General features: G+C 37.7%; 2 protein-coding genes across 3 annotated transcripts; one reads left to right on the top strand and one right to left on the bottom strand.

Annotated features, from left to right (window-relative positions):
• Nucleotides 1-15488: 15488 nt before the first annotated feature.
• On the bottom strand, nt 15489-59185 carry DFC (DHFS-FPGS homolog C). Of its 2 annotated transcripts, XM_022302896.2 has the most exons (16): nt 59026-59185; nt 56338-56545; nt 56024-56089; nt 52512-52621; nt 52194-52254; nt 35252-35335; nt 33843-33899; nt 33666-33726; nt 33398-33444; nt 32983-33060; nt 31959-32117; nt 31153-31485; nt 30900-30978; nt 25327-25482; nt 16529-16716; nt 15489-15860 (listed from the first exon to the last, which is right to left on the bottom strand). In XM_022302896.2, exons 2-16 carry the CDS (start codon nt 56506-56508, stop codon nt 15801-15803), a joined length of 1710 nt encoding a protein of 569 aa, XP_022158588.1. In that variant the 5' UTR covers nt 56509-56545; nt 59026-59185; the 3' UTR covers nt 15489-15800. The 2 variants fall into 2 exon arrangements, with proteins under 2 accessions (XP_022158588.1, XP_087979809.1); XM_088123683.1 differs by lacking the exon at nt 35252-35335.
• On the top strand, nt 20058-23495 carry LOC148211435 (uncharacterized). The gene is made up of 2 exons (XM_088123684.1): nt 20058-20953; nt 21190-23495. The coding sequence occupies exons 1-2, from the start codon at nt 20065-20067 to the stop codon at nt 21222-21224; spliced, it is 924 nt and encodes a 307-aa protein (XP_087979810.1). The 5' UTR covers nt 20058-20064; the 3' UTR covers nt 21225-23495.
• Nucleotides 59186-72089: the final 12904 nt, after the last annotated feature.

Below are 72089 nucleotides of genomic sequence, written 5' to 3' on the forward strand. Positions count from 1 at the left end.
GATGACAATTAAGGATTGTTAGAGTATAGATATTAGTATATTTTATATTCTTGTATTAATATTAATTTGTCCTTTACATTTTTCTTATAGGATTAGGTTAACCTTGTATATTTGTCTATATATATAGACTTTAATAATGAGAATATATCACATTGGATTCTCTCAAACCTTAGTCTCTACATGGTATCAGAGCTATAGGTTTCTTGCCCATTAGGATTTTGTGCCCATTAAGGTTTTGTTCATTGCTATCCAACTAAACTCACTACTACCGTGCCGCCGCCAACCGCCGATCGCCGTCGCCGCCGACCGCCGTCCGCCACCCGCCGCCCGCCACCGCCGTTTCCTAATTCGCCAACGCTGTTGTTTTCTAATTGCTATTCGTGGGTTTCGTCTCGCTGTCCTTCGCACTTTCGTCATTGCCAGTCACCGTGCGCTTCCGTCACAGCCAATCGCCTTCGCCCCTCTAGTTGTCGTGGGATAGCACTTAGGGTTTCTGGTTTCAGAAAACACCTAATCCGATTCAGGTTCGGTTCGGTCTGGTTCGTCACATTACGGTTCAGTTTGGTTGATTTATACCGGTTCTGGTCCAGTTCGTTTGTTTCACTTCAATTGGTTTGGTTCACTTGGCTCTGTTTAATTGGTTTGGTTCGATTCCCTTTCCTCCTTCAGATTTGGTTTGGTCTGTTTCAGTACGGTTTTTGTTTGTGTTCATATTGTTGATGTTATGATCGAGAAGAAATTAATGGTAACGATTTCTGCGGAAGAGTTTGTTAAATTCCAACAGTATCAAGAGTCATCCTATAACTGTCATTGCCGATTCAGGTAATACCAATAAATGTCTTATTTCCTCCGCGTCAAAATGGGTCATTGACTCTAGTGCTACAAATCATATGTCAGGTAACCCCAATTTATTTGCTACCTTTTCACCATCTACATCTATACCTGATGTTACAATAGCGGATGACAACACTTCTCATGTTCTTGGCTCTGGCACAGTTCATCTCTCCAAAACTCTTTCATTGACCTCTGTTTTAAATCTGCCACAATTTTCTTTTAATTTGATCTCTATCAGTAAATTTACTCGTGATCTCAATTGTTGTGTCTTATTCTTTCCTGGTTATTGCTTATTTCAGGATCTTACGACGAAGAAGACTATTGGTAAAGGGCGTGAATCTAATGGCCTCTACACGTTTGATACACAAATACCTACAGCCATCGTTTGCACTCGAGTGCCAACTCCCTTCGAAGAACATTGTCGTTTGGGTCATCCATCTCTCTCCGTGTTACGTCCCCAATTTCATAGTTTGCATTCTTTAGATTGTGAGTCATGTCAAATTGCTAAGTTTGATCGTCTCAATTCCTATCTTAGAGTCAATACACGAGCTAATGCTCTTTTTGAATTAGTCCATTCTGATGTTTGGGGTCCTTGTCCTATTGAGTCCAAAAATGGATTTCGGTATTTTGTTACTTTTGTCGATGATTTCTCTCGTGTAACTTGGTTATATTTGATGAAACATCGTTCTGAGTTACTTTCTTATTTTCGTAACTTTCATGCTGAAATTCGAACTCAATTTGGTGGCTCTCTTAAAGTTCTACGGAATGATAATGCTAAGGAATATTTTTCTGGTGCTCTTGGCTCCTATTTAAGTGAACATGGTATTATTCATCAATCATCGTGTGTTGATACTCCGTCTCAAAATGGAGTTGCAAAAAGGAAAAATAGACATCTTCTTGAAACAGCAAGGGCCTTAATGTTTCAAATGCATGTTCCAAAATACTTTTGGGCTGATGCTGTTTCGACGACTTGCTTCTTGATTAATCGCATGCTTTCGTCAGTTCTTCAGGGTGAAATACCTTATCGTACTCTGTGTCCTACGCAACCTTTATTTCCTATTAAACCTAAAATATTTGGTTGCACTTGTTTCGTTCGGGAAGTTCGCCTCCAGCTCACCAAATTAGACCATAAGTCATTGAAATGCATTTTCCTTGGTTACCCTCGTGTTCAAAAAGGGTATCGATGTTATTGTCCTGATCTCAATAGATATCTTGTCTCTCCTGACATTACGTTCTTTGAAAATACTCCTTTTTCATTGTCTTTGAGTACCAGTCTGGGGTAGCAATCACAGGAAGATGATACCTTTCTTGTCTATTCTATTGTCTCTACTTCTACTGAAGAACTTCCTAGCAATACATCTCCCTCTACGCCTGATCCTTCTCTCCCTACTATTACTCAAGTTTATTCTAGTCGGCAACCTCCTACGGACTCATACCCTATACCAGCAGCTTCTTTGCCTGTGGATCCAGGAACGAGTGATGACCTTTCTATTGCCCTTCGAAAAGGTAAGTGTAAATGTACTTATCCTGTTTCTTCTTTTGTTTTATATAACCATTTATCATCATCTACTTGTTCATTTATTGCATCCCTTGAATCTGTATCTATTCCTAAAACTGTTCATGAAGTTTTGTCTCATCCTGGTTGGCGGGCTACTATGTTAGAGGAGATGATTGCTTTAGATGATAATGGTACTTGGGATTTAGTGTCTCTTCTTGCAGGAAAGAAACCTATCGGTTGTAAATGGGTGTTTGCTGTTAAAGTTCATCCGGATAGATCAATTACCCGTTTGAAAGCTTGCCTTGTTGCTAAAGGATATGCGCAGACTTACGGAATTGATTATTCTGATACTTTTTGTCTGGTTGCTAAATTGGCTTCTGTTAGGTTATTCATTTCATTGGCATCTATTCACCATTGGCCCTTGCATCAGCTTGATATTAAAAATGCATTCCTCCATGGTGATCTTTAAGAAGAAGTTTATATAGAGCAACCACTAGGTTTTGTTGCTCAGGGGGAGAATGAAAAGGTATGTCGCCTTCGTAAATCTTTATATGGGTTGAAACAAAGTCCGCGAGCATGGTTTCGAAAATTCAGTCAGGTGATTGAGAATTTTGGAATGAAGAAGAGTAAGTCAGATCATTCTATTTTTTTATAAAAGATCTGAGTCTGGTGTTATCTTACTAGTTGTATATGTTGATGATATTGTGATTACTGGTAATGATTCATCAAGTATCCTATCACTCAAGTCTTTTCTTCATAGTCAATTTCATATTAAAGATTTGAGAATGTTGAAATATTTCTTAGGAATTGAAGTAACAAGGAGCAAGAAGGGGATCCTTTTGTCACAAAAAAAGTATGTACTTGACTTGTTAACTGAAACAAGAAAGTTAGCTGCTAAGCCGCGTAGTACCCCAATGATACCTAATTTACAACTTACAAAGGAATGAGAGTTGTTGAAAGATCTTGAGAAGTATAGGAGATTAGTAGGGAAGCTTAATTATCTTACAGTTACGAGGCCAAACATAGCTTATCCAGTCAGTTTATGAGTTCTCCTACGACTGACCATTGGATCGCATTGGAACATATTCTATGTTATTTGAAAGGTGCTCCTAGACGTGGCTTGTTATATAAAGATCATGGTCATCTTAATATTGAATGTTTTTCAGATGCTGATTGGGCAGGTTCTAAGGAAGACAGAAGATCGACCTCAGGATATTCAGTATTTGTCGGAGGTAATTTAGTTTATTGGAAAAGTAAGAAACAAAACGTGGTGTCGGGTTCGAGTGCTGAATCAGAATATAGAGCTATGGCACAGTCGGTGTGAATTAATATGGATACATCAGCTTCTAACTGAATTGGGATTTGGCATCACCACTCCAATGAAACTTTGGTGTGATAATCAAGCAGCTCTTCACATTGCATCTAATCCAGTATTTCATGAATGAACCAAATAAATTGAAGCTGATTGTCATTATGTACGTGAGAAAATACAGCAAAGATTGGTGGCTACAGGGTATGTGAAGACTGGAGATCAGCTAGGAGATATCTTTACTAAAGCATTGAATGGAGCACGAATAGATTGTTTGTCTAACAAGTTGGGCATGATTAATATATATGCACCAACTTGAGGGGGAGTGTTAGAGTATAGATATTAGTATATTTTATATTTTTGTATTAATATTAATTTGTCCTTTACCTTCTCCTTATAGGATTAGGTCAACCTTGTATATTTGTCTATATATATAGAATTTAATAATGAGAATATATTACATTGGATTCTCTCCAACCTTAGAAAAAGAATTGCAGCAACCAAGGAAGGAGGCCAGTGACCAAGAAAAGGAGAACAACTCGCTGGATGTAGAGGCTCGAGATCTTAACAGAAGAACGCATCGGGTTAGAATGGAATGAGAGAGCTTACAGAAAAGCACCTAGAAGGACAGAGTACACTCACTAGCGAGAAGATAGAAGTTATTGAAGAAAGTTTAAGAGTAGTCGAGGGGATAGATGTTTTTGGTAGCATCGATGATGATTCTTAGTTGTGTTTAGTGTCTCTGTTAGTCATTCCTCTAAAGTTACAATGCCAGAATTTGAGAAATACGATGAGTTTTCTTGTCTTAAGAACCATCTAATAATGTATTGTAGGAAAATGACAACGTATGTCCAGAATGACAAGCTGCTTATACACTGTTTCTAGGATAGTTTATTTGGTCCAGCGTTTCGTTGGTACATGCAGTTGGTTAGCGCTCATGTCGGTTCGTGGAAGAATCAGGTCAACTCCTTCCCAAAATAATATAAGCATAACATAGATATGACTCCTAATCGTTTGGATTTATAGAGGATGGAAAAGAAAAGTATGGAAAGGTTTAAAGAGTACGCTCAAAGGTGGAAGGATACAACAACTTAAGTCCAATCTCCTTTAACTGATAAAGAGTTATCTGTCATGTTTATTAACACTTTAAAACAACCTTTCTATGATCTGATAATAGGAAGAATTTCCACGAATTTTTCTAATGTTATGACCGTCAGAGAAAGGATCGAATACGTGGTTAAGCACGGTCGGATAAGCAATATTGCTACCTAGCTAATAGCTACAAATAAAGTAAGTTCTTCGAAAAAGAAAGAAGGAGAAGCATAAATGGTGAAAGCGGACTAGGTCTTCTAGAATCAGCAACCATATGGTAGGAAGTCGCGATACTCTTCATATTATTACCCAACGCCATACGGATATACTCCACATCTGGTACTTTGAACTTTGGAAGAATGACTAAACAAGACACTAAACACAACTGAAAGACATTGATGTTGCAAAAAGAGTTTGTCCCCTCGATTGCCCTCGATCTTTTTCCAAGAACTTCTAGCTTCTTGCTAGTGGGTGCACTTTGTCATTTTTTTGGTCCTTTTTGGCTTGGGGATCACCGAGATTAAGGACTGCTGGGGATGTCATGGTCTGGTTAGGCTCTCGAAAGATAATTTTGGTTGGGACTTGCTGAGCTCCTTTGAAGAACGAAGGTGAGTACTAACCAACTGGAATATCATACAAATGATTATATGTTGTATATTGTGGCATAAAGCACTCTGCTGCTAGCCGAACGAGGTAGGCCAAATCCAAGTGAAAAAGGCGAGGTTTCTTGTAGGTCATGGACAGGATTGTTAGATTGAGCGGGATTCCTTTCTCTAGTGTAGGAGGATGCCACTAATTTTTCTCGAAGCTCCTTAATATCATTCCTTGTTTTTTCTTGCTCGGCTTTTTGGTTTTCCATCATTACTTTTGTCTTACATCTGGTAAGGTAAGTGCAATGTAGTGTCGATAAATGAACTATTATGAACAATCCCTTCTTTAACAAACGAAAAAAAGGAAAAGAGGAGTAGAAGTAGAAAACCCTAAATAAATAAGTATGTGACTTTATTATAAAGATGGTGAATAAATAAATAAATAAATATTACAAGAAAGAGCCAAAAAAAATATAATATGCCAAATTTGAACCAAAATGTTTAAATCATTAAATTGGAGATAAATTAAAGCAAATCATTAATAAAACTGTCCCCAATGCTCTAGATCTCGACAGATTTTGCCAAGGAACTTGACCGTGCTTTTGCCATTCGACTATGTAGGGACAATGGTGGACGCGAGAGTGTGTGTCTCTTCGATTTAGTCGTCTGCCCTACGAGCTGCATATCTAACTTTGGTGAGTACATATTCTGAATTACGATGTAACATCGTATTATTATGCTTTAATCCAATTCATATTCCACTTGGTTGTACTGTTCTTTGATATAAGCGTAGTCCTGCGTTAACCCATCATTACAATTATGAGTTTCAATTTCCCTCAATCTTTGATTGTTTTGTGTATATTGAGCTAATTGTCCTTCTCTTTCCTCTACACATTTGCTTTTCCACGAATGGACAAGATTTTTGTTTGCAGACAATCAATTTCCAAATTGTTTTTGTGACACACTATTAGCTCGTGCCTTCAAGGCTACTTGTGAGCTCTCTCTTTCCATTCTTACCCAATGCATTCTTCTGTTAAGATCCTGAGCCTTTACATCTAGCGATCTGTTCCCATTTTCTTGGTTATTGGCCTCCTTTTTTGCCTGCTGCAATTCTTTTTGTAACTCAACGTTACGTGGTAGCATTTGATTGATCCCTAATTGCAATGTTCTTTTAGCCGATGCTAAGTTCCTTTCTACAGCCCGTATTCCATCATGCGTGCCTCCTACTGAGTACGAAGATTTGAGCTCATCTCAATAAAAACTCTCCTAGTGGAAACCTCTAGCTTCTCCTTACCCTTGTGAGTTGGCAGGATGACCACTGTTTCTCTCTATTTAAATCCCATTGTTTGCACGATTCAAACATCATCGTTATATGGGTGGTTGCTTTGGATTCTAACAACTATTCCATTCCTTTGTGATCTTTTGAATTATTTTTTTGCAAAATCTGTTATCATAGGCAAATTCTGGGTCTTTTAAATCATGTGTGGTTGGGATAAACTGACGTTCCCATATTTGGCGCAACACCATTAATGGGGCATAATCTACGCTCCCATGGACCCAATAATGGTGAACTTTGACATTTACCACACCTGTAGATCATAGGTTTGATTGACATTCAAGAGGCCTTCCACACCACATCTTCTAACCTTAGTTCTACAAAGAAGACGTTCCACTCATCATTTCCTGGGTGATTGAGCTCCACTCTACTTGTTTAAATTCAAGGATGGGATGTTGCAATATATTTCCACGATTTTGAAAAATTGACTTAAGGATACTTGAATTTTGGTGGGCATTTTATATGGCTGAGGATCCAAACGTATACAAGCTTAGCACACCCTAGAAATTTCCTTGCTCTTCTTGATCTACAAAAATTTAGTTATTGGAAAGTTTCTGCAAGGATGAGTATTGTTAGATTAACTCCTGTCTGTACCTTGGCAAATAGCTTGACCACTCAATCCTCAACGTATCCACTAACTTTGGGGAATACAGTCAAGTTAAATAGACATAGAGCTAATAACGATAACTCCTTTTCTTCATTAAAGAACTTCTGTAGAAGGTTCATAATGTATTCTATCGATATACACGTGTTTTTGCCCTTTCTTTTTCACGTGTTTTTCAATTTCACGAGCAGATACCTTTCCTACGAGCAATAATAATACCCTTCTCAATGCAAGCCTATCATCATAAGAATATAGCTACAAGATAAAAAACTTCAATTTTTATCTTGTAGTGGTATTTGTAAGAGCGCATGGTACTCTTCAATAGTGGGAGCAGTGTTAATTGAATTAAAGGCAAAGGATATATAGGCCGGATCCAATGTTGAATTAGTGCTCTCAACACCGAAAAGTTAATTGGCACATACATGAGCTGTGCTATGTGGCTATATTTTGTGATGAACTGAGTTTTTCTATCTGATCTTAAGCCTTACCATAATTATTTTAGGACATCCAATTGATTTTCAGGGTAGGTTATGTTTGGAACGGCGTTATGACATTTTCTGATAAGGAGTCGCCATAAATATGTTGCATATTTTCTGACCATTGATGAACAATTTCTTGGTTTTCCTCTTTCCATTCTTGGGTCGGAGTTTTATTGGAACTCATGCCTTAATTTTCTATCAATGTTTAATGATTTAACATTTAGGTCAATTTCTACACAATTTGTGAAAACTATTTTAAAGGGAAAAAAAAGATGGGAAAAGTTTTTGAAATTTTTAGAAATAATTTTTTTAAAATAAAAAAATAATAAATAACTAAAATAAAAGAATGAAAAAAGCTATTGCAAGTGCAATGAGACTCTTTCATGCATCACTTTTTTAAAACCAACCCAAACAGAGAAAAATAAATAAATAGATAAAGTAAAGTGAGTGAAATTTTATGCTAGTTCTGAAATGAGTGTAGAAGTTAATGCCTAATGCGAGTGAACATGATTGAATGCATTTGAACCAGATTCAATCACCAATTGGGTAAAATTGACGGAGAAATTCTTAACAAAGTATCACACAATGACAAGGAATATAGATCCGAGAGATGATATTAAGAAACAATAGAGTTAGGACATGAGGTCAATCGGGGAGGCTAATCAGGAGGGCGAGTACACATAACTAATCATTCACAGCAAAACCGATGGCAAGGAAGTAAGCAGTGGAGTAGTGTGTGGCGCTACTATCTTTCTCACGCCTTTAGGGACTATTCCCAGAATTCAGCAACTAAAGCCTTTTGTACATCAGGTTTTGTACCTCTCAATTTACTTGTAATAGAAGAGACAAGCGCTGTCCTAGAACATCTTGAAGGTGAGGAACAAACAGCGAAGTGGTCTTTCTCGAGAAGAAAATGTGTGTTGTGAACTAGAATTCCCTATTGATCTTAGACTAGCAGCGCCAAGTCTGCTTTTTACCCGAGTTCCAGTAGTCTACAATAGATAAATGGAACATCGAATGAGGATAGGCAAGAGGAAAATGCGTTTCGAGAGATTATCTGAGCATGAAGAGCAAGATGTAGATGGTTCAGCAGAGGCACTAATTCAGTAAGTCTCCAGCTACTGCATCTTCTTCATCTTCAAGTTTGCACCACTCTATCTTTAGTGTCCCTAGTTCTGACCCTCGTTACTTACCTGTGGTAGAGAGCTCAGATGATGGTATCTCCTCGGTGGATTTAGCAAAGAAAATAAAGAAAGGAAAGAAGAAGGTCAAGGTTGCACCGAGCACAACTTCCTGTCAAACTAGAAACTAATGTGTTGTTTTGTGCAGCCAGCTCGGCATTCTGTTCCTCAACCTTAATCATTTGTCTCTCAAGCTTCTCGATGTGCAGGTGTGGAACGCTCTTCACGTAATTATCCAAAGCTAGCCTTGAAATGATGAGCTTTGCGAAGCTGGTGGCACCAGGTGGGAGGCAGACTTGAGGGGCCAGTCACCTCATCGTCTGAGCCATCTGAGTTGGCTAGACAAAGGGGAAGGTCGCTGGAAAAGTTAGAGGCTGCAAGCCCTGCTGCCAAGGCTGGAGGAGACATCGCTGCAGCTGCCCATTGGGGGCTCGCTCCCTAGGCAAACACCCCTTCATCATAGAAGAAGTGGGGATGATATAATGGTCGCTGGCTTCCTAAGAAATTGCAAAAAAATTGAACGAGGAAAGCAGAGTGTGGGTACATGGTTAATCCCATTAAATAGAATGGGAGAATTATGAATGGAGAGATGCCTCTTGCAAAACAGAGAGGCACCCAATCAAAGTAACCCACGTGTGTTGCTCTCGAGGCACTCAACAAAATAAAAAAAGCGATTGGCGGTGAATCGACATCTCGTAGATTCGGAATCATAATCGAAGCGTATCAAAATTTAAATGCATAGGGAAACTGTTGGATTTATCAGTATTTGTGTAAATATTAGTTGTCAATATTAGTTGTTAATATTTAGTCTTTATTGTTAATATTTAGCCTTTATGGTATTTATTGCTTTCCTTGTTTGTATAGGTCATTCTCCTATATAAGAAGACCTAAATTACATGTTTGAATATAACAGAATATTTTTATTATCTCAAATTCACATGATATCAGAGCTTAGGAAGTAAAACCCTAATTCTAAAAAAAAACCTAGCTTTCATCCAAAACCCTAGCCGTCAACCCTTCGACGATATTTTTCTGCGATCCCTTCACAGCGACCCAGCTATCACCGTCAACCCTCTTCGCCGTCTGTCATCACAGATCTACCATCCTTTGTAGATCCGTAGTCCAACGTGGTAGATCCGTATCGTCGCGCCAACCGAATTTGTTCGTCTGACCTGTTCGTCCGACGATCTCTTCTCAGATCGATTCGTCTAGCCCGATCTTCGCAGATTTGGCTTACTCATGTAGTAACTCATCTCCATAGATTATAGATTCTAGAGCTTCTAATCATATGACAAGTTATTCTAATCTCTTTGAATCATACATTCCTTCATATTCCAATGAAAAAGTTAGAATTGTAGATGGTAATTTTTCTTCTGTTCCAGGAAAAGGAACCATTAAATTGACTGAGACCCTTTCGTTAAAGTCTATCCTCCATGTTCCACAATTAGCCTGTAATCTTTTATCTGTCAACCAACTTTCTAAAGATTCTAACTGTCGTGTTACTTTCTTTGAATCCCATTGTATTTTTCAGAATCAGAACTCGGGGAGGATAATTGGCCGCGGTAGGATGATTGATGGTCTCTACTACTTTGATGAAGGTACCTTTAGTAATAAAATAACTCATGGTCTTAGTAGTATTAGTTCTCTTTTTGTTAGGGAACAAATTATGCTTTGGCATCGTAGACTAGGACATCCCAATTTTTTCTATTTAAAATATCTGTTTCCAAAGTTATTCAAGGGAATTGATTGTTCATCTTTTAATAGTGAAAGTTTTATTTTAGCAAAAAATCATCGCTCCACGTATTTTCCAAAACCTTATAAAACTTCTAAACCATTTTACTTAATTCATAGCGATGTTTGGGGTCCTTCTAAAATTAGTACTCATAGTGGAAGAAGATGGTTTATTACTTTCATTGACGATCATACTCGCCTGTCTTGGGTTTATTTAATGTCAAAAATATCTGAGGTGAAAGACATTTTCAAAAACTTTTATGAGATGATTGAAACTCAATTTCAATATAAAATTTGTATTTTACATTATGATAATGGAACTGAGTATTTTAATGAGTTTTTGGGAAATTTTTTGAAAGAAAAAGGTATGATTCATCAGTCTACTTGTCGGGATACTCCTCAACAAAATGGGATTGCTGAAAGCAAAAGATAGGCATTTACTTGAAGTAACACGTGCTATAATGTTTTCCATGCATGTTCCAAAATATTTATGGGGGGAAGCGGTTCTCATAGCGACCTACTTAATAAATAGAATGCCTACTAAAGTTTTAAATTTCAAAACTCCCATTGAGTCCTTTAAAAATATTTTTCCAACATCGCGCATATATTCTGATCTACCTCTCAAGGTTTTTGGGTGTACTACTTATGTTCACACACCTAGTCATTTTAGGTCGAAACTTGACCCTTGCGCTATTAAATGTATCTTCTTAGACTATGCTTCAGGTCAAAAAGGTTATAAATATTTTGATCCTCAGACAAAAAAACTTTTTGTGAGTATGAATGTGTCCTCTTTAGAAAAGCAACCATATTTTATCCAAAATTCTCTTCAGGGGGAGAAAATGAATTTGGAAGATAATTTTTGGGATATTTCTCTTCTTAGTCCCATCTGTTCGGATTTTACTAGTCCTTCGATGCCAAGTATAGAAACTGTCCAATCAGGGGGAGAAATACTACAAAACGATTCTACGAATCCTAGTTCTGAGTTAAAGTTTTATACTAGAAGGAAATTCAATAAGAGGAACCAAGATCAAATAGTTACTCCTTCACAAAACCAATATGAGACTTCGAGAAATGAAACTGAACTATCTGATAATCATCCCTCTTCAACTTTGTCTGGTAATCCCTCTTCTTCAAATTTTAAAAATAATTCACTTGTTGTCTCTGACCTTGATGTTCCTATAGCAATTAGAAAAGACGTTCGAAATTGTACCAAATATCCTATTTCGAACTACATTTCATATGAAAACTATCAAATAGTCATAAGGCTTTCACATCTAGGATAACTAATTTGTTTGTTCCAAGGAATATACATGAAGCTTTAGAAGATCCACATTGGAAACTAGCTGTTATGGAGGAGATGAATGCTTTAAAGCAAAACAGTACTTGGGAGATAGTAGAGTTGCCAAAAGATAAGAAACCAGTGGGATGGAAATGGGTGTTTACCGTAAAGTGTAATGCAGATGGTAGCATCGAGAGATACAAGGCTAGATTGGTAGCTAAAGGTTTCACTCAAACCTACGAGATAGATTATCAGGAAACGTTTGCTCCTGTTGCAAAAATTAACTCTATTAGAGTTCTTTTGTCTCTTGCAGTTAATTCAGATTGGCCTCTCCACCAGCTTGATGTGAAAAATACTTTTCTTAATGGCAACCTTGAGGAATAAGTTTTTATGAATTTGCCTCCAGGTTTTGAAAAGGAACTCGGATGGAATAAAATCTGCAGATTAAAGAAATCTCTCTATGGCCTCAAACAGTCTCCTAGAGCTTGGTTCGAACGATTTGGAAAAGTCATATCGAGTTATGGATTTCTTCAAAGTCAAATTGACCATACTATATTTTATAAATACTCTCAGAATAATAAAATCTCAATTCTGATTGTTTATTTTGATGATATTATTCTCACTGGTGATGATGAAGTAGGACTAGCCGATCTTAAGAAAAATTTGGCAAGTGAGTTTCAAATCAAGGACTTGGAAACATTAAAATATTAGGGATGGAATTCGCAAGATCGAAGAAAGGTATATTCGTTAATCAAAGAAAATATGTTCTTGACTTACTTGGAGAAACAAGATTGCTTGGTTGCAGGATCGAAGAAACTCCTATTGAACCTAACTTGATATTACAAGCAGCAAACGCAAAAGAAATAAAGGATAGGGAATAATACCAGAGACTTGTGGGAAGATTAATTTATCTGTCACATACGCGACCAGATATTGCATTTGCTGTAAGTATGGTAAGTCAATTCATGCATGCACCTGGACCAACTCATTTTGAAGCTGTCTACAGAATCTTGAGATATTTGAAGGGAACTCCTGCAAAAGGTATTTTATTCGAAAAGAATAACCACTTCCAAGTAGAAGTTTATATATTGGGCTGAAAGTACTACCAATAGAAGATCTACTTCTGGTTACTGTTCCTTTGTTGGAGGAATCTAGTTACATGGAGGAGCAAAAAAAAAATGTAGTGGCCAGGAGTAGTGCTGAAGCAGAGTTTAGAGCATTGACTCATGAAATTTGTGAAGGTATATGGATCAGAAGGATGCTTGAAGAATTGAAGATTCCTCAGACGACACCTATATGGATTTATTGTGACAATAAGTCTGCCATATCTATAGCTCATAAGCCTGTGCTACATGACCGAACCAAACATATCGAGGTTGACAAACATTTTATTAAAGAGAAGATTGATGCAGGTGCAATATGTATCCCTTATCTTTCGACAACAGAGCAAATTGCCGATGTTTTACCTAAGGGACTTCCAAAGAAACAATTCGATAGTTTAATCAACAAGCTGGCTATGGACGGCATCTTCAAACCAGCTTGAGAGGGAATGTTGGATTTATCAGTATTTGTGTAAATATTAGTTGTCAATATTAGTTGTTAATATTTAGTCTTTATTGTTAATATTAAGCCTTTATGGTATTTATTGCTTTCCTTGGTTGTAGTAGGTCATTCTCCTATATAAGAAGACCTAAGTTATATGTTTGAATATAGCAGAATATTTTTATTCTCTTAAATTCACAGAAACGATGAAAATAAAGGTCCTCATCAACTAAAAGCTTTCAATTTCAAGGTACAAAAGGGTACAAGGCTGGCAGACATTCACAACGGATGTTACAAAAGACAAGAAGGAAAAGTGAGCGAAGAAGGATGTCCTCAATGCAAGCTGATCCTGTCTTAAGTGGAGACTCGAGGTAGCTCGATCGAAAGAGACCGTGGGCTCCACTTGCTCAGTCCCACCACAAAAGGAGAAATCTTCGTCGGAATCTCCCACTCTGCAACGTAGGCATTAATGAGCACGAAAGTGTCGACATTGGGAAGCTTCTCCTTCAACCAAGAAACGACAAACTCAAATCCTTCGTCAGACATGATCCAAGCATAGTTGATGGATTTAGGGTAAAGGCAAACACCAACTTATGCAAAACAAGGGAATAATCTTGGACCACAAGATTTAGGGTTCGTCGAACGACTCAAATCAAGATGTCGAACTCCAGTCTTCGACCGATGTACCTCCACCCCACGATCATGAGAGTGTACAGAGTTTTTGAGGAGGTAAATGATATTAAATGTGGTTTGCGATTCCCAACACGTCCCTTGATCGAGGGAGGAGATCACGGTAAATTTATACCGCTCTTTCCTTGTTTTCTTATAAAACGAAACAGTAGGTACAATGAAAAAGTAAGTATGAATCTCTACCAGAAACCTGATACACAAAATTTCGACCTGTAATGATTTAAAATGGGAGTGATCACCCTTTTTCTTGTAGGTTTCCTTGATTACAAAGGAATTCATTTGATCATTCAAATATTCTGTGCCCAAACAAATATCATCTCAAGAATTTCCATCTTGTCGTAGATTTTTTTTATTTTAATATAAAAATGTAATTGTAGTGAAAACTCAATAACAGTGAAAGAGAAATAGTAGGGAAATAAAAAAAAAAGAGAAAAAAATAAAAAGAGAAAAAAATAGAAAGAGAGAGATGAAGAGAGAGTAGATAAAGATTTAGAGAGAGAATTAAAAAGAGAGATGAAGATGCAAGAGAAAAAGGGGAAAAAAAAGTCGTGAGAGAGCGAGAAGATCAAGAAAATTTCAGTTGAAGATGAACCCTTAGATAATAGTATCGAATCAAAACAAGAAAAGATGAGTTAAAAAACTTAGTTTCATACTGGCATTACTTCACCGTCAATAAAAGCATCGAACAAAAATTGAGTTTGACGATTTTGGATCATTTTAGCCAAAAAGTTGAAAAAAAAACAAACATACATGAGTGCACCTCATAAAAATAAAGTTTTTTTGTTTTTAACATGTGTTGAATAAATATTCGAAACATAAATACCTTAACTCGTTTGAGCTAGTTGATTTCAAAACAATACATTCTATTAATAAAATTAATATTAAAGGTTCCCGATCTTTATTAAAACATAATCACAAAATTCTAGATTTGAAATTTCAGGTTAGGGATAAACTTGAAATATTAAAAATCTGATCTAACAAACATCATGTCATGCAGCTTAGGTAGCCTGCAATTTTAAATAAATTAGATAAGCATAAAAAAAATACAAATATTATAATTAAAAAAGTTATTTCTAATAACAATTTCATTTTTTATTTCTGATTTTACTTTCACCCATGTATAAAATCTAGGTCAAATTTTGGAAAAATAAAACTAATAATAATATATATATATATATTTTTTTTTTTTGAAAACTTGTTTTTATTTTTTAAATTTGACTAAGAATTTAAATATGTTGCAAGAGAGGTGCAAAACTTATAATGAAATTGGACAAAAATAAACAATTTAAAAAAAGAAAAAAAACAGAACTAACAACAAGATAGTTATCAAAGCCCCTAAACAAATACAAACAAGAATCTTAAACAAGACGAAACAACACAATATACATAGAAATTTGGTACTAAAAGCAAATGATAAGCCACGAACTTCAACTTAAAAAGAATACAAGAAGATAAACACCAAAAGAAAAAAAAAATACTACCAGAAAAAAATAGCTTAAAAATTAGCATATCATTAATTTATTGAGGCATGAATGGAATGACAAATAATGAAAAGTGAGATTATACCAATGGGAAGTGATTGAACAAAAGAAGAGTTTTGAAGCAACCCCAACAGGCAGGCAGCCACACCCAACATCACCTTCTTAGTAGCTTCAGCACATCTCCTACCATATGAAGTGATCCAGTCACAAGAACCTGGATCCATCACAAAATTTTGCTCAACAAAACGACAATGATATAATGACGACAACTATATTTCGAGATCTTTTCTTCTTAAGAACTCAACCGAGCATGAAATGAAAGTGGATCGTGGAGAAGGGTACACATTATGATTTTTGATACCCCAAATGGCCATATTACGCGATAAAACATGATCAATGAGAGAATGAAAGAGGAAAAAGAACGACTTAGATATCCATCACACAATAATTATGTATAGTATCCCGTCTTCTAGTTCCACTTCGAAATTATTTGAAAGAACAAGAAAATATATATATTATATTTTTTTTGACAAGAAACAAACTTTTCATTGATAATATGAAAAAGGAAAAAAAAGTTCAAGATACAAGCTTCCAAAGGAACTGAAAAAGAAAGAAGAAAAGTAACCAAACCTAACAACCAAAATACAAGAAAATAGAAGAGATCTGAGCTTAAGATATATCAAAAAGTTAAAAGTGTATGCAGAGAAAACTTTCAGCAGCAAAGCTTGCCAAACTAAAAAGATTGCCCGCTGAGAAGGAAACCAAGACAACCATTTAACACTAACTGACCGTCGGAATGAAAGAACAAGAAAAGAATATAAGAAACTGAAACTGAAACTTCATCGCCATGTGAGATTTAATGATGCTAATCAATCAACTAACCTGTAGTCTAACGGATGGGGATTCTCTAACACAATCTCGCAGCCATTTTATCGCCAATGGCAATGAAGGCATCACTGCGCTGTCACCAAAGTTGTTATCTGAAAGGCTTGAGTGTGAATCTTCATACAGATGAGACAACATCCGCTCGCTGTCTAGTTTAAGATCCTTGTCAGATACTGCATCCGGTTCTGCATAAGCAGACGACAACCGTGTTTAGTCAAGATTCAAATAAAATAATTAAACCATAAACCAGAAGCTAAGTTAACTCGCATATCCAACCCACCTGTTACAAAAAGAAAGCCTTCATGAATTTAGCCTTTAAACTATAAATAGCCTTAAAATGGTGTTCATCCTTAAAAAATGTCAAATCAATTCCTAATCTGCAATAATTTGAGTAACAGGAACCATTCGTTTGCTGCATCCTCAGATATAAATGTTGTTCTAGGGAACTAAGTGTAATTAATTTGATTTTTCCTGTGAGTTGTACCTTTTTATAGCAATGCAAAACTAAAAACTAAGGATAGAGACACCAGAGAGACATACACGAGAAAAGAGAGAAGAAATAAATTCTCAAATTGATTCATCAAAGATGAGGAATAGAGACACTATTTATAGGTTACAAGAGGAAACAAAATCTAGGAATAATCTCCTAACTTCTCTAACAAAAAAGGAGATTTATTTGCTAAATTTAAACACAAAATCTAAACAACTTTAAAACAACTTCTAACTAAGTCCACATAATCTTAACTTCTAACTAATTCAACACTCCCCTCCAGCTGGACTATACAGATTGAACGCTTGATCAACAACCTTTCAAACACGAGTCTCAAGAGTCCCTTTGTTAGGATATCTACAGCTTGATCTGATGATGAAACATACATCAAATTTATAATTTTCTCTTCAATCTTCTCCTTGATAAAATGCCTGTCAACCTCAACATGTTTAGTACGATCATGATGCACTGGATTGTGTGCAATAGCAATTGCAGCCTTGGTGTCACAATAGACTTCCATTGAACTATCAAACCTGATCTTGAGTTCTTGGAGAAGGAGTTTCAGCCACATTATCTCACAAATACCATGAGATAATGCCCTGAATTCAGCCTCAGCACTACTTCTTGCAACAACTGATTGTTTCTTACTCCTCCATGTAACAAGATTACCCCAGACGAAGGTACAATATCCTGTCGTAGATCTCCTATCTTGAATAGAACCTGCCCAATCAGCATCTGTAAACACCTTAATCTTTCTGTCATCATCCTTTCCGAAAAATAATCCAAGCCCTGGAGTTCCTTTAAGATATCTAAGAATATGATACACGGCTTCCATGTGTTCTTCAGTAGGAGCATGCATGTATTGACTTACAACACTCACTGCAAATGCAATATCCGGCCTAGTGTGGGATAAATAGATTAATCTTCCAACAAGACCCTGATATCTCCCTTTATCAACGGGTACCCCATCTAGGCTCTCTCCCAACTTATGATTTGAACTTATTGGAGTATCAGATGGTTTACATCCAAGCATTCCGGTTTCCTTCAAGAGGTCTAGTACATATTTTCTTTGACATACAGATATACCAGTTCTGCTCCTTGCAACTTCCATCCCTAGAAAATACCGAAGTGTTCCCAGGTCCTTTATTTCGAACTCCTTTCCAAGTGCCTGTTTTAGTCTCTCTATTTCTTCATGATGGTCACCTGTGACAATAATATCATCGACATAAACAATGAGGATGGTGATCTTACCTTGAGAGTGCCTATAGAACATTGTATGATAAGTTTGAGCTTGGGTATATCCTTGTTTACAAACAGCCTTTGAAAATCGCCCGAAGCATGCACGTGGGGATTGTTTTAAACCATAGAGAGATTTCTTCAGCTTACACACCTTTCCATCATACTTATCAATGTCAAATCCAGGAGGAAGGTCCATGTACACCTCTTCTACCAAATCTCCATTGAGGAATGCATTCTTGACATCCAGTAGTTGTTGTAGTTTCCAATCCAGATTTGCAGCAAGGAACAAGAAGACACGGATTGTGTTTAATTTTGCAACGGGTGCAAATGTCTCCTGATAGTCTACCCCAAAAGTCTGAGAGTATCCTTTGGCCACCAATCTTGTTTTATACCTTTCAATTGACCCATCAGCCTTATATTTGACAGTAAAGATCCGTCGGCATCCTACCGTTGGTTTATCTTGAGGACGATCAACTACTGTCCACGTATCATTAAGCTTCAAAGCCTTCATTTTATCATCTACCGCATTTTTCCACTATGGATTGCTCATAGCCTCTTGAATGGATTTTAGTACCTCATTGGCTTCCAGATTGAGAGCCAAGGTCTGAACTGCTGAAGATAAATGACTATAACCAATACATCGAGCAATTGGATGTTGAGTACACGATCTCACACCCTTCCTAAGTGCAATAGAAAGATCAAGATCATTAGTATTGTCTTGAGGCACGATTGTTCAGTACCTAAGGACGAGATGGATTCATGACTTTGCTGTTGAGTCTGTGATGGCTCCACTCCTCTTTGAACCGTTTGTCGCCGAGAATAAACAACAGCTTCATCTGGTTCTGCAATCATGCCATTGATGTACCCGAGTCGACTGCGGCCACCAATAACTAGGAGGGCCGATCGAGACCATTGCAGAAAATTTTTTCCGTTGAGTTTTGGAGAGGTAATTTGGAGCAAAGTGTTTTCAGAGATAGTGTAGAAAATCAAGCCGTAAATTAAGTTTTTTCCTTATTAGAATTTACATTATGTCTCTGTATATTCTGTAATTTTATTGTTTTCCTTATAGGTTTAGATTAATTCCTTATTTGTTGAAAGGTCTTCTTGTATATTTACCCCTAAATGGGTTGTAATGAGAATAAGAAAGATATAACCCTTCTCACAAAACTACATGGTATCAAAGCTAGAAAAACCCTAGAATCTGAAAAACCCTAGCCGCCAGAATCTGAAAAAAAACCCTAGCCGTCGCTTCCGCTACAGATCCCAGCCGCAGCTCTCGTCTTAGGCGCCGTCACAATCTGAAAAAAACCCTAGCCGTCGCTTCCGCTGCAGATCCCAGCCGCAGCTCTCGTCTCAGGCGCCGTCACCCCATCACAGATCTCGTCGCACGTCGCAGCTTCGGTCGTCGCACGTCGCAGCTCCGGTCGTCGCTCGTCGCAGCTTCGGTCTTTCGCAGAAGCCCGCTTCTCTGCTGCTGTGTCCGCCGCTGCCGTCGAGCTCTCCGCCGCCGAGCTTGCTGCAGCCGCTACTACCCGTACTTTATTCCGAATCACAGCTCCTTACACCTTTTTTTTTGTAATGGCAGGTTCAGAATCACAAATTAACGTCTCGTCCTTTTCCGAAAGCAACAATAATCCTATAACATGTCACAAACTCAATGGCCACAATTACCTTCAGTGGTCCCAATCAGTGATGATGTTCATGTATGGTCGTGGACGGGAAGACTATATCATCGGTAAAGTGGAATCACCCAAACCTGATGATTCAACATTTCGCAAATGGAGGGCTGAAAATAATCAAGTCTATGAGCTGGTTAATAAATTCCATGACCACTGAAATTGGTGAGAATTTTCTCCTATTTTCTACTGCCAAAGAAATTTGGGATGTTGCTGAGGATACATTTTCCAATAAAGAAAACACTGCTGAGCTATTCCAGATAGAGACTACTCTCCAAGACATTAAACAAGGTGATTCAACGGTTACAGCGTACTACTCCAATTTATCTCGTTACTGGCAACAACTAGATTTATTTGAAACTCATGAATGGAAATGTTCTGATGATCGTATCCTCTTTCGAAAATTTGTGGAGGCAAAAAGGATCTTCAAATTTTTGATGGGTCTGAATAAATCACTTGATGAAGTTCGTGGTCGCATTCTTGGTACTAAGCCATTACCGAGTCTTCGAGAAGTCTTCTTCGAAGTCCGTAGGGAAGAAAGTCGAAAGCAAGTCATGTTGGGACAAACCGAACATCCTCCTACTCAAAATGGATCTGCGCTCATTTCCCAACGAAATCATCCTAATGATCCAATCGCTCTTGCTGCTCGGGGGAATCTATATGGCGATAACCGCCAGCGCAAAGGGCGACCATGGTGTGATCATTGTCATAAAGTGGGACATCTCAAAGAAACCTGTTGGAAATTACATGGAAAACCAGCGAACTGGAAGCCGAACACTACCAAATCAGAGCGAGAAACTCGAGGCAATGCTGTTGTCTCTGAAACTTCTAACCAACAACCACATACCAAAGAGTTGTTGGACATGCTACAACAACTATTGAACAGAACAACTCCACCAACAACAGTAAGTGGTTCTGGGAATGTACAACAAGGTAACCAAAATTCTCGTGCTCTCCACACTCAAACTCTTCCATCTGAATGGATAGTGGATTCAGGAGCATCGGATCATATGACAGGTGATAGATCCTTATTCTCATCATTTTCAATTTATACGGGTAACCTGTCTGTTCGAATTGCTAATGGTACACCTGTTCAAGTCACTGGAATTGGGAGTATTCAGATATCAAGCTCCATAACTCTTGCATAAGTATTGTTTGTGCCCACATTAGAGTATAATCTATTGTCTGTGAGTAAGTTGAATCAAGACTTGAACTGCGAAACTAAATTCCTTGCAAATTCTTGTATTTTTCAGGACTTGGGATCGGGGAAGATGATTGGCAATGCTAAATTATGTGCGGGATTGTATCTTCTTAAAGCAACGAGTCCTCCACCAACAAAGAAATGCAATGAACTTGTAGTACAGTCTAATCGTGAGTCTGCTTATGTTTCTGAGTCCTTAAATCATAAAGATAATCTTGTCATGATGTTGCACTATCGTTTTGGTCATCCCAACTTTGTTTATCTTGAACGATTGTTTCCTTCTTTATTTCTCAATAAAAAGAGTCAATTTTTCAAGTGTGAGATTTGTCAACTCTCCAAACATACTCGTGCTTGTTATTTACCTCACATTTATCTTCCATCTCAGCCTTTCTCCCTTATCCATGGAGATATTTGGGGACCTTCAAGGGTAAAAAATATCAATAGGGCACGTTGGTTTCTTCTCTTTGTTGATGATCACACACGTTTGAGTTGGACATTCCTTATGAAAGAAAAATCTGAAACAAGCCACTTATTCACCGTTTTCCATAAAATGATCCAAACTTAGTTTCAAGTCAATATAAAAATACTTAAAACTAATAATGCTCGTGATTTCTTCAACTCTACCCTTGGTCCATATCTTCAATCTCATGGTATTGTTCACCAAAGCTCTTGTGTTGACACACCTCAACAAAATGGTGTTGTTGAACGCAAAAATCGTCATCTTCTCGATGTAGCCCGTTCTCTCATGCTCACATCCCATGTTCCAAAATCTTTCTGGGGTGAAGCTGTCCTAACTGCTACCTATCTTATAAACCGTTTGCCATCCCGCATTCTCAAATTCAACACACCCTTACAAAGTTTACTCTCAATTTATCCTACATCCCATCTTGTGTCTCCATTACCATTAAAAATATTTAGGTGCACTGCGTTTGTTCATATATATTCTCAGCATCGTAGTAAGCTTGATGCACGATCCATAAAATGTATCTTTCTTGGATACTCGCCAAATAAGAAAGGATACAGGTGTTATCATCCTCCCACTCAACAATTCTTTCATACCATGGATGTCACCTTCTTTGAAAATCAACCATATTATCCCAATTCTGTCCTTCAGGGGGAGAATTCTGTTCTTGAATCACAAAATTGGGATTGCATTCCTGACTTCTCTTTAAACCCATCCTTTGAGAGTTCTCTTGTACCCTCTTCTGATTCTGAGCCAATTCCATTCTCTGAGAGTTCACCTGTACCTCATTCTGAGCCAACTCACGTATCTCCCTCTGAGGCTGAACTGCAACTTTATTCGCGACGAACAAGACAACTTGAGAGAAACGAAATACAACCTACACAAGTTCAGCAAAGCCAAGATCTAAACTAAAATCTCAATGTCCCTGAAATAGCACACGAGACATCAGGAGATGATAGACCCATTGCTGTCAGGAAAGGTATTCGCTCATGTACCCAACATCCCATACGATATCACTTGTCTTACACTAATCTGTCGCCGTATTTTAGAGCTTTTGTGACTTCACTAGATCAGGTTCAAACTCCCAACACAGTTTAAGAAGCCTTGCAGAAACCTGAATGGAAGGTTGCTACTCTAGAAGAATTGCAGGCTTTGGAAAAAAATGGGACATGGATCCTTACATACTTTACCTCCAGGTAAGCGCACGGTTGGATGTAAATGGATTTTCTCAACCAAACACAAACCAGATGGCAGTATAGAACGATTCAAAGCTCGCCTGGTGGCTAAAGGCTTCACCCAAGCTTATGGGATTGACTATCAGGAAACTTTTGCTCCAGTTGCCAAACTAAACACTATTCGGGTACTTCTCTCCATTGCAACAAATCTAGATTGGTCATTGTTTGAACTTGATGTGAAGAATGCATTCCTAAATGGTGATTTAGTAGAGGAAGTGTACATGGACATACCTTCTAGATTTGAGGACAGATATACTAAGGGAAAGGTATGTAAACTCAGGAAGTCTCTGTATGGACTAAAACAATCACCTCGAGCCTGGTTTGAAAAATTTACAAATGTGTTGAAACAAGACGGCTATACTCAGTGTCAATCCGATCATACCCTCTTTATCAAGCATTTTTCACCAAGTAAGATCACTGTATTAATAGTATATGTTGATGATATAATACTTACAGGAAATGTCTCTGAAGAAATGGTTCGTCTAAAGCAACTCCTCTCGAAGAAATTTGAGATCAAAGACTTGGGACACCAAAGGTATTTCTTAGTTATGGAAGTAGCAAGATCTAGTAAAGGGATTTCTGTCACTCAACGAAAGTACACGTTAGATCTCCTAATAGAGACCGGGATGAGTGGTTGTAAACCAACAAACACTCCTATGGATGTAAATTCAAAACTTGGAGTTAATCTTGAAGATGAACCAGTTGATCGAGGCAAATATCAACGCCTAATTGGAAAGCTAATATACTTAACTCATACGCGACCAGACATTAGTTTTGCTGTTAGTGTGGTAAGTCAATTTCTGAACAAACCTTCAAAGGAGCATATGGAAGCTGTGTATAGAATATTGAGATATCTCAAACACGATCCTGCAAAAGGACTGATGTTCAGAAAAACCACAAACCGAGCTCTTGAAGTCTACACGGATGCAGATTGGGCTGGATCTCCTATTGACCGTAAGTCAACATCAGGATACTGTTCCTATGTATGGGGGAATCTAGTAACCTGGCGTAGTAAGAAACAGCAAGTTGTAGCTCGAAGTAGTGCTGAAGCTGAGTTTCGATCATTAGCCCATGGGATCTGTGAAGGAGTTTGGTTGAAACATCTTCTCACTGAACTGAAGGTGAAGACAGAAGGTACTATAGAGGTATTGTGTGACAATCAATCTGCCATAGCCATTGCAAGAAATCCAATACATCATGATCGGATGAAACATGTCGAAATAGATCGTCACTTCATCAGCGAGAAGATTGAGACAAATACTATCAATCTGAGATATGTATCTTCCCAACAACAAGCTGCTGACATTTTAACTAAGGCATTGCATCGACCCAGCCTTAGTAGATTAATCTCAAAGCTTGGAATGACAAGCATATATCATCCAGCTTGAGGGGGAGTGTAGAAAATCAAGCCGTAAATTAAGTTTTTTCCTTATTAGAATTTACATTATGTCTCTGTATATTCTGTAATTTTATTGTTTTTCTTATAGGTTTAGATTAATTCCTTATTTGTTGAAAGGTCTTCTTGTATATTTACCCCTAAATGGGTTGTAATGAGAATAACAAAAATATAACCCTTCTCACAAAACTACATATAGAGATGTGAGGTGTCGTGGATGTGCTTTTAGGGAGAGAAATTGAGGTCGTATTCGATCCGTCGGAACTCTCATCCTTGCGCACATCAGTCATCATGGCTGTTTTAACCATTCTGGTGTCAATCTAAACCTAGCTCTGATACCATAAAAACTAAGGATAGAGACACCAGAGAGACATACACGACAAAAGAGAGAAGAAATAAATTCTCAAATTGATTGATCAAAGATGAGGAATAGAGACACTATTTATAGGTTACAAGAGGAAACAAAATCTAGGAATAACCTCCTAACTTCCCTAACAAAAAAGGAGATTTATTTGCTAAATTTAAACACAAAATCTAAACAACTTTAAAACAACTTCTAACTAAGTCCACATAATCTTAACTTCTAACTAATTCAACAAAAACCTTCAAATCTAGTTTACATTGGCTAGGAGAGAGACAATAAAACCTACAAAGGGAGTTCATGATTTTGTTACTCGAGAGGGAGCGTTTCTGTTTTGTAAGGGCAGGGAATATGTAGGGAGGTAGGATGGGAGCGAAGGGTATTCTGGTTAGACTTAAAAGAGAGTTTTGGTATAAGGAGTTATCTTGGAAGATAGTCCTAAACCCTATGTATTCTCTCCATCAACAATACCTAACATTAGTTATTAATATTAAAAAAATTATTGCAGTGATATAATATTCCACATAGAATTCAAAGAATTTCTATTAATCGCCACTATATCAAACAATATATCAGCTGCAGCTAGATTGGATAGAACCAAACAAATATTCACCACTTTCGTGGACTAAGCATGACAGTCATCACTGCAGCATATAAAGAATAGGCAAAGAACCAACATAACATATTTAATTATTGTGCACACTTGCGAACAAAAAGAGAAGGAGGAACAATACCCTTCCCATGCATAATCTTCTCCCAAATTCTCTGGAGGTTGAATTGCCATGACAAGTCCTTGCTCATGATATCTGATGAACTTACTGAATTACTGGAAGTAACTTTGGTATATGTTGACATGCTAGGGACAAAAAGGGCTTTCGAAAAATTAACACCTACAAATAAATAACTGGAGTTAGAAAAACCGGAGGTTCCAAGTCTCGAAACCATGCAAAATCTGATTGGTAGGAAGATCAACAAGAGCATCTCTATTAATTCTTCTTCTTCACTCCTATGGGAGTTTGTATCTTTGAATAATTTTTTTCAATAAGATAAAGAAAAGAAAGAGCATCTCAATTAACCTTTTAACAACTTATAATAAACCAAAAAAAAAAACACCTTTTATATTAATATTTGTTTAGCAGAAACAAATTGATCGGCATGCTAAAATTTTATGTGCAGCTTCCCAGAAAACACCATGGGCCTCTACTCATGAAGACACCGCGCCACGCCATAAAGCAGTTAGATCCTTGACATAAAATTTGTTTGACCCAGAGGGATTAAATTGGCTGCTGCAACATGCGATGGACTCCCATTGCAAATTGAACATCTTAGACAAAATCCAGAAGAAGAATCCCTTTCTGTTATGTCCTTTGTGCATTCTGTGCAAGAATGACGATGAGATAGTAGATGTATCATGTTGCATTGCCTTACTTCTGTGAGAATTTGTATTTTTATTAATGAAATTGTTAGAGTATATATTAGTATATTTTACATTCTTGTAAATAATATGTATTCATTTGTCCTTTACCTTCCCCTTCTAGGATTAGGTCAACTTTGTATATTTGTCTATATATATAGACTTTAGTAATGAGAATAAGATCTATCTGGTTCTCTCAAACCTTAGTTTCTACATGGTATCAGAGCCTTAGGTTTTCTCTAAATTTTTTTTAACCTTAGGGTTTTGTGTCCATTAGGGTTTTTTTGTGCCCATTAGGGTTTTGTACCCATTAAGGCTTGAAGTTTGGAACACTTTCTTGCAAGTGTTCATTAGTATCCTCACCCGCCACCGCCGCCGCCGCCGTCGCCCGTCGCCGCCCACCACTGCCGCTATCACCGCCACTCTTCGCTGCCGCCACCGCCGACGAACACATTCTCAAATTCTTGGTTCGTGGGTATTCGTCGCCGCCCATCGCCATCTGTTGCTGTCTTTCACCGCGCTTCGCCATCCGCCACCACGCCTCATCGTCAGCCGCCACGTCGGCCATTGATTGCCGTGCGTTGTGGATTTGTCGTGGTGTCTTCCTCGCAGCCTTTATTTTGCTAGGGCTACAATTCTACAACAATTGATTGGGCAGGTTCGATTTGGTTCATCCGGTTCAGGTTTGGTTCGGTCTGGTTCATCACATTCCGATTCGGTTTGGTCTGATTTATACCGGTTCGTTTGTTTCGATTCAATTGGTTTGGTTCACTTGGCTCTGTTCAATTGGTTTGGTTCGATTCCCTTTCCTCCTCCAGATTTGGTTTGAAACAGTGCAGTTTTTTGTTTGTGTCCATATTGTTGAAGTTATGATCGAGAAGAAATTAATGGTAACGATTTCTGCAGAAGAGTTTGCTAAATTCCAACAGTATCAAGAGTCATTGATGGCATCATCCTCTAATCCAATTACTGTCATTCTTGATTCAGGTAATACCAATAAATGTCTTATTTACTCCGCGTCAAAATGAGTCATTGACTCTGGTACTACGAATCATATGTTAGGTAACCCAATTTATTTGCTACCTTTTCACCATCTACATCTTTACCTGATGTTACAATAGCGGATGGCACCACTTCTCCTGTTCTTGGCTCTGGCATAGTTCATCTCTCCAAAACTCTTTCATTGACCTTTGTTTTAAATTTGCCACAATTTTCTTTTAATTTAATCTCTGTCAGTAAACTTACTCGTGATCTCAATTGTTGTCTTATTCTTTCCTGGTTATTGCTTATTTTATGATCTTATAATGAAGAAGACTATTGGTAAAGGGCGTGAATCTGATGGCCTCTACACGTTTGATACATAAATACCTGCAGCCACCGTTTGCACTCGAGTGCCAACTCCTTTCGAAGAACATTGTCGTTTGGGTCATCCATCTCTCTCCATGTTAAAGAGTCTCCGTCCTCAATTTCATAGTTTGCGTTCTTTAGACTGTGAGTCATGTCAATTTGCTAAGTTTGATCGTCGCAGTTCCTATCTTAGAGTCAATACACGAGCTAATCCTCTTTTTTAATTAGTCCATTATGATATTTGGGGTCCTTGTTGTATTGAGTCCAAAAATGGATTTCGGTATTTTGTTACTTTTGTCGATGATTTCTCTCGTGTAACTTGGTTATATTTGATGAAACATCGTTCTGAGTTACTTTCTCATTTTCGTAACTTTCATGCTGAAATTCGAACTCAATTTTGTGGCTCTCTTAAAGTTCTACGAAGTGATAATGCTAGGGAATATTTTTATGGTGCTCTTGGCTCCTATTTAAGTGAACATGGTATTATTCATCAATCCTCGTGTGTTGATACTCCGTCTCAAAATGGAGTTGCAGAAAGGAAAAATAGACATCTTCTCGAAACAGCAAGGGCCTTAATGTTTCAAATGCATCTTCCAAAATACTTTTGGGCTGATGCTGTTTCGACGGCTTGCTTCTTGATTAATCGCATGCCTTCGTCAGTTCTTAAGGGTGAAATACCTTATCGTACTCTGTGTCCTATGAAACCTTTATTTCCTATTAAACCTAAATATTTGGTTACACTTGTTTCGTTCGGGATGTTCGCCCCCAGCTCAACAAATTACGTTCTTTGAAGATACTCCTTTTTCATCATCCTTGAATACCAGTCAGGGGGAGGAAGATGATACCTTTCTTGTCTATTCTATTGTCTCTACTTCTACTGAAGAACTTCCTAGCAATACATCTCCCTCTGCGCCTAATCCTTCTCTCCTCACTATTACTCAAGTTTATTCTCGTTGACTACCTCATACGAACTCATGCCCTATACCAGCAGCTTCTTTGCATGTGCATCCAAGAACCAGTGATGACCTTCCTATTGCCCTTCGAAAAGGTAAGCGTAAGTGTACTTATCCTATTTCTTCTTTTGTTTCATATAACCATTTATCATCACCTACTTGTTCATTTATTGCATCCCTTGAATCTGTATCTATTCCTAAAACTGTTCGTGAAGCTTTGTCTCATCCTGGTTGGCGAGCTGCTATGTTGGAGGAGATGACTGCCTTAGATGACAATGGTACTTGGGATTTAGTGTCTCTTCCTGCAGGAAAGAAACCGATCGGTTGTAAATGGGTGTTTGCTGTTAAAGTTCATCCGGATAGATCAATTGCCCGTTTGAAAGCTCGCCTTGTTGCTAAAAGACATGCGCAGACTTACGGAATTGATTATTCTGATATTTTTTCTCCAGTTGCTAAATTGGCTTCTGTCAGCTTATTCATTTCCTTGGCATCTATTCACCATTGGCCCTTGCATTAGCTTGATATTAAAAATGCATTCTTCAATGGTAATCTTCAAGAAGAACTGTATATAGAGCAACCACCAGGTTTTGTTGCTCAAAGGGAGAATGGAAATGTATGTCACCTTCGTAAATCCTTATATGGGTTGAAACAAAGTTCGCGAGCATGGTTTAGATTGAGAATTTTGGAATGAAAAAGAGTAAGTCAGACCATTTTGTTTTTTATAAAAGATCTGAGTCAGGTGTTATCTTACTAGTTGTATATGTTGATGATGTGATTACTGGTAATGATACATCAGGCATCCTATTACTCAAGTCTTTTCTTTATAGTCAATTTCATACTAAAGATTTGGGAATGTTGAAATACTTCTTAGGAATTGAGGTAATAAGGAGCAAGAAGGGGATCCTTTTGTCACAAAGAAAGTTTGTACTTGACTTGTTAACTGAAACAGGAAAATTAGCTGCTAAGCCACGTAGTACTCCAATGATGCCTAATTTACAACTTACAAAAGAAGGGGAGTTGTTGAAAGATCCTGACAAGTATAGGAGGTTAGTAGGGAAGTTGAATTAACTTACAGTTACTAGGCCTGACATAGCTTATCCAATCAGTATTATGAGTCAGTTTATGAGTTCTCCTACGACTGACCATTGGGCCGCATTGGAACATATTCTATGTTATTTGAAAGGTACTTCTGGACGTGGTTTGTTATACAAAGATCATGGTCATCTTAATATTGAATTTTTTCAGATGCTGATTGGGTAGGTTCTAAGGAAGATAGGAAATCAACTTCAGGATATTGTGTATTTGTTGGAGGTAATTTAGTTTCTTGGAAAAGTAAGAAACAAAATGTGGTGTCACGTTCAAGTGCTGAATCAGAATATCGAGTCATGGCACAGTCGGTGTGTGAATTAGTATGAATATATCAACTTCTGACTGAATTGGGATTTGGCATCACCACTACAATGAAACTTTGGTGTGATAATCAAGCAGCTCTCCATATTGCATCTAATCCAGTATTTCATGAACGAACCAAACACATTGAAGTTGATTGTCATTATGTACATGAGAAAATACAGCAAGGATTGGTGGCTACAGGATATGTGAAGACTGGAGAGCAGTTAGGAGATATCTTCACTAAAGCATTGATCGGAGCACGGATAGATTATCTCTCTAACAAGTTTGGCATGATTAACATATATGCACCAACTTGAGGGGGAGTGTTAGAGTATATATTAGTATATTTTACATTCTTGTAAATAATATGTATTCATTTGTCCTTTACCTTCCCCTTCTAAGATTAGGTCAACTTTGTATATTTGTCTCTATATATAGACTTCAGTAACGAGAATAAGATCTATCTGGTTCTCTCAAACCTTAGTTTCTACAGAAAATAAGGGATGTTTTATGCGAAAATTTCAATCTCAATTGGTCTCTGCTCCCATAAGGGGAGGATATTATAGCTCAAGGTTCTTTGGCAATGGCCGTAATAATTATTCCTGATATTTGTGGGTTGTTTAATTTAGCTTGAGGGAAACTGAAGAACATTTGAAGAGTCCTGAAGAAAAGTTTTTTGGTTGCTAGTTGGCATACACTTTCTAAGCGCCTCTGATTTGTACTCTCTTTTTGCAATATAATACTACATTGTTTCAGTTATTTATTCTTTCAAAAGAAGAAAAAGACAAGGGCACAAGCATTACACTAAGGAACTATTTTCGTTCAAGGTTCAGATGGGAGAACCTAAGTATAATGAAACAAACATAAAGAATTCAAAGAGCAGTAAATTCAGTCAACAAATGATTTTGTAAAACAAGTTAAACAACATATTTATATGGGAAAGGGAAACCAATAAAAGGATGTGGCAATTTGTATTTATTGCATTTAATTTGACTAATGGTAATTACTAGACTACTATAGAATACCACATTGTTGAAGGGAAAGATTTCTAATTAGACTGTCAAGGATTGATAATTCCTTTGACGAATGACGATTAAGGACATTAACTAATTCTTGGTCTTTAGAGAAGTAGTACTAATACCTGAGGAAGCACATGTATACATTAACTAATTCTTGGTCTTTAGAGAAGTAATACTAATACCTGAGGAAGCACATGTATTCACAAGTCGCGGAAGTAAGATTTGAGGGTCTCTCACTTCCATGCAATTGAATAGGAGAATCTACAAGGCAGGGAAAATAATTCTGACTGTTTTTAGGATCATCAAAATTTAATGGATTTCCAGAAAATATATTTAAAAATTAAAAGCAAAAACTGGATAATGGGAATAATTCATCAGCAATGCTGAAAGTAAAACCACAAATGCCACAATGTAATGTTAAATTGTGGAAATTACCTGCTTTGATACCTTTTTGGACTCGGCTTCCTGCATGACTTTTACAAGGTCATCATTTTCTGAATCCCTGTCAATATTTTTAGCCATAAAACAATGTGGCGACTTATGATTGCCCTTCACGACACTGGAGAACCAATTAGCACAAGCCTCCATGCTTTCTGGACTATGAGCTCCATCCAAATAGAATACTAAATCTCCATTTGAGTTCTCAGATTCCATTGTTGAATTATGTGATGATGCATAACGATCATAAACTATCTGTGCTCTCCCAGAAAGATTCGCAGTTGCAAGACCTCTAAGAAATGCATCTGGCATGTTGGCCACTTTGAAACCCTGATTTTTGCACGAGACAGAGATAGTTCAAAGGTTAAAAACAAGATAATTTAAAAAAATAAATTAAAAGAAGAAGAAGAAGAAGAAGAAGAGGAAGAATAATAAGAAAGAAGATTGTTGCAGATTGAAGGGAAAAGATTAACTCCCTTTCCGTATCAATTAAGACACAAGTTATCACATAAAATATTTTATAATACCATGCAAAATTTCATTTGAAATGGTGGGGTCTCTCACAGTCTCTATCTCTCTCCATAGATATGTTGGAATGCATGTACGTATGTCTTAACAAGAGAAGCACATGCAGCATATATAACATGCAGGTCAACAGAAAGGAGGGGAAAAACAGACCGACCAACCTAACACCAGTCATTATATTCTCCCATTTCCTAAATGCCACGACCAACTATTAGAGAAAGAAACCACTGACACAACGTCATGTACAGCATAAAGTAAAATAAGAATATTAGACCAACATTTTGGAATATCCTTTGCCAGTTTCCAGTCCTCTGGAGCCAACATTTACAAAGGGAAACAGCAAGACCAGAATTAACTAACTGATGATCACCAGACATGCCAAGCTTCAATCCATCTAGCCTTTTATGATCAAGAGGTTCAGCTACCTCTAACGGGATCTGCAATTAGTACACATAAAGTCGATCAATGTCCAGTGAAGATCTTTATAACGAGTCTTCATATGCCCATCACAAGTAGAATTATGAGTATGCAGCTGTAGCAGCTCTAGTATAACTAGCATGTTCAAGTAGACTCATTCACTTTTTTTGCTCAGAATTTTAGCCTAACTGATGCAAGCTTGACCTTGATCTCTTCGATACCAATAAAATGAATCATGTAAGATCCTTACTTTACTCAGTCTCGGCTTTATATATTTTTCTGGGATAAAGAGACAACTTCATTGAAAAAATGAAATACTTGTACAAAAGGATGCCAAAGATTTGCACAGAAGATCTCCAATTGGTGTGCTTGTGCATAGAAGATATAGCATAATTACAAAATAAATTGCGCTTTGTACACCAATAAGAAGCAGAAAGCAAAGCAGAATTCTGAGCATTGGAAAAATAACATGCTTTAGAGATGAAAAATCTGCTGTTACACTTCAACCAGATGTGCCAAAGCAGAGCACCACAAGCATTAACCTAGAGGACTTTCTCCTGGTAAAACCAAAGAGAAATTCAATAAGATGATGATCAATGTGTCTGGGCTTTACTAATCACAGCACACATGATGCAAGACTTTTACCACTGTTATTATAAGATGCATCAAAAATCTTAACTACCGGGTTCTTGAATTTTTGAAAAGAAAGTTCTACTTCTCAATTGGTTGCTCCAAAATCTTGTTGAAAAAAGAAATCCAGTTTATGATTTCATTCAATCAAGTTTACAAATATTGGTATACAACCTAGAGAAACAATGAAGATGATAATAAGCCAAACGATAGCTTGAGTTACATCTAATCTTCTCGTAGGAGGAAGAAATTTACCATCAACGCACGTGCCTTCTTCTGGATAACATCCATTGCTTCTGGAAGCTGCGGTACTGTGAACGCAGGTACTTGAGGCTTTACAAGGATACAAGATGTGAAGCTGACTCAGAATATGAGTGAAAATCAGGCATGGAGCAATATTTTTCATTTTTCTTTTTCCTTCTAACCAGCAATTTTGAGTACTCATAGTAGAAATATTGCACATTTGCACTGATCGACATATTTACACTAATAAGCTAAAAGAGGGGGGAAAAACAAAAGTCATGCATATCATTTGGTGCAATATCTCTGCATTTAATCTTTCAAAAAGGTAATTCTAAGTAAACAGAGTAGAATGCGGCTCTGGTTGGCCATATTGAGAACAAAATTAAAAAAATCATGCTATTGCAATTGCTTACGTTGACACTATTACCTTTAGAATTCCAGCCTTGTGCGAAGCAATCATCCCAAGCGAATTTCCTGCAACATTTATCGTTGTCAAAATCTCATTTAAGCAACCAACCTTAAATTCACTAGTAATTCATTTTTTTGTTTCACATATGAATGCTCAGACCAGTTGTATAACAAGTTGATCACTAATTTATTTCAAGAATTCATATGTCCTGTAAATTGAGCATTCAATAATGTAAACCTAAAGAATTGAAGGTGGAAAAATTTAATGAGAAGTAAGAAGGATATGCCTAATGTCTCCATGTGGTCCATCCCAAGAGAAGTGATGCCACAGACTACAGGCTCTTTGATCTGCACAATAACCACAAATTAATCAATCAAATTTTATTAATCTTAAGTTTTCATAATTACTAGTCTTTAACCTAAAAAGCTCTGAATAGACCCCTATTATAGTAGGCAGAGGATACCACATTCGTTGAATCGTACATTCCCCCAAGACCAACTTCAATAATTGCAACATCAACCTACATGATGAAGAGAGAGAGAAAAAAAAAAGGAACACACGAAGAAAAATCATGTAACTTTTTAATCCAAGTTACTAAAAATGAACACTAGAATATTTTGACAAAAATTATTGTACCATAAATGCTTTAGCGTCATAAACTAAAATAAGATTCTAGCATGAGAATCATTGAGGTGTATAAATATAATGGTTAAAAAATAAACATGTATGTGCCTGTGTCCTAGACTTTTAGAAATTAAGCTAGCCTATTTTCTTGAATCACGGGATTAACTAGTCCAAGCGAGCCATGTTAACATTTAATTAACAGTGTTAACAGGGACTAATTAGCATCAAAATCCAAAGTTATACCAAAAAAATAAAATAAAAAAGAAAAATCTAAATCTAAAGGACTTATTAGAATCAAAATCTAACGTTGAAGGACATAATTGAAACTTGGGAAAGCTACCCTTTAAGTCCTTGACATTTTACTTATAGGTTAGGTCATTCTCATCATTTACAAAAAGCTTATGACAGTTTTTGTTAGATTGGAATGCCTTCTTGTTTTAGTTCTGCAGGCTCGTTTTGCTGCGTTGTTTTTTTATATGCCCCTTTTGCATTCTTCCATTCTTCTCAATGAAATCTTGACTTCTCATAAAACAAAAAAATAATAATAATAAAGTCATCCTTGAGTTTTCAAAAGATGGATCTTAGCCCCAAAGTTTTGAGAAATAGGTTTAAAATGTCCCTCCACTGGTAAAACCGTTAGTCTACCAGACAGAAAGATGACCGAACTTTACATCTGCTGGTGTGGCAAGCTGACACGGTACAAATAAGGCTAAATAAATGTTTGTCTCTAAAGGTTTTGATATTTTTCAATTTAGTCTCTATTGGTTAAAAATTTTCAATTTAGTAACTTCAATTGTAACATTTTTCAATTACACCCTTTTTATTGGTATAACTTACTTGTCATGAGACTTGGTAAGTTGGCAAAATTTTAAAATAGAAATTAGGTCATCAAAAAGAGAGAGAGTTGAAACTCCACCAACTTCTTAGAAATTTGAAGGAGAAAAATAGAAACTTAGAATTGGCGCAAGAGGTGAAGAACCCTATTTAAGTTTGCGGAGGACTACTCTGTCCTCTCTATCTTTCGTTAATCATTACAAGATTTTCTGAAAGAAGGATAAAAGGTTATTATTAGCCAATTGTAAGATAACTTTGCACATCATGCAATTACATTCGAAGTCCATGATATTATCAAATGTTTAATTCTTGCACAAATCTGATTAAGAAAAAAACAAGGAAATACAAGGAATTGTTGCAACCACTTAAACTGTTCAAACAGGAACTCGATTAAATGGAACTAATGTCATATACCTGTTCATCTGAGAATATTGTAAAAGCCAATAATGTTAGAAATTGAAATAGTGCAGGCATTGGTAGATACTCTGTAACATTTTCCTGCAAATTAACACCCAAAATCACAAAAGTGAAGGTTGTAATTTACAAGGTGGCAGAAGAGCAAAATTATCCTAGTACACATTATCGTATTGTTAAATCACTAGAGATAACCATGCCATGTGAAGAACATAAAATTAAAATATTTTTGAAATCCAAGCTGAAACATCAGCCGGTAGAAATATAATGCTTTTCTTTTTTTGGTAAGAAACAGAAATTTCACTGGTGAATGAAATTAAAAAGGATGTACCCCAAAACGGAATCACAAAAAAGCAAACCAATTTGAAATGAGGCCATTAAGACTATAATTGGAAAAGGGGATAGTGACATTTATACCAGCTAAGAACCAAAAGCATAACCCTAATAAAAAACCTATTGGAATGAGCGGAAGTGTCAGCTCCACATGAAGGCTCTGATTATTTGTTTCCGAAGGATTCAAGCTTCCTTTTTTGAAAGAATGGCCAACTAAAACCGCCAGGAGAATAACTTTTGGGCTATGATGGATGGGAAAGTACCACCTGAAGGCATTCATTATCCTGTTCCAAAAACCAGTAGCAAAATTGCAAGACACAAAGAGATGGCCTTGAGTTTCAGCATCATCCATGCACATACATGGCAGCAATTAGGAGAGATGGAATCTATAAATCATATCAAAGGTGTTGATAGAGTGTGACTAAGCTCCCAACAAAAGAATTTAATCTTCTTTGGGTATTTATCTGTCCAAATAGAAGCATATAAGAGATGGAGTTGTAGGTCTGCAAAACCATGAGATAACTTGTTGAACATGGCTTGTACAGTAAAGATTTTTGTACGGTCCCCATCCCATTGCCATATATCTTTGGAATTAGTGGGCTTCATAGAGAAGAGAGTGTGAGATAATTCCATCCATCTAGTGATTTCATCATCTTTAGAGGCCTTTGGAAAGTGTAATCCCAAGATAGAGTTGATGAAGATGATACCTCTAAAACCCACACCAACTTGTTGGTGGAAAGAGCATAGAGACATGGGTAATCCGCTGCCAAGGAAGAGCCTTGCAGCCAATTATCATGCCAGAACGAGATGTTGTTTCCTACAAAGTTTACAAAAAGCCTCTGTTTTGATGCAATCCACGTGATTAAGGATGACTTTCCACGGCCCTTGGTAGTAGCCAGAAATTCTAGATGTCCATGAATCAAGATGAGCTAACTCATACTTTGCTGTAATAAATCTCCTCCACACGTCCAAAGATGGTTCCTTTCAGTAAGGAACCTCCAACTCCATCTGGAAAGTAAGGCTTTATTCCTTAGCTTGATATTTCTAATGCCGAGGCCACCTTCAATGAATGGAACCTTTTGCCAATTTATGAGGTGGGCTTTCCCACGGATTTTAGGACCGTCGCATAGGAAATTTCGAATCAATTTCTCAATAAGCCCTGCAGCTGAAACTGGTATTTGGAAGAGAGAAATAATAAATAGGGAGATTGGAGAGAACGGGTTGGATGATGGATAGTCTACCTCCTTTGGAAATGAAGAGGTGATTCCAATTTGCAAGCTTGCATTCTATTCTTCAATGATAGGGAGCCAAAAAGAGATTCTTCTATAGTTCCTGTTTAAAGGAAGGCCTAGGTAGGTCACTGGCCATGATCCAACTTTGCAGTCGAAAGCTTTTGCAATGTCATTGATGGTGTGGCGTTGTAAGTTGACTCCCAATATCTCTGATTGTTGTAATTTATATTCAGTCCAAAAGCCCATTCAAAAATGATGTAACTAACTCTACTATTAGTTAGTTTGGTAGTTAGCCTACTATTAGTTAGTTTAGTAGTTAGCCTTCTCTGTTTTTATCTCTCTTGTCAGTGGCCTTATTCCTATAAATAGGAGGCCCTTTGTATCATTTAAGGCATTCAATCATTCTAATAAGATTTGAATTCATAAATCACACCAATTTGGTATCAGAGCATCCAACGTCCTTCAGGCTGTTATCAATGGCGGGAAGGAAGAATGCTCCGGTTGGAGGAAACTCTTCACTCGTTGATAAAGAAGCGGAACCTACCACCGCTCTCTCTCCACGATCATCAACCATTCGCTTGCTGATGGTTGAAGGAGCTGTTGAAAATTTACAGCAGAATGTGGTAGAGATCAAACAGATTTTGAACGTTTTAGTAGACAAGATTGACGGATTGCGAGTACAGCAAGAACAGCCAAGATAGAAGAATGGAAAAGATATTGTAGATCAAGGGATTGTCATCGGTCGAGAGAAAAAAGGTCCAACTCAAAGATTGTTCCAAGATCCCCTCCCTGAGCAAGAAACCCACCCGATTCACTAAAGACAGGACAATACCTCAAACACCAGAGCCTGATTTCCAAAATCAACCCCACCAATATGTCCAAGATCCTCTCTGTCTGCCCCGGTGGAATCAAGATTGGCGAAATAATCAACCTCTTCATCAAAGGAATAATCGCTTCCACCGGCGACAAGATTGGCAAGATAATTCCTCAAGTGACGAAGATGCCTATCCACACTGGAACAATGATAGGTGTTTGAGCCCGAAATTGATTGAGCTCGGACACGATTTAGATCGGTGTGCTCAGGATGAGCTATAGCCAATAGTCCCGCACCTCCCTTGAACAGTTCTTGAGACCTGCAAAACAAAGTTAGCACTCCGACGAGCAAGTTAGTTCTAGTCCGAGCTAACTTGCCGAGTCTACTTAAGATTGCGTACCTTGCATTTAAGGCAAGGGTTTCTATTTATAGAAACTGAGCCCGACAGGGATTCTGACACACCCTGAAATCACGGCGTGCTGTCGGGCACGGAAGGGACACTGTTACGGACTCTGCATCAGCTCAGCTCGGCACTATTGGTCCTACCCTGACTGCCGACCTGAGTATTTTGGAGCCGCTTTCTTCACTTCGCCTGCGTGTTTAACCAACCCACCTTTTCGATCGTGACACGTGGCAGGCCAGGATTCGCCTCCGACAATAGGCAACGGTATAGAGGGCAGCACCACCATCATCACGATCAAACTGACTTCAAGATGAAGGTTGATCTCCGTCACGATCAAACTGGATATTGAAGGTTTTTTGGAATGGGTGAAAAATGTAGAAAATTTCTTTGACTATATGGCAACTCCAGACTACAAAAAGGTCAGATTGGTGGCTCTAAAACTCAAAGGCGGCACCTCTGCTTGGTGGGAGGTCCTATCCGCAATTGGGAGAAAATGAAAAAGCTAATGCGGGGCCGCTTCCTACCAATAAACTTTGAACAGATATTGTATAATCAATGTCAAAATTGTCGACAGGGAACACAATCTGTTGCTGACTACACGGAAGAATTCCATCGCTTAGGAGCCCGGACGAATCTTGGCGAGAGTGAGCAGTATCAAGTGGCAAGATTTGTAAGCGGTCTGCACGCAGACATCAAAGAAAAACTCCAACTCCAATCAATTGGCTATCTCGATGAGGCCATTGCCACGGTAGTTACCGTTGAAGAACAACAAGCCAATCGGTTTCGTGTACAATATCAACGAAGGACCGTTGGTGACTACCAAGCCAGCTCCTCCAAGAAAGCTACTTCTAGTGGAACAACTGCCATTAAAGGCAAGGGTTCTAATGAGGTAAAACCAGCTGACCCTATAACTAAAAAGACATCAAATACCTACGCTCGACCCTCTTTAGGAAAATTTTTTCGTTGTGGACAAGTGGAACACTTATCGAATGAATGCCCTCAACGTAAAACTGTCAATATAGTTGAAGATATACAAGATTTTGAAGCTGCACACATTCAAGATTCTAAAGGGCTTACCTAGAGCCGGATGATGGAGAACAGGTTTCTTGCATCTTAGAACGCATTCTCCTAACACCAAATGTGCAATCCACCCATCAGAGACATTTGTTATTCCGTACCCGCGGTGTCACAATCGCACTTTAACGAGACTCGGGAAGCGATTGTGCGGCACTTGCTTTCACTCTCTAGCAAGTCAGCCAATGCGGAAACGAATAGCCGGTGGCACAAAGGCTATCTGTCGCAACCTCCACCCCCGTTCTCGGGAAAACGGTTTTGGAAAACGGGGTTAGAGAAAAAGGTTTTGGAAAACGTTTGTAAGCATTTTGGAAGTTGTTGTAAGCTTGAATGCAAGAGAATAGATTAGCGGCAAGACAAGAATACAACGCAATGTAGGGAGGAGACTAGGTGTACCCCCCAAGGTAGATTATAAAGCATTTTGTCTTTGGCAGGCGTGAACATGCAAAGTGGCGAGGAGTCACACGCCACCAAAAGTACAAGGAAAACTAAATAACAAGCAAAACTAAATACATGGCATGAAAGCATGTGGAAAGAGGTTGTTATGGGCATACGGCCACGGGCAATAGGCCCTGGACAAGCATGACCATGACATTCTCCCCCACTTAAATGGTTGACGTCCCCGTCAACTGTCGCTGCTCGAACTCTTCAATTGCTGCTGCAGCTGTCTTCAGGTCTTCAGTACGCTCCCTCTTCATCTGGGAGCTCTTTCCACTTGACTAGGAATTCCTGGACGTCCCTTCGTGGTCTTCCTACTCGGCGTGTTCTTTCAGCGAGGATTGACTCAACTTCTTTGTCAACCTTGTTTGTCAACGTGACTGCTGGACGGGTTACCTCGTCTCGTGTAGGATCGACAGTGTCGGGATGGTAAGACTTCAAGTTGCTCACGTGGATTACTGGATGGACTTTCATCCACGGGGGTAGTTGAACTCTGTAGGATGTCTTGCCCACCTTTTGAAGGACGTTGACGGGTCCTTCATATTTTCATATTTTCGCACAAGGCGTTGGTCTTTGTTACCTCGGAACCGAAGCTGTTCAGGTCTCAGCTTCACAAGGACTTGATCTCCTGCCTGGAATTCTAATGGTCTTTCGCTTTTTGTCTGCCCACTTTTTCATGTGTTTAGACGCCTTCTCTACGTATGCTCGGGCGACTTCGGTGGATTGACGTCATTCCTTCGTGAAATTGTACGCTTGAGGGCTCTTGCCCACATAAGGATGGTCGACAACATGAGGTAACACCGGTTGTCGCCCGCACACGATTTCGAAAGGGGTTCTTCCCGTGGTGGTGCTCTTTTGGCAATTGAAACAGAATTGGGCTACATCGAGCATCTGGATCCAGTTCTTTTGCCGAGCATCAATAAAGTGGCGGAGGTACTTTTCTAGCATGCTGTTGAAGCGTTCCGTCTGTCCGTCGGTCTGTGGGTGATAACTCGAAGAGATGTTCAAATTGGATCCCAATAGGCGGAAAAGTTCTGTCCAGAATGTCCCTGTGAAGCGTCCGTCTCTGTCGCTCACGATGCTCTCAGGAACACCCCATAATTTCACCACATTCCTGAAAAATAACTGTGCAGTCATTTCGGCCGAACACATCTTCGGAGTTGGAATAAAGGTAGCATACTTAGAGAACCGATCAACTATCACGAGTATCGCTTCTGTCTCTCCGACTTTAGGTAGGTGGGTGATGAAGTCGAGAGACACACTCTCCCACGGTCGTGATGGGATTGGCAAAGGTTCCAGTAAACCTGCAATTTTGTTTCCCTCGACCTTGTCTTGTTGGCAGATGAGACACGTTTTGGTATACTGCATCACGTCGTCTCTCAAACTCGGCCAGTAGTAGCCTTTCTTTAACAGGGCGTAAGTTCTCTGCCATCCAGCATGGCCTGCCCACATCGTGTCGTGACATTCTCCAAGTAGGAGCTTTCTTAGGTTCCCAGAACGAGGAACATACAAACGGTTACCTTTGGTGAAGAGGAGATCATTCTCCACCCAAAACTGTCTAGTCTTCCCTTCGTTGGCTAACTGAATTATCGCTTGGGCAGCTGGGTCATTCTGTAAGTTCTCTCTGATGGCTTCACGAATGGATCCAGTGAGCTTGCTCGCTTTTAGGTGAGCTAACATGCACAGGGCCGCATGTTCGCTCTTTCTGCTAAGGGCATCTGCCGCCTGATTTGCTCGACCGGGCTTATGTTCGAACTGAAAATCGAACTCGGCAAGGTACTCTTGCCACCTAGCTTGCTTGGACGACAACTTCGGTTGGTTGAAGAAGTGACAGACTGAGCTGTTGTCGGTCTTGACAACGAACTTGGCCCCTAGGAGATATTGCCTCCAGGCCCTCAAGCAGTGGACTACTGCTAACATCTCTTTCTCGGAGGCGGCATACCTCCTTTCAGCATCATTCAACTTCCGACTCTCGTATGCAATGGGGTGACCGTCTTGGAGAAGCACTCCTCCTAGGGCGAAGTCTGACGCGTCGGTTTCGACTTCAAACGGTCGTGTGACGTCTGCAATTCCCAACACCGGCCCCTCCATCATTGCCTTTTTCAAACTCTCAAATGCGGCGTGACATTCTGGGGTCCAGTTCCACTTCTGGTTCTTCTTTAGTAAATCCGTTAAGGGCCCGGTCCGTTTCGAGAATCCTTCCACGAATCGCCTATAGTAATTGGCTAATCCGAGGAATGAACGTAGTTCTGTGATGGACGTCGGAATTTTCCACTCTTGAATGGCTTTGACCTTTCCATCCTCCATGCCTATTCGACCACATTCTATCACATGACCCAAGAAACTGATGCGTTCTTGGGCAAACGAGCACTTTTCCCGTTTAACATACAACTGTTTCTGTTTGAGCTTCTCGAAAACAAGCTGTAAGTGTACCTGGTGTTCTTCCATGGTTGGACTGTAGACGACTATATCATCTAGATAAACCACCACAAATTTGTCGAGGTATTCGTGAAACACCTGGTTCATTAAGGTACAGAAGGTGGCGGGAGCATTCGTAAGGCCGAAGGGCATGACAAGAAATTCAAAGGCCCCATACCAAGTGACGCAGGTCGTCTTCGGTTCATCTCCTTCTGCGATGCGCACCTGATAGTATCCAGATCGCAGGTCCAGCTTAGAGAAGTACTTTGCCCCATGAAGCTGATCGAACAGGTCTGTGATGATGGGCAAAGGGTACTTGTTGCGGACTGTGAGTTTGTTTAATGCTCGATAGTCGATGCATAGACGGAGACTTCCGTCTTTCTTCTTCTGAAAAAGGACTGGGGTCCCATAGGGAGCCTTAGCTGGGCGGATGAATCCAGCATTTAGTAGTTCATCAAGTTGTTTCCTCAGTTCGACTAGCTCGGAAGGAGCCATCCGATAGGCGTTCTTGGCGGGCGGTTTTGCCCCCGGTAACAATTCAATCTCATGGTCTATCCCCCGTCTTGGAGGTAGATTTTTGGGCAGGTTGTCTGGCATTACATCGGCATACGCCTCCAAGACTTGCTGGATTTCTCTAGGAACTGGCTCTTCAGAATTTCTGCCTTCCGCAACAGGAATGGCCATGAAGGTCGGCTCGTCACGGGCGAGACCTTTCTTTAGCTGGAGTGCTGATATCATCTTCACTCTGCTTTGTTGTTTGATGCTTGTCTGAACAACTTTGGGATCGGAACCCGTTACAACCAGGCACTTAGCAAGGGGCATGGGGATGACTTTGTGTTCCAGCAGAAATTCCATCCCCAATACTATATCGAAGTCGTTCATCCGCACTACCACAAAGTCGACCAGTCCACTCCATGTCCCTAGCTTTACTGAGACTCTTTTTGCAACTCCCATGATGGGGAGGGCAGCCGAGTTGACCGCTTTCATCTTTCCTGGGTCTTTATCCCATAGCAAGTTCAACCGACGTGCTTCGGTTTCTGTCATGAAATTGTGGGTGGCACCAGAATCTACCATAGTGCTTTTTGCGGCTTTCTGATTGACCCATGCTTCCACATACATCAGACCACGTTCCAGGGGTTTCTTCACTTCCTCGGCTTTCTTCTGAAGCGCCGATAAGAATTTGAGTGCTCCCATACGAGGGTTGTCATCGGCGTCTTCGGGAGGAGTATCTGTTTTGGGGCCTTCCGGTTCGATCGCTCGATCGTTCGTCAGTGTGGCTTGGAAGGCCCGGAGAGCAGCTCGATTCGGACACTCGTATACTCTGTGTGGTCCCTTACAAATGAAGCAGGATGGTCCTCTTCGATTGTTATTGTTTGGTGGGTTCGGCCCTCTCCATGTATTTCCCCCTCTCTGCTGGAAGGGTCTGCGGTCTCCTCCTCTATTTCTGTCAGCTCCCCCATTTTTAGGGGACCCCGATCTAGCAGGTCTGTTTCCACTACTGGAAGAAGCTTGGGTCTTCCTCTGCTCTTGTGACGTGTCGTTGCTAAGATCGAACAGCCGTTCGGCTGTTGCGTAAGCATTAGGGATATCTTGTACCTTCTGTTCATATAGTTTAGCTCGGGCCCATGGTTTCAAGCCCTCCACGAAGGCGAAGACCTTGTCTTTCTCGGACATATCGCGGATATCTAACATCAACCCTGAAAACTGCTTTACGTAGTCTCGAATATTTCCTGTGTGTCGTAATTCACGCAGTTTACGACGAGCAAGAATCTCTACATTCTCCGGGAAAAATTGGGATCTGAGTTCCTGCTTTAGTTTTTCCCACGTGTCGATGGTACATTTGCCCTCTTGTACATCTACGTATCTCGCTCTCCACCACAACTTCGCATCGTCAGCAAGATGCATTGTGGCTAGTGTAACTTTCGATTCCTCTGTCACCGTGCTTGTCACCTTGAAGTACTGCTCGAGGTCGAAGATGAAGTTCTCAAGAGCTTTAGCATCTCGCGCCCCACAGAAGGGCTTGGGTTCGGGAACTTTCACCTTGTTGAACTGAATCGGTCCCCCAGCTGGGGCCTGGTTTCCCACCGCTCTCATGGTGAGATTTACTTTGGTGCCTAATTCGGCAATCTCCGCCCTCATTTCGTCGATGGTGGCTTTGAAGTCGTCGGTCAGCTCACTGACCATCTGCACAATAGTCTTTTGGGAGATGTCTATTTCTTCGACACGCTCCTCCATGTGGGCGATTGAGCTCGATGAGCTTTCGCCACGCTCAAGGTTATCAGTACGCTTAACCTTGTCTTCAAGGGTCTCAACCCGAAGCATTAACTCACGTATAGCAAGCCCGTCTATGCGGGCATTCACGACGTCAATTCCGTCAGCTTTCGTGGAGATCTCATCCAGCCGAGATTCCACATATCTAAGGTTGTCAGGGATTTCCCTCAAGAACAACAGCTGTTCTTCGATCTCGACGAGTCTGTCGACGTGGGACTTGCCCAACTGCTTTGTCGCGGACATGGTTACTGTTTTCCAACTCGATGAGCCAACTAGGCTCTGATACCAACTGTCACAATCGCACTTTAACGGGACTCGGGAAGCGATTGTGCGGCACTTGCTTTCACCCTCTAGCAAGTCAGCCAATGCGGAAACGAATAGCCGGTGGCACAAAGGCTATATGTCGCAACCTCCACCCCCGTTCTCGGGAAAACGGTTTTGGAAAACGGGGTTAGAGAAAAAGGTTTTGGAAAACGTTTGTAAGCATTTTGGAAGTTGTTGTAAGCTTGAATGCAAGAGAATAGATTAGCGGCAAGACAAGAATACAACGCAATGTAGGGAGGAGACTAGGTGTACCCCCCTAAGGTAGATTATAAAGCATTTTGTCTTTGGCAGGCGTGAACATGCAAAGTGGCGAGGAGTCACTCGCCACCAAAAGTACAAGGAAAACTAAATAACAAGCAAAACTAAATACATGGCATGAAAGCATGTGGAAAGAGGTTGTTATGGGCATGCGGCCACGGGCAACAGGCCCTGGATAAGCATGACCATGACACGCGGCACTGTCAATGGCAAAGGCTACAACATCATCATTGACAGTGGCAGTACAGAAAACATAGTGTCAAGTAAGTTGGTTTCTGCCCTAAACTTGAAAGTTACTCCCCATCCTACACCCTATAAGATCAGTTGGATTAAAAAAAGGAGGTGAGGCACTTGTTAATACAATATGTACAATTCCTCTTTCTATTGGAAATAGCTATAAAGATCAAATTACATGTGATGTCCTCAATATGGATGTTTGTCACATCCTACTAGGACGTCCATGGCAATTTGATACACAAGCTATCCATAATGGGCGAGACAACACATACAAATTTACATGGATCGGAAAAACAGTGGTACTTTTACCATTGTTGAGTCCCACAGCTTCTAAAACTTTGGAGCAAGGTCAACTATTTCATTTATGCAGTGGGAAACAGCTACTGCTAACAAAAACAGAGCCTATTATTGGACTTGTTATCAAACATTTCAACTCAACCGATACTACCCCCACCAACAACACTCTTCCTCAAGTCCAGTATCTTCTAAATAAATTCCCCGATATCATTCAACCACAAGAATCTTTACCACCTTTACGCGACATTCAACATCATATTTACCTCATACCCGACGCCACATTACCTAACCTCTCACACTATCGTATGAGTCCATCAGAATACAAAATACTCCATGATCAAGTAGCTGACTTACTTACTAAGGGCCATATACAGCCTAGGCTCAGTCCATGTGCGGTGCCAGCCAGCACTCTTAACCCCTAAAAAAGATGGGACTTGGCGAATGTGTGTTGATAGTAGAGCTATCAACAAAATTACTGTCAAATACAGATTTTCCATCCCTCGAATCAATGACCTTTTGGATCAGCTGGGCGGTGCACATTACTTTTCTAAGGTGGACTTGCACAGTGGATATCACCAAATCCGAATTCGACCAGGGAATGAGTGGAAAACAGCGTTTAAACCAAATGAAGGGTTGTTCGAATGACTAGTCATGCCTTTTGGTCTTTCAAATGCAACTAGCACCTTCATGAGACTCATGCACCAGGTTCTTCTCCCTTTCTTACATAAGTTCATAGTCGTATATTTTGATGATATTTTAGTTTATAGCAAAACTAAGGAGGACCACTTACTTCACCTAGAAACTCCGTTCCAAGCGTTAAATACCAATAAGCTAGTCGTTAACCTCAAAAAATGCCTCTTCTTGGTCACTGAAATTTCCTTCTTAGGCTTTATAATAAGCAAAAATGGCCTTCAAATGGATCCTTCCAAGATTAAAGCCATTTCCGATTGGCCTCAACCCCATTCTGTTAAAGAAATCCAATGCTTCTTCGGGATAGTATAATTTTATAGAAAATTTATTAAAGACTTCAGCACGATAGCAGGACCTTTAACCGATTGTTAAAAAAAGGGTAACTATCACTAGGAAACAGCACAAACGACAAGCTTTCTAACCTTAAAAGAAAAACTCACTCAAAGCCCCGTACTAAAACTCCCAGACTTTACACAACCATTTGAAGTGGCCGTTGATGCCTCGAGTATGGGAATAGGAGCAGTGTTGTCCCAAAATCAGCACCCTATTGAGTATTTCAGCGAGAAACTTAGCACCGCTCGGCAGAAATGGAGCACTTATGAGCAAGAGCTTTACGCCCTTGTTCGTACTTTAAAACAATGGGAGCATTACTTGCTCGACCAGGAATTTATACTGTTCACTGATAATTTTTCCCTCAAGTTCCTCAATACTCAAAAATCCATAAGCAGAATGCATGCCTGGTGGCTGTCTTTTTTGCAACGGTTTGATTTCGTAATCAAACACAGAAATGGCACTATGAATAAGGCAACTGATGCTCTAAGTTGAAAAGGGGCCTTGCTTACACTCCTTGAAGGAGAAATTATTGCTTTTGAGGAATTACCCACAGTGTATCTTAAGGATCCTAATTTCAAAGTCATATGGACAGAATGTCATGAACATACAAATGCAGGTGAATTTCATTTACTAAATGGATACCTTTTTAAGGGAGACCAACTGTGTATCCCCCCACACTTCCTTAAGGGAAGCCTTAATAAAAGACTTGCATGCAGGTGGCTTGGCTGGACATTTTGGCCGGGACAAAACACTCTCACTAGTCACTTCGCGGTTCTTTTGGCCACAAGTAAGAAAGAATGTTTTTAGCTATGTCTCAAAATTTGTCAAACAAGCAAAGGTACTAACAAAACACTGGATTATACATGCCTCTCCCTACACCTGAAACAATTTGGGAGAATCTCTCCATGGACTTTGTGTTGGGATTACCTCGTACACAAAGAGTATTTGACTCGGTTATGGTGGTCGTCGATCGATTCAGCAAAATGGCACACTTCCTAGCTTGCAAAAAGACATCGGATGTCGTTTATATAGCAACTCTCTTTTTTAGAGAAATCGTCCGCCTCCATGGTATCCCTAAATCCATTGTATCGGATAGAGATGTCAAATTTCTGAGCCATTTATGGCGAACGCTTTGGAAAAAATTTGACACTTCTTTGAAGTACAGCACCACTAACCATCCTCAAACGGATGGTCAAACTGAGGTCACAAACAAGACTCTTGGCAACCCCATTCGTTGTTTATGCGGAGATAAACCTAAACAATGGGATCTAATGCTAGCACAAGCAGAATTTGCATTTAAACATATGCAAAACAGGACCACAGAGAAGTCCCCCTTTGAAGTAGTCTACACTAAATTGCCTAAATTAACGGTGGACTTAGCTAATGTGCCTATTTCTGTTGATTTCAGTTTAGAAGCATCCCAAATGGCAGAAAGGATAACTCAACTACATAAAGAAGTGCATGATCAAATAGCAGCTTCAAATGCCAAATATAAAATAGAAGCAGATAGAAAGCGACGCGTACAAGAATTCACAGAAGAAGATCTAGTTTTGATTCACTTGACGAAAGGGCGTTTACCTACTGGTTCTGTTCATAAGCTTCAAAGGAAGAAATTCGGACCTTTTGAAGTTTTGAATAAGTATGGCCCAAATGCATACAAGATCAAGTTACCAACGGATTACAATATCAATCCTATCTTCAATGTGTCAGACATCTTTCTTTATGCCCCTCTGGATACATTCAGATTGGCATCCTAACTCGAGATCGAGTTCTTTTTAAAGGAGGGAAATTGATGTAACTAACTCTACTGTTAGTTAGTTTGGTGGTGAGCCTACTGTTAGTTAGTTTAGTAGTTAGCCTTTTCTGTTTTTATCTCTCTTGTCAGTGGCCTTATTCCTATAAATAGGAGGCCCTTTGTATCATTTAAGGCATTCAATCATTCTAATAAGATTTGAATTCATAAATCACACCAAAAAATCTTGATAATGTAGAAGGGGTTGCGTAACTAGTAGGGTCCTTATTAGAGAAAAGTAATGTATCATCCACAAAGAGAAAGTGATTCATACCCCTGAATAAGGGCCTTTTCTATTGCCCTAACCGAGGATTCTGCTTAAAAACTCTACAACAATGATGAAGACTGAAGCGGAAAGGAGAATAGCCTTAAATTTACCTCTTGGCTTACCATTTGTTAATTTGTTACTTTCGCACATGGTTCAATGTAAAAGAAAAAAAAAAAACTCTGTATCCAACTACTCAACTCCATCTCACTCCTCTTAAATGCTAGAAGATTGATACATGGAATACGTCCTTACTCCAAGTGACAAATATCATTCCGGAGTTAATTCCAAAAAACCCCAACAACTTAGCTGGAACAGAATTTTTTACCCTTTTTTTTTTGTATAAGAAACATCATCAAAACTTTTCACTAATAATAAGGGTGGATAGAAGAGATTATGAAAAGGCTGGACCAATTGTATGATATGTACGAATGTGGCTAAGTTGCATTTATGCATATGTAAGCAGTAAATGTTAGGGATCTACAGTTGACTAAACCATCTAGAAGAAGGTGAAAGACAAACAGTTTGGAAACAAATGGGTGAGTTGGATAAATGGTTGTATTCAAGGTACTAAATTCTCCATCTCTATTAATGGGCGTCCAAAAAGGAAGAATTATCGCTTCTAGAGGCTTAAGGCAAGGAGATCCTCTCTCTCCCTTCCTTTTTTTCTCTTCCTTTTTCTTCTATTAAGTGATGTATTTAGTAGTATGCTGGACAGAATTCATCTCAACGGCTCCTTCGAAGGTTTTTGGTTGGCCGCAAGTCTTTTCATCTTTCTTACCTCCAGTTTGCCGATGACACACTATTTTTTTTTGTAAGGATGATGATGTTATGCTTCTAAATTTGATCAGGCCTATCAAAGCGTCGTGGCTTTAGGGCTTAGCAGTAAATTGGGATAAATTAGCCTTATGTGGGGTGAATATTCATCCACACTGTGTTCAGCAGGCAGCTTCTAAGTTACATTGTCAGGTTAAATCTTTTCCACTAGGCACTAATGTATCTTGCCTTACCTTTAGGTGCAAATACTCACAGTTCTGATTTTTGGCGTCCTTGAGAAGATCGTGAAAAAATCAGATAGATGGGGGCATTTTAATCCATCTAGGGGAGGCCGTTTGACTTTGTGTAATTCGGTGTTGGCTAATCTCCCAACTTATTATATGTCCTTATTTCAAATGCCTTCGGACATATGTAAAAAAATCGAGAAGGCTATGAGGGATTTTCTTTGGGAAGGTAATTCTTCCAAAGGACCTTTGAAGCATTTAGTTAATTGGAAAACCACTTCTCTGCACCTTGAAGATGGAGGCTTGGCAATTGGTGGGTTGTCTCGAAGAAACAGTGCTTTTCTAGCTAAATGGGGTTGCCGTTTTAGTTGTGAACCCTTCTCACTTTGGCGGCAGGTGGTAGAAAGTATTCACGGTTCAAATTTGTTCGGCTGGTTTACATCTTCTAATTCGGTCACTTGCAAGCATTGTCCTTGGAGTCATATCTCCAAGCATTGGAAGAAAGTGGAGACTTTTTTATCTTATAAGGTTGGTTTTGGCAACAAGGTCTTCTTTTGGCATTCTCCTTGGATCCTTGATAGTCCCTTAAAGGACATATTCTTTAGATTGTTTAAAATTTCTCCTATTCCATTAGGAGCAGTTTCGGATTTTTTGGATCAGAATACACATTCATGGAACATTTTGTTGAGGAGGTATCTAAAGGAAGAGGAGCTGGAAGAGTTTACTAATCTTTTATCAGTTCTAAGCTCAGCTTCTATTACTTGTAGAGAAGATCGAATAATTTGGACTCTCGAACCGTCTGGTGTGTTTTCGGTTGCATCTTTGAGCAGATTGTAGTCTTCTTCTCCAATGGATAAGGACTTGTTTGCTGCTTTATGGAAATCAAAAAGCCCAAGGAAAGTCAATGTGTTTTCTTGTATTCTTCTTCAAGGGAAATTAAATACGGCTGAAATTATTCAAAGAAAGCTACCTTCACGCTCTTCTCCCTTCTTATTGTGTTCTCTGCGGTGCTAGTGGGGAAGATCAAAGTCATATCTTCTTCCATTGTTCTTCATTGCTCATGGGTGGTACTCTCTTCTGCATACCTTCCACACTAATTGGGCTTTTTATTGTAAGGCTCAAGACATTTTGTTCTAGTTTTTGTGGTTCATATCATTCTTCTTCGGCTGTTAGTTTGTTATGGATTAATGTCGTTCAGCATTCAAGCTTTTCTTTCGGAGCTTTGGTTTGAGAGGAATTCGAGGCTGTTTAAGGGTAAAAGCAGATCATTGACGGAGTGTTTGTCAACAGCAAAGTTCAAGGCTTCCCATTGGTGCTCTCTTGCTGATTCTTTTGTCCATTACTCCCCAAATCTTATTTTTTCTAATTGGGATGCTTTTATCAATCCCCTGTAATTTGTTTTCTATATTTTCTTTGTTTGTTCTTTATTTGTTCCTTTTGTTTCACTTTTTCTGGAGTTTGTATCCTTTGAACATTTTATTGTCCCTTTTCATTCCATCAATGAAAAGTTTGTATCTTGTTAAAAAAAAAAAGTTATCTTGAAACATAATTGGGGGAAAGCAAATGGAAATATTATACTGCTGCTAGAGGAAAAAGATTACAAGAAAAAAGCTAAGATCAAGCGAAAGATCTTTGTCCAATTGTCTCAATTCAACCAAATTTAAGGCCTCTCATTGGTGTTCGTTAGCAGATTCCTTTTCCCATTATTCCCCTACTGTTGTTTTTAACCAGGTAGCATAGACATGCTCAAAATGAAGAAGTGTCGGTGTCCGACACGCCACGTGTCGGACACTGACACGCCCCGACACGTGTCTGAAATGAATTTTTAATTTTTTTAATTTTAAAAAATCTGACACATTGGAACACGTTGGGGACACGTCCGGGACATGCTGGGGACACGTCTGGCACACGCGAGTGTCCTTTTTTTTCTAGTTGATCTTTCTCCTCCCACTTCCCGATTTTATTTTTTTTCCCTCTTACCTAGATTTCTTATTTCTTCTTCATCAACCGAAGACCAAGCTTGGGGTCTTTTTTCTTCTCTATAAACCAAATAAAAATCAACCCAAAAGTCACGTACTCCCGAAACTTATAGAAGATAGGTGAACAAAGAAGAAGATAAAGAAAAAGGAAGAAGAGGCGGCGATGTTGAGAAAGGAGAAGGATGAGAGGAAAGGAGGCGAGAAAAAGAAGTAGGAGGGTAGCGGGTTGTGATGAAAGAAATAAAAACTAGGGTTAGATTATTAAGTGGGAAGAGGGAATCAAAGATGAAAATAGGGTCTTCTTTATTACGAGGGAAAATTTGGGGCTAGAGTTAGGTTTTCTTTTATATATATATATATTTTCTATTTAAATATTAATTAAAAATCATTTAAAAAATTAACGTGCCCCCAACGTGTCGTGTGTCCTACTTTTTTGAAAATTGACGTGTCGCCGTGTCTGTGGGTGTCATATCTGTGTCGCGTGTCTGTGCTTCTTATTTTTAATAATTTGGGTGTTTTTCATTAGTCTAGAGTAGTTCTTGTATTTTTAGATTTCCTTGTTCGTTATGTCTTTTCTGGATATTATGTCTTTCTTATCTTTTCTTAATTCTCTTATTTTGTATTTTCACTCTTTCGAGAGTTTGTATCCTAGAACAGTTTATGTTCCTTTTCATTTAATCAATGACAAGTTCGTTTCTCGTTCAAAAAAGAAAAAAACTTAGAGAGAATTAGCATTGAATGGTTTTTCAAAGAGATTAAAATTGAAGCAAGGAATAATAATACCTTCAGTTGTATCCAGCAGGCCCAGAAGTACTGCAGAAATTTATCTTCTGATATATCCAACCTGATCATGCCATTCAAAGTGAGATTAAAAGAGAGAGAAAATTATTAAATAAAGCAAGAAAAATATACAACTTCAACAAAGTCAATGGAGCGTGAAAATAAGTTGAGTAAATTGGAGAGCTTCTTTATTATTTCTCAGTGTGTCGTGGGTGCATGATGTTGGTGTTATATAAAATAGAAATAGAGATCAGATGGGTAGGATAAGACACGTGTTAGATGGTGTTTGCTAAATATGAAAATATATATTTCAGCACTAACCCATTTATGCGAAATCTTTCACGCACATCAATGAGATGAGGGGAAGTGAAGAGTCCAGTTCGAAGACCACATTCCCGTAAAATTGCTTCACAAAAGGTGCACGTGGAACCCTAAATTCATAGAGGTGAGGTGGGGTGAAGGAAGATGATAAGAAAATCAAAGAACATTAAGAGTTCGTGCTTATTTTTTAACCAGGTATTGAGGTCAAGTTTGCAGCATCAGCAGAATATGAATGATGGACATAAGTTTCCTATTTTGCTTTGGATAGCCATTACACCATTGAAAGAGGGTTATCTTTTGGTCTATAATGACAATGATGATGCAGGGACTACAAATTTTCTCGGCATACATTTTTAATTTGCTCTACCATCCAACAAAATTTATATTGAAAATCATTGCAAGAAAACTAGCCAATTCATGGTAAGAAAAATGAATAGGCATCAAAATAAAAAGTACAAATGCAAAATGAAAATGGATATGAAACTACTTTTAGAGAGAGACAAAAAAAGAACTTTTCATTGATATAGTGAAAAGTTAGCAAAACAATCTATTTTCTTCTAGTAGGAAAAAAATTTTTAAAAATAGGCCAAGCGTTACAAAGAGAGAATAGTTTCTTTTTTCTGTAAATTACCTTTTTGGGTCCCTGAGGTATGGGCAACAATTTTATTTTTCTCATAGGTTCCAAAATCGTACAATTGAACTCCAAGATTAAGGAAATACTTCATTTTATCAGCAGTTTTATCGTAAAATAATCTACCTCATTTTTTCATAAGAAACCAAGTTTTCATTACCTAAATGAAAGAACACAGAAGAGCAAACAAAATTTGGGCATACAAAAAAAAGCACCCGCCAAGATGAAACCCAACCTACAAAAACGAGCTCCAATCCAAAAGAATAAAACCTAACTCATAATTACAAAAGGCATTAGAGACCAACACCTAAAGAGAGGTATTAAATCTAATAAAATCTCAAACCTCCACCCAAAACCTCTCTACCCCTCTAAAAATCCGATTGTTTCTCTCCAAACAAATACCCCACAAAATAATGAAAAAACAAGATTACCAATGAACAATTCACTCATTCTAAAAGGGAGGATGCAGCAACACCTCCTCCACCGTCACCCGACAATCTCTGCTATGCACCAAAGACACCCCAAAAGAATCCAAGAAACGCGCCCAACTCAACTAGGTGTCCAAATCTAATAGCATCCCTATTTCACTTTAACTTTTTTTTTTTATAACTAGAAGTTGAAGCTTTGCTCCCTTATACCCAAGGGGCACTTGTGCCTGCCCCAAGGCTCTGATTGGGAGACATCAATCGTTTTTGGTATTAAGCTCATCAGAGGGTTCGAACTTGAGACCTCTAAACCAGTATGACCAAAGCGCTTGCCAAATGGTGTGCCCCTTGGGGCCTATTCTACTTTTAACTTTCCACCTCCAGCTCATGTCCTCCCTACAAAGCAACACCTCAAACTCACCTTTGAACCTACTTGTTCTAACTCCTAGCCAAGATCACCATTTTTCATCCCATCTATCCAAAAATCAAGCTCTATCTAAGGCCAGTCGTGATCATCCACTAGTTTATCAACAAGAGGGAGTCATCACTATTTTCAAGTGGAAGAGTGTCAACCTCGAATGTGTAACTAGGGTTGTAAATCCTTTTGACTATTCAATAAAATGTAGAGATTATCTTTAGTACTATCATATACTTGGTTATGTGCCAACAATTCCAGCCATAAATGTATCCTTTTCTCCTTTCAAAGCCTAACTGTGATCCTCCACTAGTTGGGCTACCTCCATATGTTCATTTCTAGAACCAGAGTTGAAGGACGCAATATTGCTTATAGCTTGTATCTTGAGTTTTTACCCATTTAAGAAGTTCCCTTCCAATACTAACTTTGGTAGCTCTAGCAACGCCCATGAGGCAACCATAGGATTGAATTGTCCTTTTTCTTTCTTTATAGGAAACAGTCCATCCTCATTAATAAAGAGGACATATACAATACAAAAAGGAGACAAGCTATCACAACAAGCCAAGGGGATTACAAAAAGGATTCCCAATAGGCAATGATTTGCATCAAGCCATAATTAAAAAAGTTAGTGTGAGGAGAAGACCAAAGAGACAGAAAACAATCTAAATTGATCCTAAAACCCATCAATAGTAGTGTCGCTCTCCTTTTGTTCCTTTCATACCAACGTCTCCACAAAAGCACCACCATCATGTTAAACCATAAAATTCTTGCAGTGTCCCAAAAGAAGGTCATAAAAGAAAGCTCGTAAAGAGCCTCCAAACATTTCCTAGGGAACACCCAACATAAGTTTAAGGTTTCAAAAATTATGGACCAACATGATGAAGCAAACGGGCAAAGACAGAACAAATGCAAACAGTATTTCACCTCCTTCCTGCACATAACAGAGGGCATTCTTCTTTGCAATCTACAACAAGTGTTGAGCTTCTCAAGGGCAAAAATCCAAATGAAAACTTTTACCCTCTTGCAAATTTGAGCTTTCCATATCATACTTCCAAACAGGACTTGGGCAAGCATCCTTATTATTGAGAATTTGAACTAAGGATATCACTGTAAAAACTCCATTGCTTTCAAGAGGCCCCTCTTATAGCCCTCTTGATCCTTAGGTTTGACATTTTCACACAACTTGGATCCATTCCACTATTTCATCTTCCGTCCGGTTCCTTTTAACCTCTATGTTCCATCCTTTCTCCCAACATTGATAAATATAAAACTTTTTTAAATTTGCTGCTCTATACTGGCAAGGAAAATCAGCTTTTAAGGTAATATTCTCAATCCAAAGATCATCCCAAAACCGGATTTTATCACCTCTACCAACCTCTAACTTGTACCACCTTTCTATTTCTCAGCAACATTTCACAACGGTCCCTTAAAATTTTGGGAAGCTTTCGGTAGAGGCAGCATTTCAAAGTTACTCGGGCAATATTTACTAGCAATGACTATCCTCTACAATGCTTCATGAACAGTAGCATCAGATTGTCATAATACTCCTTAACTATATTGTCACCGACACCTGCAAGGACTTTATAATTATCTAGATTGGAGCCTTTTTGTCTTGTTAGGTCTTCAGTTATTGTTTTGCTCCCTTCTTAGACTATGGTTTTTGGTATACCTTTTAGTATTCTTTCATCTTTGTTAACGAAAACTTGATTCTTTATCAAAAGGAGAGGAAAAAGAAGGAAAAGAAATAATACATCCCTTCTGTGGCAGAATTCTCTTTTTTACATTGCTCACGTTTGCTTTTTCATTCATCTTAATGAAAATTTGCTTTCTCATTCATTTATAAACATAAATAATAAAACAATTTTAATTTTTGTTAAAATTTAAACATTAAGAAAAATAAATAAGGAAAAAGGCAAAGTCTTCTTTTATTGAGGCACAAAGAGGTTGTGAAGTGAGCCATGCTCCAAGGATCTTATAACCTAAGTATTTTTCCTCACCCACAACATATAAAAAGCTATGATAAAGATATAAAATAGAATACCTTCCCCTTAGTTCCAGCAACGTGAATAATTTTGAGTTTCCTGACACCTTGTTCAAGGTCTAGAATCTGCAGAAGAAACATATAAGCCTGCTGGTTTATTCTTTCAATAGGAGTTCAGGTATTATAATGCACAAACTCAAATTATCATTTTCACTCTTCCCTGTTGTGACAATAGTCAAAATGTTCAGAAAGAGCAACCAAATTAAATAATTGACCCACATAAATTTTTATATACGTTCACGATTTCAGATCAGCTATGTTGAAACGTTTTACTTTTATGATTTCTTTACTAGAGAAGGATGCAGGAGTGTTACCTCAACATACTTTCTCATCATCTCTAATTTCTCATCATTACTGGTTCCAAGAACCTTTTCTCCACGTCTTTTCTGCTTTATCAAGGAGGAAAGTGCTTCCATAGCAGATTCATAGGAAGATGACTGAGGCAAATCTTTCAAGTGTTCTTGCATGACTATATTGTTTCTCATTCTTTTCCAAGTAACAACCTCTTTCCCTTTCTAAAAGCTATCACGTCATTTAAACAAATAAGACGTTCAGAATCTCATTGTCAATAACAAGAAATCATATTGAGAAAGTGCCAAAGAAGATGCAAAATCGTTCAACGTACACAAACCTCACAAAACAAGAGAAAGATGGAGAAAAGAGATTTCTAAAACAGAAGGAGAAAAGGAAGAATTAAAGAAATGATTGGCAGTTCAAAATTCAATATCCTGAGAATGAACTAGTGTTAGAGCAACTTTAGACCATTTTGAAGGGAAGTTTGGTGCTGCCAAAAGAGTGAAGGCCGAGAGCTCCAATGCCAAAAACAATGAAGTTCCAAAGGAGGTAAGGGAGAAGACTAATTCTCTTAAATGTTGGAAGTGCAACAGGTTTGGACACATGAGCAAAGAATGTGTCAATAAAGAAGTCATGGTAATAAGAAATGGTGTCGTTGATTCAAATGATGGTTGTGAGAAATATGATGCAAAATTTGAGGAAGAATCTAAAGCACATGTTGATGAATTTATTAAACAAGATAGCAAACATTATGATGTTGATGAAAGTGAGTTGAAAGAAAAGAGAGAAAGAGAAGAGTTAAGAGAAAGGAATTCAAAGGAGAAAGAAGAGGACAAGAGCAAGATCCAATCCATTTGTCCATATAAGCCAAATCTTATGACATTGTTGCATAAGGACCCTTAGACCCTTACTATCAAGCTAACATACTTTATCCTAGTGTTTCTACTTTTCTAAGATTTTTGCAGGAAGTTCCAACTCTTCAAATCAAGTGTGGTCGAACACAAGTAACGATGGAAGCTATGATGGAGCCAACGAGAGTTATCCTATCATCTACTCATGATCTAAAGATTGTATTACAAGGTAAGTATAAAATAGATCTTGATTTTGAAGATACTAACTTGCTTCCTTATTGTGTAGGTAACCATGAACAAAAGAAACCTAAAGTGAACGGCATTGTGGAAAAGTATTTGTCTAAGAAGTCGCATAAAGAATTTCATGGCCAAGAACGCAGAATTGTATGTTGGAGGAAAAACAAATCCAAGAAAAATGTAAACAAACCAAGTGATTGGGTTTGGAAGCACTTTTGGAAGGAACAAAAAATTTGTCCAAATCCAAACATGAGAAGACTAAGAAGGATGATATTATATCAAGACTTCAAGATTGCACTTCAAGGAAGTCAAAAAGTTGTGTTAAATCAAGAAGGCAAACAAGAAGGGGCCATATAAATTTTCAAGAAGAAAGAAGTGACAAGTCCATGGAACACCCACAAGGTAAGGAACAAGTTGTTAAGGCTTATCATTGGACTAACTTGATTCGTTTTGATGTAGGAAATGAAGACCTTGATTTGAGGACAAGTCCTTTTAAAGAAAGGGGGGATGATACGAATCCATTTGTGACCAATTACATGTACCAAAGGAGCAATTACAAGAAGCAAGACAAGAAGATTCAAGAGGCTTTCACACTGCACCTTCAAAAGCTTGTTAATGCACAATAATCAACAAAGAGTTTTGAGCCCAAATTTGTTCATAATGTTACTTCAATGAGTCAAGAAGAGAATGGAGCAAAGATGACACGGGAAAAGTTGTCTATTTTGAGAGATGGCACGGAGGACAAAAAATGTGTGCATAATTGTAAACAGGTGCCTTGGCAGATTGCACCCCTTGGGAGTTTGTGAAGTCAAAGCTTGTCAAATGTCATCCAAATGTGAAGCGCCTCCTACAGCACGTAGATAAGACCATTTGAAGCGTGACTACGTTTTCTGATCCGCATTTAAGTGTCTAGAATGATGTGCAATCAAGTTTTAATTTGCATGTCTTATTTTCTACAATTTGCATTAAGTAGTATTTTGAAAAACTTTTGGTGTTCTTATGTTGAACGACCATTTGGCCTATTTAAAGGCTTGGAATGCTCTTGTCATGGGGAGAACTTAAGATTAAACATATTGGAATTCAAGAACTTTTGTTCCTTAACACATTTGGTGTTGCTTCTTTCAAATCTTGCTTTAGGTTTGATGTTAAACCGATTCATTGGATTAGTCTCGATCAAGCTAATTCTGGAGTGAGTCGTCTTAGGATCTAGGAGTGACCATCGTAGATTCTAAGTCTGATCTAAGAGTGATTCATCTTCTAACCTTACTCTTGGTTGGAATCATTCGGTAAGTTGGTCGTTTTTGTGAATGTTTGCAAAGATAAGGACCTCTAGCTTTTTAAACTCGAGCAACCTTGGCGCTTATCATAATGCTTTCAAATTCTAAACGCGCCCATTGTCAATCAATCAATCACATCAAAATTTCATAATAATAAGAACAAGAAGAAGAATTGTGTGTTCTTGAGCTAGATTAGAAAACGAAATCGGAGTTCATTTCACATATAAGAACAATAAATTACAAAACTTCAAACATAGCTTCCCATTCGATACTACAATCTCCGAGCACAAGACAAAGCATGAATTGAAAGGGATAAAGAAAGCAGTAGTTGAAATCAGTGTACCTCTTGTGGTTCAGTAAAGAAGATTGTGAAGGTGACATTGCATCCCAAAATGAGTGAAGAGAGAAGCCGCCGCCATGCGCAAGAATCCGAATCTAGGTGAGCACGGAGAATACGTCTCCGTGCTTTTTGGCCGTTGAAACTTTGAGTGAAAGATGAAATATCGATATCCCACTGCTGTTTTATGCTCTGCGCCGCACTGCCCCCGAATTACACAATTTTTTATTGTGGCATTCTGTTAAAAAGTTAAAATTTATCCCTAACAATTCGATTCGTTTGTTTCGAAGGGAAAAAAACGACTTTTCTTTTCTTTTTCTTTTTTCCCTTTTTAAAAAAGTTCTAAAAAGGACTCTTTTTCTTTGTAAATCTATAATAACTACCGCTCCACGTGATCTTAAAGTTGGATATTTGCGCTCAATAGCATTTTTTCAATGCAGTATTGATTTTTACCCCTCCTTTTCAAAATTGATATTTTCTAACCTTTTCTAGGTCACCTAAATACAAAGGACTATTATTATCCTCCACTAATTTTTTAGATTTCCCTGTTTTATTTTCTCTCTCTATCTCCTCCTCTATCTTTGAAAAAAAAATTTCTCCCTCTATTTTTCTATTAACTCATTCTTTGATTCATTCTTTGTTTTCTCTTCCTTCTTTTCTTCTTTTTTTTTTTCATTTCTTTCTTTCTCTCTTCCATAATTATGGATATTTTTCTCTCGGACTCTCTAAAATTTTCTTGAGGTTTCTTTTTCCTTCTTCTCTCTTTCTCTCTTTTCTCTAATTACTATTCTTCCTTTTTCTTCTTTACCCACCACATAAAACAATTTACTTAAAAAAAAAACTATATATCCATCCTCTCTATTCCCTTTTTCCTTTTTATTTCTTTTGAAACAAGTAGCCCCCCGCCTTCTATTTCTTTTTTTTTTATTCTGATGACCTTCATCAATCGCCTACGACACGTGCATCAAAGCCGACGAGGGAGGTCGTTCGTGGGAGAAGAAGGCTCCGGGGAGGAGGAAGTTCAGCCTACGATTGGGAAGGAGATAATCTTGATCGAATATGGGGAGGAGAAATAGATCAGAAGAAATAAACCGAGATCGAGAGAGTAGAGAGAGGTGGAGCGAGAGATCAGGGAGAACGAGAAAGACGATTTAATTGACAATTAATTTTAAGGACTCATTAATTAATTTATTTTGTCCAATAATTTAATTTCTTAAAATCTATTTATAAAATCAATAAATTTCCTAAATCATTAAATTAATTTTTAATAAATGTTTATGAATTCAATTAGACAAATTTATAAAGTGAATACTTTCAAATGTTTTGAAATAAAATGTCACTTATCTAAAAAAAAGTTATAATAATAACAATAAATTTGTTAATTTAAATGAAATCATAAACAAGATTAAATCAGAATTGAACTAAATAAATAAATTTCAAAACAGTTTGGTCAAATTCAAATTCAAAATGATTAACAAATAATCTATAGATAAAATATTTTTTTAATTAAAATTTTAAAAATTAGAATGGAGGGAAACGGAATCTCAATCCCTCCTCAATCTCCTTAATTTTAGTCATGAATGGTATTGGAATTCAAATTTGAAATTTAATGCAAATTTGTTTTCTTAATTGATTTTTATCACTCCCTTCAAAGTAATTATTTGAACTAATCATTTGAAATAGGAAATAAATCTCTCATTTAATCCTTGGTAGTCTTAATCATGATTGGATTTCAAATTTAAAACTTAATTCACTTTGTGAACAAAAGAAATGTTGAGTGTATAATCTCCTCCTCCAATCTCGCTTTCCCCCTCATTCCATTCATAATATTAAATTTAATCAAATTATGTGAAAGTATCAAATATAAAATTTAATGACAAAAAAAATCATGAGTGTATAATCTCTCCTTACAATCTCGTTTTCCCCCTCGTCCATTCATAATTTAAAATTTAATCAAATTATGTGAAAGAAAAAATTATGTCTTTATCTCACTAGCCCCCTAAATTTTCGTTTTCTTCTTTCTCTAGTATAACAAATTTGCGAGAACTGGGAGATCTTAAGCGAGATCTGGAAATTCTAAAGTGAGATTTGGAAGATCTGAAAGGGGAGTTTTGTAAAACCCAAGCGGAAAAAAAAAAAAAGAAAGAGAAGAAGAAGGGAGATGGTGGGTCGATTATGAAATAGATTTTTGAGACGGAGATAGAAAGATATAAGAGTAGAAACTAAAAAATCGAAGGGAAGAGGAAGAATAATGCAAGGAAGAGATAAAAATGGGAGGAGAAAGAGGGGGAAGATGGAAGAGAAACAAAAAGATAAGAGAGAGAGAAGAAGAGAGAAAAAAAAGTTTTTTCAAATAAGGGAGGTGAAGGGATCGAATCCCCAGCGATAGGGGATGATCCCTTGTAATTCGACTTGGTTTAGAAACTATATGTTAGCGGTTTTAAAATAGAATTGTTTATATTCTAAATTAGATGTTAAGCCTCTTGAGAAGAAAAAGACTTACATCTGATGACCGTGAGCAATTCTCCTTCCTCGAGTACAGAATTTGAGCCAACACGTATTAACATTCAACAAACCCAAGTAAGGACACCACCATGAAGTTACCTCACTTTTATCTAGGATTAAGAACTCGGACTGTGGGATCTTGTTTATTGGAAAGGAAAAATGCAAGGAAGATAACTGGATTTTCTAGATAATGAGAGAGATGGAGAATTTTTATTCTGTGCAACTTTTACCCGGGCAAACAACAACCCCAAAACACAACACTTCTGTGTTTTTACGAATAATGGAGGGGAGAGGAGTGGGAGTAACCTCCCACCTTCCACCTCACCGCTTCCCATCAAAACTGCGCGGGAGTGGTTAATTAATTTAATTAAATATATATTTAATTTAATAATTTAATTAAATTAAAACTATTTTAATTTAATTAGTAATTAATTAAATCTTAATTAATTAATTAAGCATAATTTAATTAAATCACATTTAATTAAATCAATTAATATTTGAATCATATTCAAATAACATTTCCCTCCTAGCCTATAGTATTTAATATGAATCTAATTTACATTAAATTTTAACCTATAGTTTTAATATGAATCAAATTCACGTTATTCTCTTATAATATATAGTTTTATAATGTATCATCATACATTATATTAATTTATGTCATACACAATTAACTCAAATTTCCTTTAATTAACTTTGAACAATTCAAATTTCTTCCAAGATTTAATCCTCTTAATTACACTTTACAAGAGGACCTAATAGACCTATATTAGAAGCTCCAACGTTGCGAGATTAATTGGTTAAACTCATAATCACCTTAGTCAACATTACATATTCTTAAAAAATCATATAAATTATAAAAAACAATATGTAGAAATAATTTCATCAAATTCACAAATGAAATATTATAACTCCCCCTAAAGATACGCATTCTCTTATTAAAAAGACATATCAATAAATATCAAAGAGATAAATGGATACAAGAAAAAATTATCCCAACAACTTGCACAAGATAGATATACTAAAAACAAGTCATGATATATCAATCTATCTTAAACAAATTATCAAAATATTCCACAAAATTTTCATTCAATAAAATATGGCATAAAGACAAGTATAATTCTAAGAGAGCAATTTTAAGTCTCACGATTAGGCACAAAAATATTCATACACATAAAAGATGCTCTCAATTAAAGTTATCAACTTATCTAAAAAAATAAACATCTAGAATTAAAACACCATCAATATGCCAAAAATATCATCAAGATACCAAAAATATCAAATGCTAAAAAAAATTTATAAAGAACAATCAACATTCATATCAATTAGCAACAAAATAACAATATCGTCATTTATACCACTTAAAAAGTAGTACAAATTAAATATAGGCAAACACAGATACCAATTGTTTCTGATTATAAGTACCCTCTGATTTATGTCACCAAAAAAATATCGATCAAATAGAGAAAATCACAAAAATCAATTAAATACCTATAAGCAACAAGCTAACAAAAATTTTAGAAAAACATATTTCATAAATACTCCCTCTATGAAAATGCATTCACCAACTCTTTTCAAACAACAAAGCAAACAATTTTCAACAAAGAGCAAAATTTTGAAATTAATTTTCATAGAGAGCACATGGTTTATGGTCAAAAAGCATCCAAACAAATTCTTTAAAGAGAGTAAACAATAACCATCAACTATCAAAAATAATATTTCACAATACAAAATATCAACCATCCATAACAATATTTATCAAGACAAAATATCCTCAATAATTTTCAAGAAAACACAAGGATAACAAGCAACTAATGGACAAAAAATTCAAGACTTTAAGTTTATCAAAGAATCAAGCAATTTGGATAAATCTTAACGTCAAAATTTCAATATTTTGATAAATCATAAATCAACAAGTTTGATAAATATTAAAAACCAATAATCGAATATCATGTAAAATATGCCAAAATAAATATTCAATAATTTCTCAATAACATATAATGAAATATTTTAAATAGTGAGCAATAAATATTATGGATAATCTCAACAAATTCTACTACATACAAGAGCATTAATCCACTAATTCATAAATAATCAAGTAAAAAGATTAATGCCAAAAATATTTGCAATTTACTCAAGAGCATTAATTCACTAATCCCATAAATAATCAATCAATAGACATGAGTGTCAAAGATATTCTCAATTTACTCAAAGGCATTTGATTCAAATAAACAATAAAATTCAAGAAACTGATATCAACTTCACTAACCCATCAAAGATATATAATTCTATAAATTATATCAAAAGCATAATAAAATCTCAATAACAACAAGGATAAAGATACCGAATACGTTGTATTTCAAGCAAGCCATAATGTTGCTCCTTTAAAATTTAATTTCAATTTGAAGTCCAAAGCAACCATTTGCTTCTTGAAAACATACCTACAAAAAGAAAACTCAACGAAAAGATCTTGGTACCCATTTCTTGGGTTGTTCGTTGTTAATGAGCATAGATTTTGGAACCCATTTCAAAGTAGTTCCAATATTTTTAATATTCATTTTTTGCAAATAATAAGTATTGAATTTATAATCAATTTCGCCACAATCATTAGACAATAATTCCTTCTTAACAAAATTATTTTGCACAATATTTTTCTTAAAGAAATTCTTCTTTGGAGAATTTTTCAAGCGAGTCATCGGTCCGGAGAAAGAAAAGGACCTCACAATATCAATATTCTATGAAGGAATGCAGGCAGCGCATACGATTTAAACAGACTTTTTCTTTACCGCCCATCTTATGAGTCAGTCCATTCTTGTCGCAGTTGTTGGTTTGTTGTACTATTCTGTGCATTCTTTTGCTTCACAACTTTGAGTTCTAGATTTCGATAGGGACAACCACATCAAATTGGTCTAATATTACCTTTAACTCCACAAAAATGTCGTGTAGGCAAAAATTTGACATTATGCATATAATTTGATTTTCCATTAACATGCTTAGACATAAGTTTAGCACTATGCATATAATTAGTTCTAGCATGAGCATGTTTAGGCAAAAAATTCAATTTTGAATGCATATTTCTACCATTTCCATGTTTAGGCATAAATTTAGTATTTGCATTAATATTTAAAGCATCGGATTTTGACAAGTAACAAGAATAAGTTTTATGTCCATATTTGCCACATGAAGAACAAACAACATTATACAAAGACTTATCTTTTTCAACAAATTTATGCACCCAACTTTTCTTTGGGAAATTTTCTTTCGAAGCATTGTGAGACTTTGCTCTTTGAGAAAAATTTCTTCTAGAAAAAGTAGTTTGTGCATATTTCAATTTAAAGCATTTAGGTCTAATATGACCTTCAATACCACAATGATGACATATAGGCACAAAATTAGTTTTAGCATTCTTAGAAACAACATTAGGCTTAGGCACAATAGGTGATGCTTTAACAAAGATGGTTTTAGAACTTGAAGGAGTAGAACATTCATCTATATAGCCTAAACCTCTTTTATCACCAAAAGGCTTGCACACTTCAATTATTTTATCTAATCTTTGAGCACCTATTGTCAACTTCTTAATAGATTCTTTTGCACTTTTAAGCTCTTTACTAGCAAGCATTTCTTTTTCTTTAAGCACATGTAAAATATCATTTTTCTCATGACTATCACATTCAAGAAATTCAATTTTGTCAATAAAAGTAATTTTCTCTTTTTCCAAAGATATATTGCTAGTTTCCAAAATAACAATTTCACTTTTCAAACTAGCAATTTTATCTTTTAATTCCAAAGTAAGAGATTCAATTTTCTCATTTTTATTTCTCAAATCATTTAATTCAATTTTTAATTCACATGCTAAAAATTTGAGATCACCATTTTATTTTTCAAGATATTTAATCCTTTCACTATTCAAAACATGCTTTTCATCACAACAATCATCATGCAACACATTATTAGTAGCTCTATTTTTCAAGTAATTATTTTCATCTATCAAGGATGTATTTTCACTAGTTAAGGCATGATATTTCTTTCTAAGCACAACATATTTGGAACCAAGTTTTTCTAAGTCATTTTGCATATTTTCAAATGCTTCAAACAATTCATCATAAGAAGGAGGTTTATGATTTACCTCGTCTTCATCACTTTCAACATCGCTCCAATCATTTGAATAAGCCATCAAGCACAATGAGGATGATCCATCACATTTTTCTTTTGACACTTCATGGAACTTTTCTTGATTTTGAGAATTATAATTCTCCTTCACATCAAATAAATCATTAGTAGTACAAGGAGATTTTTCAACACTATACATATTATCAAGAAAATTTCAAATATCATATGCATATGTAAAATGTGAAATTTTATCGTATATATTTCTATCTAAAACACAACATATGATATTTATAGCTTGATAATTAAAAGAAATCATTTCATCATTCAATTTTGATTTTGAAATATCATTTTCACAAACATACAAAATGTCAAAATCAATAGCTAACAAAAAAATTTTCATTCAATGTCTCCAAATACCATCAAAGAAAGGAGGTCTATCAATGTAATGACTTTCCAAAAAATCTAAAGTTGTCATACCTCTAGCAATTAAGCTTTTCAAATAATTTTTCAAAAATTAACAAGATACTTAGTATTGAGATAAAATTTGAAAAATAATTTTTGTAGAAGAGCGAAACCTCGCTCTGATACCAATTGTTGGATCGGTATGACAACCCTAGAGGGGAGTGAATAGGGTTTAATGAAACTTTTTAAACTTTTTACTCTGGTGGGCCCAATTTAAACAATTATGTAAACTTTTTATGAACAAATGATTTTAACACAAAATTAAACAACAAATTAGAAATACAAACACCCTAATTAATTTCACCATCCAAATAATTCAAATATAAATATTGACCATAAACATGATTAACAAATTCGAACAATTAATTTCATGCAATTTGTAATAAAGAAAATTAATTGGAAAAATTAAATAGAGTAGGGTTAGAGAAAATGACACCGGAAATTTTATAGTGGTTCGGCAACACCGGCCTACTCCACTTCCCAAGCTCCTCTTGGGTGTTCTACTAGGAAACTTGACTCTTTCCATGGTAGGAGTCAAACCGGTACAAAGTCTTCTTTTTTTGGGAGCAAGAAGAAACTCGATCCTTTCCACGGTTTAGGGTCAAACCGTTACAACATTCTTTTTCGAACTCAAGAGCAACCCTTACAAGATTTGAAATTTGAGAACAAACTTACAAACTCTCTCAAAGAGTGGGTATACAAATTTTTCTCTCACAAATTTGTAAGAAAAAATATGAACTTGAGATTCCAGGACTATATGATAGAACATGGAATTACGTACCAAATTTCAGCCCCTAGTACACCACAACAGAACAGTGTATCAGAAATGAGAAACAGAATCTTGTTAGACATGGTTCGATCAATCATGAGCTGTGCTCAGTTGCTTAACTCATTTTGGGGTTACGCAATGGAGACTATGATTTATATTTTGAACATAGTTCCTTCGAAGAGTGTTTCTGAAATACCCTTTGAATTATGGAAATGTTGTAAAGCTAGTTTACGCCACTTTTGTATTTGGGGATGTCCGAAAGACGTGCTCGTGGCTAAACCAAAGAAATTGGAGCCTCGTTCAAAAGTATGCCTATTCGTAGGTTACCCTAAAGAGACGAAAGGTGGTCTCTTCTTCGATCGTCAAGATAACAAACGCCACGTTCTTAGAAGAAAACCACGTTCGAGATCATGACCCACGGAGTAAGGTAGTGATAAACGAGATTTTCGAAGAGGTTACAAATACGTCAACAAGAGTTGTTGATCAAGCTGGCAGTTCGACAAGAGTTGTTGATCAAGCCAGCACATCACGTCAGTCACATCCACCTCAAGAATTAAGGGTGTCTCGACGTAGTGGGAGGATTGTGTCACAACCTAACCACTACGTAGGTTTAACTGAAATGCAAGTTGTCATACCTGATGACGACGTCGAGGATCCGTTGACCTACAAATAGGCAATAGAAGATGTGGACAAGGACAAATGGGTCAAAGCCATGGACCTAGAAATGAAGTCTATGTACTTCAATTCCATTTGGGAACTTGTAAACCAACCTGACGGGGTAAAACCCATAGGGTGCAAATGAATCTATAAGAGAAAACGAGACGCCGAAGGAAAGGTACTATAACGCCCCAGGATTTTCAACATCCTAAACGAGGACCGTTACTAAAATCGCCTTAAAAAACCCACTCGAGTTAAAGAAATAGACCACTAACAACTCAGACTAAGCAAATCCTACCCCCACGCATCCGCTGCGCTACTCTGATACTAACACTTAAAATACAACAAAAGGACTTAAGCAAGAACAATTAACGCCAAACAAGGCTAAGCAAATACTAACCTCCGTATCGTTTAAAAAGGCAATAAAGCTAAAATAAAGTTACAACTTTAATAAACGTTCACAAATGAAAACCAACAAAACCAACCATCTAAACTTCAGTAAAAATCCAACCAAAGAATGAATCGATTAAAACATTATACTAACCACCTGAACTATTACAAAAGCCAAAGCTCAACAGAGAATATAAACTAGAACAACAAGGACCATTAATAAAACTTATTCTAAACAAATTAGAACAAATAAAAGCTAGCTATGGTCTTTCTTCTCGAATCCCCTCCGCACCATCGCCATATGCGTGTGCTACCTCACTACCTGCAAAATCTGGAGAGAAAAAGAAGGGGTGAGTACAACCATGGTACCCAGTATGCAGCCCTTACCTAAAGTGTCACACACAACCAACATGCTTATATAACAACAACACATCATGCTCGTTATTAATATCATGTTTTATATAAAATGGAACAAATTATGCAAATGTTTGCCCTAACCTTTAACCTACATGCCAGCCCTAAGGCTCACATCACAACTCACTAGTTTTCTTTTTTATTCATTTGAGTCGTATCGACCCCTGACCTTTATACCTAGGGCGTCGACATTTCTCTACGAGGCTTGGCGTTTAACCCTTGACCTTTCTACCCAAAGCCTTGAACTGTTGCGTGACCCCTGACCACGCATAGCCAAGGCCTCAACACTTCTCTAAACTTATTAGTTCTCCTTCTTATTCATCCAAGACTTATTCCTTCGAGTCATGTCGACCCCTGACCTTTGTACCCAGGGCCTCAACACTTCTCTATAGCACTTGGTGATTGACCTTGACCTTTGTACCCAAGGCCTCGAACTGTTGCACCGATCCCTAATCACGCATAACTAAGGCATCAATGACCTTGCAACATATTGACCCTTGCCCTTTACTTTCAAGGCTCCAATACTTGTCTTCCTCTAAGACTCATCGCATCGACCCTCGACCTATATACTCGGAGCCTCGACACTCATTTTTGTCCACAGTTTGGCGTATCGACCCCCGACCTTTGTACCTGAAGCCTCGATACCCAACTAGTGACGTATCAGCCCTCTGGCTCTAATACTCACCCATTCACTTCATAACTTTTTAGAAATCTCACCAAAGTCTTACATGTTACTAAGTCATGACTCATGCATCAAACGTCTCACAATAATTCATAACTACAACTAAGCATCAAATCCAGCAACACAAAGCTAATCAATCACATCCAGTCAGAACCAACATGTTTCCAAATTATTTCAGTATGCTTTCATAACTACAACTAAGCATCAGATGCAACAACACAAGGCTAATCAATCACATCCAGTAAGAACCAACATGTTTCTAAATTATTTCGGTATGCTTTCGTAGCTACAACTAAGCATCGAATCCAACAACACAAAGTTAATCAATCACATCCAGTCAGAACCAACATGTTTTCATCCAAAAACTCATAATGATTAACATCTGATCCACAAAGAGATAATCAACATTCATATTATTGGATAATAAAACACACAGAAATCGTCAAACAATTTATACATATTCAATCAACAAACATCCCACAAGTAAGAACTACTTACCTAGTCCCAACGTTCCTAAGTCTTGCATTGATTCGACACCTATGTATTCAATAAAAAATAGCATGTTAAAAAGACAATTTCGGTCATAAAAATCAATTCTAAGGAGGGTTTGAAGGATCCGTTACCACAAAAACGACTTCGTTTCAATGTGGGTAACTCATATATAACTTGATCAAGGGTGGGTAATGTAAATCGGGCATTGAATGGGCGTGGGTAAGTGCCAAACACCACGAAACTGCTACTGTTCATGTTTTGCAACAGAGGAACGCACCAAAACAACTTCCAACAACTTCATTTTGCTGCCCATTACCAAAAAACGACTTCGCTTGGGTGTGGGTAACTTAAATCTAGTTCAGATAGGTATGGGTAGCATGAATTGGGCCTCGAATGGAAGTGGGTAATCGCCGAACACAAAGAACCTATGTTGTTTGCGTTTTACAGTAGGAAAAACCACCCCAAAATTGTCTCCGATGCTGCTGGCTGCTACAATAGGAGCACGGGCCACCAAGACTAGGTGCTATGGGTTGTGGGTCACTGCTAATTGGTCGTAATGTTGCCAACAACCGCTGAAAACGTCGCAATAGCCCCCAACCGCGGTGAAAATCGAGCAGCATGCCGTCGATACAGCTGAGTCGCCGTTTGCCGATGTTGGTCATCAAGGAAAGGAGTCCTAAACCCCGATGGTTTTTCGGGGAGTGGCTGACTGGGCGTTTATGCTGAACGCACGCGCTAAGCGTGGTAACAATTATATAGATGCAAGCGCACACCTGTCAGAGTAATATAAAATGGATGGAGTATCCAAGTATCGATCCTCAAGGACTTCTAAACAATTTCCAAACTCTAAAGTTTTAAAGAATAGTGAATGTTGGAATGAGTGATTCTTGTAAAATGGGAAGTGGTCACAAATAATGGTTTGGATTTGGGATTTGGACTTATAATAATAAAACCTAGCCCGATTTACTTCAAGTTAGCCAACAAAGAATCAAGGACATGCTAAGGATAATATGCAATTTACTTTAGAAACTAACGACTACGCTTCTCACTTTACTTATGTCTAAGCAAGTTCAAAGTCCTAAGACATTCCCTAATATGTCTATTATGAGATATATCTTAGTTTTAGGATGGAAATAGTCGCAACCTCGGGTTAAGGTCCTATGTCTAGGCTACTTAAGCGGAACCCTTATGTCTAAGGCGCTCCTCTCCTCGGTTTAACCACTCAACAATGCAAATAAGCAACCTTTTCAGTATTGACTTGTTAAGACTTACAGTGGCCTTCTCTAAATCCTAACTTTTTGGGAAAACATGTTGAGCAATGAATGGAAAGTAAAAACACTACTTCTTAGCAACCCTTTTTAGACATAAAAGACTAACTATCCATAACCGGGCTAGAGACGGGAATTTAGAAAGACATGTTGAAGAAAATACAGCAAGTAAAATGGTTGAATGTGGAATGCATGTGTGAAAAACAAAAGTTAACTAACGGAGAGTTTTTATCGGGATTGAGAGCTTCGCCCTTCTCTTTCAAGCAAGGGAGAGTGTCACGTGCTCTTTCCTCCAAAAACACAACTCTCTTAACTAAAAAATAAGTAAAGGCAAAGAGAAGATAAGCAAAGTGCTAGATTTTTATATATTTGAATAAGTAGAAAATGACTAAGTACAAATGGAAACAAAACAAAGCTCAATAAAAGAATGTAAAGTGCTCGGGATTTAAAAACCAAAAGCAACTAATGAAAGCAACTCAAAAGTACTTAGAAAGCAACAAAGAAACACTAAAAATGATCAAGAGAAGGAAGCAAGGCTTGATGAATTTGGTGGAGAAGTTGCTGGAATTTATAGCTGTGCAGAATTGGTTAGGTAGGTCCTAAAACGGTGGTGAATCACCCATTTCCAACTCTTTTGACTGACCAAATCGTGCTCAAACTGATAGTGGAACACTTCTTCTACACGTATGCATCGGTTGGAACCACCAAAACGCATTGGAAGACGCGTTTCATTAAGGGCAAAGTTGGAAGAAACACTGTTTTCTGCAGGCTTCCCAGGCGCCTGGCGCCTCCATGGTAAGTTTTTCCGTCTTTTCGCTTCTTTTGATTAATTTGCACTCCCAAATGGTCCTAAAATATCATAAATACAACATAAGCCATCCACAAACCATAGTATATGAATTTTGCATGAATTGGAACTCAAACGATCGAGAAAAAGTCCGAAACAAAGCTGAAACATAGTAAAAACAGCATCTAAAACCTTCTTTTTACGCATGTAAACAAGCGTAATCACACCCCCAAACTTAACTTTTTGCTTGTCCTCAAGCAAAACTTAGCAACTTTAATCAGCTTTCTAACACATGGACAAGGAAAAGCAAAAGCAACCGAGATGTTCAATCATAAATTGTCTCAGGGAAAAGATGTCAAAGCCTACCATTTTATTGCCTTTGTAAACTTAGTCACTATAAACCAAGTTTGAAATGATAAAAACTTTTACTTTCAAAATCTTTTTTCTCTTTCAAAAACAGAAAACGTTTTCAAATACCCCTAAGGAATCTGCACACTCCCTTCGTACACTAAGACTTTCTACATCTGAAAGACC

Source organism: Momordica charantia, assembly GCF_013281855.1.
Source record: "Momordica charantia cultivar OHB3-1 chromosome 5 unlocalized genomic scaffold, Mcharantia_2.0 BLBB01000005.1, whole genome shotgun sequence".
In the NCBI taxonomy this organism is placed as follows: Eukaryota; Viridiplantae; Streptophyta; class Magnoliopsida; order Cucurbitales; family Cucurbitaceae; genus Momordica; species Momordica charantia.

Excerpts from the sequence above, each read along its gene's own strand:
- LOC148211435 (XM_088123684.1), top strand. The coding sequence starts at position 20,065 with ATGAGCTGGTTAATAAATTCCATGACCACTGAAATTGGTGAGAATTTT. Across the intron at positions 20,954-21,189 it reads AGCATCGGATCATATGACAG|GACTTGGGATCGGGGAAGAT; the intron begins GTGATAGATCCT and ends TGTATTTTTCAG.
- DFC (XM_022302896.2), bottom strand. The coding sequence starts at position 56,508 with ATGAGAAACAATATAGTCATGCAAGAACACTTGAAAGATTTGCCTCAG. Across the intron at positions 33,445-33,665 it reads GGACCACATGGAGACATTAG|GAAATTCGCTTGGGATGATT; the intron begins GCATATCCTTCT and ends TAAATGTTGCAG. Across the intron at positions 31,486-31,958 it reads GGCAAAGGATATTCCAAAAT|GGTTTCAAAGTGGCCAACAT; the intron begins GTTGGTCTAATA and ends TGCAAAAATCAG.